This window comes from Chlorocebus sabaeus, chromosome 25 (assembly GCF_047675955.1).
Source record: "Chlorocebus sabaeus isolate Y175 chromosome 25, mChlSab1.0.hap1, whole genome shotgun sequence".
NCBI lineage: Eukaryota > Metazoa > Chordata > Mammalia > Primates > Cercopithecidae > Chlorocebus > Chlorocebus sabaeus.
The window spans coordinates 58,371,103-58,443,191 of NC_132928.1; the positions used below are offsets into that span (position 1 = coordinate 58,371,103).

General features: G+C 39.7%; 1 protein-coding gene and 1 pseudogene across 3 annotated transcripts; one reads left to right on the forward strand and one right to left on the reverse strand.

Annotated features, from left to right (window-relative positions):
* Positions 1-808: 808 nt before the first annotated feature.
* FMO1 (flavin containing dimethylaniline monoxygenase 1) lies at positions 809-33,701 on the reverse strand. 3 transcript variants are annotated; one of them, XM_007989522.3, is made up of 9 exons: positions 33,325-33,701; positions 24,317-24,505; positions 16,516-16,678; positions 13,240-13,382; positions 10,275-10,474; positions 8,932-9,287; positions 8,171-8,243; positions 6,038-6,282; positions 809-5,479 (listed from the first exon to the last, which is right to left on the reverse strand). In XM_007989522.3, the coding sequence occupies exons 1-9, from the start codon at positions 33,466-33,468 to the stop codon at positions 5,340-5,342; spliced, it is 1,653 nt and encodes a 550-aa protein (XP_007987713.3). In that variant the 5' UTR covers positions 33,469-33,701; the 3' UTR covers positions 809-5,339. The 3 variants fall into 3 exon arrangements, with proteins under 3 accessions (XP_007987713.3, XP_007987716.3, XP_072867898.1); XM_007989525.3 differs by lacking the exon at positions 809-5,479 and having other exon boundaries at positions 5,500-6,282; positions 33,325-33,697; XM_073011797.1 differs by lacking the exons at positions 809-5,479; positions 6,038-6,282 and adding an exon at positions 6,896-7,521 and having other exon boundaries at positions 33,325-33,697.
* On the forward strand, positions 20,356-22,134 carry LOC103230595 (high mobility group protein B1 pseudogene; annotated as a pseudogene).
* Positions 33,702-72,089: the final 38,388 nt, after the last annotated feature.

Below are 72,089 nucleotides of genomic sequence, written 5' to 3' on the forward strand. Positions count from 1 at the left end.
AGGGAGATATATAGCAATATTGTGAGGGACTCATTTATTATCTTAAAAAAAATTAAGATTTGGACCAGGCGCGGTGGCTCATGCCTGTAATCCCAGCACTTTGGGAGGCTGAGGCAGGTGGATCATGAGGTCAGGAGTTCAACACCAGCCTGGTCAATATGCTGAAAACTGTCCCTACTAAAAATACAAAAATTAGCTGGGTGTGGTGGCATGCACCTGTAGTTCCAGCTACTTGGGAGGGTGAGGCAGAAGAATCCCTTGAACCCAGGAGGCAGAGGTTGCAGTGTGCTGAGATCCCTTGAACCCAGGAGGCGGAGGTTGCAGTGTGCTGAGATCATGCCACTGCACTCCAGCCTGGGTGACAGTCAGACTCTGTCTTTAAAAAAAAAAAAAGAAATCAAGATTTGGTAAATAATTCTTTTCGCACTGTGCTCCCTGAAGATAAGGTGCCTGGTCATGGTCTGCAACTCAGAAATTTTGTCTACTGGAAAGGACATCTAATAAAGGATTTCCTTCAACCCCAGTGGAATAGGTACTGTACCAGGCATTATTGACTAATCCATATGCCATAAAATTAGAGGGTATAGACTCATGGTGTCACATCTCTCATCTTAAAAAGGCACAACCTCCTGAGTTGACTGTAACTCCCACCAAAGACCTTTGCCTCCAGTTCATTAAACATCAACCTTTAACACAGGATTAGAAGCAGATGACAGCTGTTGTGGACTGCTTAAACCCAAGACATAGAACCAGACCTGTATACAAAGGAATGCCTATGTTTATTGTACAATAACCATTGCCATTATTGTCTTAGATATGCTGGCAACCACTGTCTTATAAAGAACAGAGCACTTACCTTGTCTGATTTAACACCCTTTAGTAACTAAATTTCACAACCTTGAAATGAGACTTGTCTCATCATTTTCCTTCATTGACAACACTTTTTTGTTTTTACAAACAATATGACAATGAACATCTTTGTATAAATATCTTTGTATACATGACAATTTCTATAGAATAGACTCAGATACATAATTGTGTCAAAGGATACATGTATTTAAAATTATGGACAATATTGCCAAATCACCCCCAAATACATTTAGTATCATTTTGATTCCACAATGACCACTTTCCTCCCCTAATGGCCTGGAATATCTTCCTTTGAGTCCTTTTATGTCTGGATTTTATAGTATGGTTTTTGCAGAGGAGCATTTTGTTAACATGGATTCTCCTTTGCTGCCGGCATTTAAGATCAGCTCCTATTTCTAACCTCATATTGCACTGGCTCCTTTTCTGTTTACTAATCTGGCTATAACTCTAATAAGAAGCATACTCTTTATAAAGGCTGCTCATACTTCCACAAAAATGAATGTCTGAAATCAAAAATAATGTATAGTTAAATAGTATAAGTTTTACGCTGTAGGGAAATTTGCTCAATAATAGAGGCTGATCTCATATTTTTCCTGTTGGCTTAAAATATTTAGGTCCACTTTAAAATGTCTAACCAAGTTTTCTTTTTTCAGAGGAAGAATTAAATGCAGTCTTCATTCATTTTTAATCAAAGTGCTCTCAAGTTAGAATATGTTAAAAAATGTATTCTGTCTCATGAGGGACCGGACAACCCTAAACGGTGTTGTTTTTCTCAGTTGTTTACAGCCCCCATGTGAAACTTCCTAAATTGGGAAGCAGTGATTGAGACAGGGACACTGAGGTCAGGAGAGCCTAGGAAGCTCTTTATTTTTATTTCCTCTTACTATGACTGCTTCTGAGAATGGCATCACCCACAAATTCTGGGGGAAGCAGGAGTAGAGGGACTAAATGGTGGCAAGAGGACCAGGGAAGCCAGGTAGCACTAACCTAGACAAGAAATTAAATGGGCCTAAACTACCCAGTGAGGAAGGAGGGAGGGTAAGGGAGAGATGAGTCTGTGAGATAATAATAGTTAACCTTTAGGTGAGCACTGACCACGTGCCAGGCACTGGGCTAAATGCTTTACATGTATTATCTTCATTAACTCTCCCTTATAGCAATGGTAAAGTGTTACTTCAATATTTTACAGATAAAGGAGTTGAAGCTAGAAGACACTAAATAACTAGCCCAAGGTTGTGCAGCAAAGTAGGATTCAACCCGGGCCATCTGACTCTACAGCCCATGTGTTTGCACTCGGTACCACAGTGGTCTTTGCTCTGTGTTAGAGACACACTTGATAAGGCTCATAGACTGTTGGATATGAGGCACGAGGGTCAGAGTCTCAAAGGTGATGTCTTTCAGTGGAAACATAACTATTAGTAAATGGTATTGCTATTCCTTGGAAGAGGTGTTAAAAGATAATTTTCAAAGAAAGTAGAATGGTGATTCATACAAATATAAGATAGACTCATGTTAGAGATTTTATTTCACTTGTTATTAAAAAGGAAATTGGTAAGATGTTAAAAACAGTTCAAAAGGAAATTTAAAGATAAAATACACATGTATAAATCAGGAATGTTGAAATGAATGTGCAAATGGAGGCAAAACTAGTTATCCGCACAGTGGGGAAGGGACGCCAATTAGACTTCTACTGGACATTATCTACATGCCTATAGACAAGAATTATTTTGCATTGCTATTAGTTATCTACAATTTACTGAGTTATAAAATAGTTACCATAGAATAAAAATCAGATAACCTCATTATTGTCCTTAGTCAATGTGTAATTATTCATGGAAATTTTTTACTTCCCTACAGAGGATAAGGATGATGACGTCAGTAGTTAAGTAAGGACTGTTGGGGAAATAAGGACTGTTGGGAAATGAGGTTAATTTTGGGCATATTGCATTTGAGAGGCCTGTGACATACTGTGGTGTCAATGCCCTATAAGAAACTAGGTCTATGGCCTAGAAAAAATAAATCAGGTGATAAAACATACATCTTGCTTAGGTAACATAGTAATAATAGCTGTCATTTATTGAACACATACCTTGTACAGTATTTATGCTAAGTACTTTATGTGGATCATGCCATTTAATCCTCATAACACCCTTATGAGGCAAAATAAATGTTCGGAAGATAACTTCTATGTTATAGAAGGGAAAACTGTGGCTTAGGAAAAGTAAGTGACTTGCTCAAGGTCACACAGCTAGTAAGTGGCAGGGCCCTTGCTCCTAAGCACTGGGCTTGTTCTCCAAGCATCTCCAAGTGACAGGACGTGGAAAGACCCAGAGCATTGGTACATGAGAAGATAGGTAATTTTACTTAAGACTGATCTAGCAGGGGGTACTATTAATAAACATTAAAAATAATTTCAGAAAACGTAAAATTACTCTTGGTGATGAAATTCCTCAGAAGCTCTTCTGATTTAAATAGTGTGCAAGAAACAGAGTAATGTCAAAATGTTTTACATATTTCTTATTTGGCTAGGTTTATGAGAATTCACTCTTTTATTTTCTGAACAGAAAAAAATACTTTTTTCAGTAGTGTGCATGGAATAATTTCTAGACTAGAAATGAGAAACTTTTCTTTCTTTTGAGTCTGTTCTATAATATAGTCCTAGAGTAGTCCTAGCACAGCCACAGTCAGGAAAAAAAAGGGAGGAATAAGTAGGGAAAAAGATGCATGTGGAGATTCAAACCCATGGATTCAGAAATGAAAGGTATATATAAAGGGAAAGATATGAAATTCTAGGCACAGCATGAACTATTGACAATTGACAGGCGGACAGGTCCACATGCACTCATAGGAAGAGTGAGAAAGGGAGAGAGACTTACAGATGCTTTCATGGAGTAACATTCTTGTAATACGGCTTTTGCGATATCACTACTAAGGCTTCCGGAGTCATTTGGACATTGGAGACTGTGGGCTTAAATGGTAAAGAGCCTATGATGTATGTTCTGGAGTCTTGTGTTCTGACTCAGCCACATTTTACCTGTTACCTGGGACAAATCAATTGACATCTCCTTGTCTGAGTTTTCTTACTTGTCAAATTGTGTATGTAGTACAGTCGTCTTCCCAATCACATAATTATTGTGAGGATTAAGTGAGATAACAGTTGGTATTTTATTAATTTTAAAGTAGTATAAAATGTGCAGCATTATAATTACTGCTGTAGTCTTTACAATATATATGTTTTGTTTTTGCTGGCACCACCACTAATGTTTGGCACAGATTCAAAGGGGAGGTTTTGCGTGTGTGTGTGTGTGTGTGTGTGTGTGTGTTTGTGTTTATAGTGAAAGAAAGGGAAGGCTTCAGGTACTCTCATTGGTGGTTGTTGGCATGGGGAAGGTGGAGGTGGGTTAACTAGAAGCAAGACAACATATGGGACTGGTATGGGAAGCTTATTTGGCTTTCTTTGGTCACTGCTGAGTTAGAAGCAGGGGCAACAAGTAGAGAAGCTGGCACTCATTAACCAAGTCCTGACTGTTCTGAGCTGATTGCTGCAGGGGTTGTGGGTTAGAAATCTATTGCTGTAAACGGTCTGGTCATTGTCCGTATGTATATTCAGTCTCCCAGTGCAGTGGATACGATCAGGTTCAGGTGGCCGCTTGTGTCATGATTTGGACTGTAGCCTGGGGAGTTTATCCTTCCCTGTTTCACCTTGGGCACTAAACTTCCCCCCTAGTCAGCTTCATGAGGAAAGTTAAAATATCAGCTTTGTTTCAATGGAGGGAAAAGCATTTCTAGGAGTAATCTAGATTGTATGCAGTGGGGGTAATTCTTCATCATGAGTTTTTGTGGTAAGAGTGAAATAGGTCACGAGGAAAAGTAAGAAATGGAACAATACTGAGGAGTTGGCAGAGCCAACCAAAGCTGGGGAGAAGTGATCTGTATCTATACAGGCCCCATAGAGTTCACTCTTTCCTGACTCCACAGTTTCTGAATCTTGTCCCTGCATCCAAACTGTGGACCTCTCTGTGAGGTGAGGTTTACGCACAGGGTTTTCCATATAAACCACGAAGTGAAGTGAAGCAAAGCCTTTCCTGGTTATGAGTCATATCTTCATCAGATGTAACTGTGAGATAGGCTGGGTCTAGTTTGGTTGAAAACTGCTGCTTTTGACATGATGTTTGCTTTCGTTCCTCTTTTTCTTTCCCTTTTTTCCTCTCCCTGCTTTCTCTCCGTTAAAAGCTTCTTGGCTGTGCTCTTTATCTAATGAATTCCAGTTGAATTTGGTTGGTTCTCATTGACTCTTTAAAAGGAGGCAGCTCAATTTGCCTCTTACAGCAGGGTAATCTAAGGAGGATCTAAGCAGGTGGAATTTTTCCTTCGGCTGCTGGAGGCTGGCTCTAAGAGCCCATGGAGGTGGTGGTTTTCTGTGGAATATGACTGAGGTCTTTGGGAGGCCAGCTGGAGTACCAGCTTTGTTATAAAGAGTGTTCAGGAGGAATGAACAGTCCCAGGCAGGTACAGTCCTTTGGGAAACTCTCAAAGTAACTCATTGAACCCCCTCTCCTTTTATGGGCTTTATTCATAGAATCCTCATCTTTTTCTCTGTTTTCTGAACCTTTAATAAGAGAACAAAAGATCACTTGAAACAATCAATTTCTAGGTTTATTTTTTACTTTTAATAAGCCAATACTATAAGAAGAGCACTATTTCAGCACAACACAATCATTTGTGAAGTAAGGGGTTTTAGTTGAGATCTGTGAAAATAGTTTATATGGGAAAGAGGTATGATGGCTCAGAGTGCTGTCAAGAACAGCTTTCTTTCTAAAATGAACCTGTAACTTTCCAACAACCTTCAAATGAACAGAAATCTTAGTTATCATTCTCTAGCGTTAGACATAGTGGAGCTGGGAGAGCCTCAGGAATACCAGTGGTACCCCTGGGGCCAGCCAGGGAAGCGAGAGTGTGCCCTTTATTAGTGAATATGGTTTATAACTGTGAAGGCAATATTGCTGTAAGAGAGGAATTGGAGCATTGTAAATCTACTCTGTGCATCTGCCATTTAGGAAATCTTACACTAATAGCAAAATCAGAAAAATAGCCACAAGCAAAGCCAGAAAGCTAAAGAGTTTAAGAAAACTTTCAAAGGGAGATGGAGACTCTTGTACAACTCGACCTTTAGTGACCTTGAATGTTCGGTCCCACTGGGTCATGATGGCATTTCTGGCTCCTTCCCATTTTCCTGGGCCAGTCAAGCGGAACTGGTATGGTGAGCATGGGCCAAAGAAGACGGTCAGAGCCAGGTGTGGATCCGTTAGGAGCATAGAGAACAGCTTGGGTTTTGCATTGATATAGGTCAGGAGTTCATCTATGTATGTGATATAATCTGATTGTAAAGCCTTGCAGTAGCACAAGCCAAACCTTTATAAAAGGAAAATTGGGGGAAAAGGTGAAGATGAAAAAATTAATAATGATAATCTTAGAACAAGTACAAGTGCCCAAAGCAAACAAATACTGCTGCAGAATTTGGGATGGTTTCTGCATTTTCCCCTTTATTTCCCTAGCTATCTAATGGTCGCCTTCTGTTTCTTAAATCAAGATGAGTGACTTCAAAAGATACTTTATACATATGGCTTTTAATGGGTGCTCTGAATGCTCATAATACATCTTAGTTCTTTTGTGAAATAATTAGCAATTTCTAGAGGAAAATACATTTTAAAATTTCTAAATCTTTATAAAATTCCATTATTCAGTAATAACAAATCCAGTGATTTGTATAATGTGAAAAGCCACAAAAATCCATAGGGTAAAATTCCCTGAAATGCTGGTATTAGGCTTTAATTAATTAATTAATTTTTCTTTTAATTTCGTTTTTCTTTTTTTTTTTTTTTTGAGACAAGGTCTTGCTCTGTCACCTAAGCTGGAGTGCAGTGGCATGACCATAGCTCATTGCAACCTTGAACTCCTCAGCTCAAGCGATCCTCCTGGCTCAGCCTCCTGGGACTGCAAGCATAAGCCACCATGCCTAACTAACTTTTATTTTGTAGGGATGGGGGCTTGCTCTGTTGTCCAGGCTGGTCTCAAAGTCCTGAGCTCAAATGATCCCCCTACATTAGCCTCCCAAAGTGCTGGGATTACAGGCATGAGCCACTGCACCTGGCCCCTAAAATTGTTTGCTGACATGCGTGACAAGATTTTCATTGTATAGCAGTTCTAACTAGTTATCTATTACACTGGAGTTCCATAATGAAGATCAAATCACATCCCAGGTTGATAAAGAAGAGACATCTAAAATGCTATTATTGTTTTGGAATTTGGTACTTTGACAAGCATAAATCAACCCTTGAAGTTTGGGAATATATATGAATAAGAGAGTGATAATAAGTTCCTTAGATGCAATGATTTTAAAACTTGCTTTTTTTTTTGCCACAGAACCTTTATTTCAAGTGAAAATATATATCAAATGCAGAAACAGATGAACAGATAAAACAAAATGGGTACAATCAGAAATGTTTTGGTTGGACTGAGAGTGAGAGGGGAGGGCAAAGACTCTACTTTGCTGGCCATCAGCCTTCCATTGTCTCCAGCCTTGAGTGGTAGCTACAGAGCACAGCACAAGCAAAAACCTTTCCCACAGAGAAGTGGTCAATAAACTTTATTCTGAAAAAGTCCAGACAGTAAATGCCTCAGGCTTTGAGAGCCACATTACAGTTTCTATCTCAACTGCTAAACAACTTTGGTACTGTAACACAAAAACAGCCATTGACAATATATACATTAATAAACATGGCTGTGTTCTAACAAAATCTTATTTAAGGCCAACATGGTTTCCATTTCATGTGATTTTCCACATATCACAAAATTTTATTTTTCTTCTTCCTTTTTTCCAGTCAATTAAAAATGGAAAGCAAAAGCAACAATAGAGCGGATAAAGACTTATTCAATAAATGAATGAATGAGCAGACACTTCTAGTGTCAGAGTAAATAGGTACAACTGCTTGCCTGCTGATTATGGATAAGGCATGGAATAACGTACCTGGTAGATTAGGGTTAATTATGTAGTACTTGGATTGGAATCCAAACTCTATGTGATGCTAGAAAACTATGGGCTGAAGTGATGACTTTGGGAATATTAAAAATTCTAAATTCCCCTTTCCCTTCTCTCTTCTTAAATAGGCTCTCCTAGTATTTTTCTTCTAAGTCTCAGATGCTTCTTTTTTTCTCCAATGTAACTTTCATCTCTCTTCTACAATTTTTTTTTTAAAATTTCAGTTATAATTAAAAAAGGGTGCATAAGTAGTTAACTTACCAACTGGGCTTGTTTTCTTTCCTTGCATTAATTTCCTCTATCATGACACTCGGTGGTGGTAACTTATTTACACCTGTAGGATTAAAATAAAAACCCAAAATGCAACTTAAGTTTAGGTCTAGTTGGTCATGTTAGCAGCCTCAGCTGACTGGTTGGAAAGCCTGGTAATAATGCCATCAGCTGAAAAGATAAGCATCTGGTCATCTCACTAGTTATTTGACATAGCAGAATCTCACAACTAGTTTGGCTGACTTTTGTCATTCAGTTGCTTGAGTTTAAAATTTTTAATTGAGCCAGTTGATTTAGTCAACTGACAGAACTGTTACCTGTCATTTTGCTTTATTCAAAATAACAGGTAGCTGGGTGCAGTGTGCATGTCGGTAGTCTCAGATACTCAGGAGGCTGAGGCAGGAAGATTGCTTGAGACCAGGACTTTGATGGTGCAGTAATCTATGATCATGCCTATGAATAGCCACTGCACACCAGTCTGGACAAGATAGTGAGACTCTGTCTCTTAAAAATAAAAGGAAAAAATATAACAGTAGACTTAGATACAGCCTATATTTTTGACCCTGATATACCATTTATGCTGGTAATGGAACACATCATTATGACAGTATAATTCAGCAAACAATAGAATGCATCCTGCTTTTAAAGATTCTGTTATTTTAAATAGAAGCTGGATAATAGTTTCAACATTTCCAGTATCCAGAATCACATGACAAACCAAAAACACGTGCCCTGCTATTTCTTCCACTTACCTTTCAGGACTCGAACAGCCCAACGAGCTTGTGTTTCTCCTGTAGGTATCATGGAGCCCAAGGGTTTGATGAGGCCAATAATGGCCAGGGTTGGCTTTTGCAGATGTGCAGGGAAGATATACTTGTACAGTGAGGCCTGGCCATCTTCAACTTTCACTACAGACTCATCAAGAAAGGGGAAAGCAAATGTGTATCCAGTGGCAAAGACAATGATATCGATAGGCTCTTCCTTTGAAGTGTTGTTAAACATGACAGAGTTTTCCTTTACCTCTTTTATGCTTGGCCTGATGAACACTTTCCCAGTGATGATGCGGCCTGGGAGCTCATCATTTAGTACAAACTCTTTCAGCTGAGTCCTAAACAAAAACATGGACAGGGAGGAGACCTGTCAGTGAACAATGCAGCCAGCTCTCCCTTCTCTTTACCTTCCTCTCTCATTCTGGGGCTCTCTCCTTGGTTGGACAAGAATTGCTGCAAGTCTTGGGGGATGTTACTTCAGTGGAAGGGGATTAATGAATATTCAAGAAGGATTATAAAATATGCTTGCTATTTACTAGAGTTTGCAAGCCTGAGGAGGAAGCCAGCACCTTTTCTAACTTCTGTTTCTCTTGTTGATTTTCAGCATTCATCTATCACTGTCATTCTAGAGAGGGTTAAGAGCTGAAGGGCTACAAGGGAAACCAGGGACTTCTAGATTAGATGAGAACTTCTGAAAGCTCTAGTGTCTTCCTAGGAAGCAGCTGTATAAGGGAAACATGGACGTATTTAAAGGAACAAGGGCAGAATTATCTTTTTCTGGCTATACCTTTGGAATCACAAGACAAACACTTTGTGAGTTGATCTTGTATAAGCTGAACCATTTTTGGGGCCAAGGTCAATCTTGACAAAGGGAAGAAGGCTCTACCATTAGAGAGATGGTGAGGGGCAACTGTGGGATTCGGTTTTTCCCACACAGTGAAACTAGGCAAGTGTGTTTCTTTTGTCAACAAAGTCATAGACAAATCATTCTCTTTTTGCTACAGCTGAGGCTCAAGTAACTTGCAAGGTCACAGAGTTCATTTACTACTCAGCGAGCTTGGGTAAATGGCTAAATTTTGCTGTTTCAGTTTCTCCATAATAAAAGGATTATTATAATAATACTTAAAGTGTTGCTGACAAGGTGAAATACATAATTTCACTTTCTGAGCACTTAAGAACAGTTAGCTGTTATTATCGAGCAACTTTGTATCAAGTGTTCCAACACATTCAGTCATGTTGCTATGGTACTGCCTGGCTTGTACAGACTGCTGGAAAGGCCGAGGCTCCTCCTTCCTGAAAGCCCTTGGCAGTCACATTATATTTACCTCTCTTCTGGTAGTAAGCCGTAATTGGCATGATTGAGCCAGTTGTTTATCTTTCGCACCATCAACCAAGTCACAATTGGAGTTGGGAGAGAATTTCTCAACATGTTCTGAAATCGTGTCATGAACACCATGTCCCATGGATAGCCTGAGTCAAAGATTCGGCTGATCACCCATCCCCCTCCGGTGGTGCTGAGGAACACCTGGAAGCAATCAAAGACATTCCTTCATTAGACACTGTGAAAAGGCCTGGCTGGTTCTGCCAGAGATTCAAGAAGTGCCATGAATGGAAAGGCGCTGAAAAGTCTGCCACTCTGAAAATACATCCCTGACAAGATAGTCTTGGGTCTTCTAACTTCTATTTTAAAGTCAATCCTTTTGAGATTAGAATTCAGAGCATCTAGAGTGTTAAAGTGCCTTAAGACATATTATTGAATACTTATTATCTGCCAGCGTTTAGCAAACCATAGGGACCTAAAGTCTATCTAAGGAAACAATGAACAAGTGATTGCTACTTTGTGAGCTCACTATAATTGTAGGCAGTAAGAACAGGGCATGGCAGTATCAGAGTTGTCTACAGAGTTTCAGTGCAAACCATTGGCTTAACTGACAAATTTTGTGCTACTATTACTTTTGGTGTTTGTTCTTTATAACATTGGCTGCTTGAGTTTACCAGTTGATGGAGTTCATGAAGCTAATAGTTTTAGTACTTGCACAATAAGGAGTTTCCTGTACAATTGCTTACAAAGAAAATAGTTAAGCAAACTGTTACTTTGCTGATACAAAACAGCTGATTTAACAGATTGTTTCTCCCCCCCCCCCCCCAAACTGGGGCATGATGGCCACAGCTCCAGCATCCGTGTTTGTGTTATATATTTTCTTTGGCCTCATAATGGAACTGGAAAGACAACACTGGAAATGCGGTGGCAAGAACTACAGATACATCAGTGGTTCTGACATGAGGCGTTTGCACTAAACCTGCCTCTCTCTGTCTTGATGCAGAATTGGATACAACATTTTGCTAGATGTGAATGATCTTCTAAGCTACAGGGAGTTTCTTTGTTAATAGATAAATGATAAGATGTATGTCAAAGCATGTTTTCTGACTGAAGACATTTCTGAACAATTAGAGAAACAGAAATAATGATATGCACATGTGATGGTCACAGTGGATGGGCCTATGTTAATATTTGTTTCAGGGCCTCCTTTCTCTTTCTTTAGGATAATGCCAACCAAATTGCTAAGTTTCTACAAATCAATCAACCCATCAGTCAATGGGCCAGGCACAATGGCTCACATCTGTAATCCTAGCACTTTGGGAGGCTAAGGTGAGTGGATCACTTGAGGTCAGGAGTTCAAGACTAGCCTGGCCAACATGGCGAAAACCCGTCTCTATAACAACAATAAAAAAACCAACAAAATACAATCTTTCAATGAATGAATCACTCATCGAGCCTTGTTTTGAAAGTCCGGAAAAGAGATAGCAATGTTACACGCCTCCAACCTTTTTTCTTGACAGCTGTTTTCACTTCTGAAATTATTGGTCTAATTATTTACACTTGTTTATTTGGCATCTGTTTTTCCCACAACTATAAGCTCCATGACAGTGGGTGTCTTGATTTTGTTGGTTGTGTTTGCCAGTGTATCTCCAGAGCCTGGCACAATGTTTGGCACATGAGATGCCAGCAACTTGTATATATTAGTCAGCTGAATGGCCCTCAATGAGTTTACAGCATAGTTGAAAAGAAGATATATATGATAAAAGGTAATTTGCAATATTAAGAATTTAAAAGTGAAAACTGGTGAAATTACAATATTACATAAATTCTGAACAGGGAGAGATCCCTTCATGCTGGAGTGAGATATCTGAGAATGTAAAGGTAGATTGTAATAGAAGAGAAAGGGGCTCTGCCGAAGAGAGAGGGGTGGCGTGATCAAAGCGGAACTAAAGACAGGAACTGGAAAGCGCTACAGTTGATCATCATGTAGGAAACAGAAGTTAAAATTAAAATGGCAGATTTGGTCCAGATTATAGAAAACTCTCTGATGCAGAGCCACTACATCTGTAATTTATTTTTTTCAGGTAAAGAGAATAATTAGAGGTTTTTCAGCATGAGAGTGCTATAATAAGAGCAGGCTTTTCTGAGGATTTGTTTGTTGGTAGTTGGGGTCTAGATGGCTTGTGCTGGGTGGCAGTGACCTGTGAGTAGTGGTACAAGGCAAAAATGAAATGCAGGGCAAAACCCTTGAGAAGCCTGAAGGTAGCATGTAGAAGAGGATAGTTAGGAACATAGGCTTTGAGTCAAAGAGACTTGGGTTTGAGAACTGGCTCTGCCACATGCTGGTGATAAGATTTTAGGTAGGTTCTTTAACTTCTTTAAGTCTTGGTTTCCTCATGTGCAGTCAAGGATACTAACAGTACCTACTTCAATGCCTTGTTTTGATGATTGGTTAAAGTAGTGCAGTGAAAACACATTTACTGCAGTGCTGGCCACAGAATAATCCTAACAAATATTAACTATTTCTACAATTATTATTGGGGGGACAATGCAATATCCTCAGTGTGAGGTGGTATGGACCCGATGAGGGTGTTGGTAATTAATAAGGAGAGGAAGGGGCAAATGGGAGATAGTAGCAGGAAAAAGTTGGTAGAATGTTCTGGCCTATGGGACTGAGTAGGGAAAAAATATGTCCTGTAGCTCTTGTTGGATGGCTGGGAAAATGATGAAAAAAAAAAAAAACAAAAAAAAAAAACAGTAAAAAGGAGTCAGAGAAGTTGGTTTTGGAGCAAAGATGACAACTGTGATTCATAGAAAAATTTGTGAACATTCAGTAAAAATTAAATTCTTTAGTAATCTGTTGTGTGTGTGTGAGGCATTTTATTCCTTTAACATTTATCACGGTGTCAAACACCATTTGCCTGCATCTTAAGATAAAGCTCTTCACCCAGTAACATCAGGAATGGTACCTTTTCCGCCAGATGGCTGGCCTCCACAGCAATGTCTGTGCCAGAATTTCCCATTCCAATCACAAGGACTCTCTTGTCCTTAAATATATCTGGATGCTTATATTGCCGGCTATGAAAGTACTGGCCTTTAAAGGCATTAATACCTATAGAAAATAAAAGAGAAGTCACATAGAGAATTTACAGGATCAGTGAATGAAACATAAATATTTTTCAGTTGATAAAATTCTTTTGACAGATGATCTTGGTCATTTTTACTAGTTTTCTCAAGTCTGAGAAAATATGAAATATGAATACATGACTTTACAAGACATTGGCAGGTAATTATTTAATGGGGGTCATTACTCCATCTCACTAGATAGGCCTCCAGTTTTACAGGACATTAATATTCTATTGATTAATACTTGATTTATATAAGCTTTTCATAAGCAAGGAGCAAGGACAAGGAAGCTTAAGGGAACTGTGAGTCAGTGTCTCTTTTCAGAAAACTTTTTGACCTCTGCTATATGCCTGGTACTGTGCTAGATGGTATGGGGGGAATAAGATAAATAAAATGTTGTCCCTATTCACAAAGTTTCATGTCAGTTGGGGAAGTTCACTTGGTGACTGACTGTAACTCAGGCTAAGTTTGCTGGGTGGGCCAGAGTTGGCTCAGAGAAAAAGGAATTATGTCAGTTACACCAGGATTCAATCTACTGGGCTGACTCGATAGGATACCTTAGGCAGTGATGCTGAATCTTATTGAAACATCACATGAATGGAGAATGTTTGAAAATACTCCTTTTTTTAACAGCAATAATTTAAGCAGAAAATACTCTTAAGACAACATTACATAATCAGAAGTAGTTTGTACTAAAGAAAGAACTTCTTTTTTCCTAAAAAAAGTAATAAGACCTCTAGATTCTCAGGGGAAAAATGTATATACTTGTGGGGAGTGACCTTACAAGGCCTGCTGGCTCTTTAGCTCACCTTGAATTAGTAGAAATCTAACATGAATCCAAGTTAAAACCTAACCACAACACAGAGCATTTGGAATTCAGCAAGGATGCAACCAAGTTCCAATATTTATTCAGCACAGGAACCCAATATGGATCAGAGAACTGTTGAGAAGAAAGAGCTGGAAAAGTCTAAACAGAAACATAGAATTATCCCTGAATCTCATGTTATTTTAGATTCTCTTTGGATGGGCTTTTTTGGGGGGGTCACAAATGGACAAAAATGAGACTCTGTGGCTGTCTCTTAACAGACTAATACTTTCTCTTATCTCACAGGAAGACAGAGTAAGAACTTACACGCGGTAAATGTGGCTGTGTTAGTAAGTAGCAGAATATCCTATCTAAGAAAAAACAATTGTATATAAAAAAGAAAAAAGGTAAATAGCAGAATGTATATATGTGAATGATAAAAGTAGTCATCTTGGGAAATCATACGTTTATTCTAACTGATACCTATTATTTTTTCTAAGACTTTTTAGCACAACTTCTTTGGAATTGCTTCTAGAGCTTGTGATACATATTTTTGAACATCTTTAGTGAATTTGAATTTTTATGACAGTTAACAACCATCGCAAGGAGTATGTGCCATCTAAGCAAGCCTGCTGTAAGTCAGGAGATAGAGAGGTTGGGAGAACTCCTCTTCAAGTCTAAAAATCACAGAATTTCAGAGCTCAAAGACTCCTTAATCATTTAGCCAGGGATTTTAAATTGGTAGTGGTTGATAAGATGGGTTTTAAGAAAGATTGCAAGTCTTTTAGAGCTCTTCTTGCTTGATTTGTGATGTATACTGTTGGTTAAAGTAATCCAAGCTCTTCAATTTGTGGGTGAATTTGAGGCTTAGAAAGGTTAAGTGGAAGACTCAAGAGTAACAGCTAGGTGGTTGTGTATGCCAGAATTCATACCTGCTGGGTCCCTATCTCTTCTACTCAAACTGAGCATATTGGCTCAATTGCTCTCAGGTGTGCTTTATTATTTTAATCTGATGTAAACTTGTGTGACTTTGGGGGGCAAATCCAGGACCATGAGAGGTGTATGTTTATGGTATTGGAATCACTACAGGTCATATGTAGACTGTGATTTCTCCACTGGACTTCATAAAACTCGATTCTTTCCTCCAATACAGGTTACATGTTGCGTTATTCACCTCTATATTCTTAGCACCTAGTGCAATATACTGTAAGTGCTGAATGAATGTAGTTTACTCCCTATGCCATGGAACTTTCTGGATTCTTGAGGTGACTAGGTACTCCTTTCTGGAATTTTGGAGTGGATGGCTGCTCAGAGCCTTGCTCTGCAGGAAAGAATGACAAAAAATTGGGTTGTCTTCTGTGATGATGAGAGTCCATTATTGAATGGGTTCAAGAAGAGGCTATGGAACCTCTCTCAGAATTGCTGAAAAATAATTTCCTGCATTGGGAAGAAGACTTAACTTGCTTCTTTCCAAGTCAATGATTCTATTCTCTGGAAATTTTCAGGATATGCTTTATCCTAATCTAACCTGATCTGACTGACCTCTGGGGGCAGATCCAGAATCACAGCATGTTTATAAATTTATTGTGGTAAGATGAGTCTTGGGATCATTCTAGGCAATCATTAGATGATTTGGAGAAAAGTTTCTTGAAGTTTTAACTTTTTGAATGCTTGTTACAGATGAAATAAATGAAACCGTTACATTTTCTGTTCCATTGAGTTAAAATCCAGTTAAAATTTGGCATAGATTAACATGACCATGGTTGCAAAAGGCAGATAAGGAAACTGAGACCCAAAGATGTCTTAACTTGTCTCCCAAGACTAATCTCCCTGTTGACTATTGAGCAGTGCCGTAAACCTCTAATCTAATTGCTATCACTCACATAAAAGAAACAAATAGGAAAAATTACTTTTTTCTTTATTCACAGATTGACTTTTGTGGTCTCTAAACTCAACTTTGGCAATGTGTACCTGCTGCTGAGGTTAACAACTTGTGTAAGCATCCCATATCTTAGGAGACTTTCTGAGTGCTACCAGTCACTTGAGGGACACTGAATCTTGGTAAAGCATAAAACTGCTTATAAAGTTATCCATTTTGCTCTTATGTATTCATAGATTGTTTGGAACAAATGAAAACCAAAAACTGGCCAGAAAATGCTGGCTAGAAAAAACAAAACAAAACAAAACAAGCCTCCTGTTACCTCCCAACTTTAACTATTTAATGGAACAGCCATAGGAATTCATTCCCAGACCAATCAAGCAGCAGAATGGCTCCCATAAGAAAACTTACAGTTAGTTACAGAAAATGCTGTACCTGGAAAGGAGTCCAGTGGCAAATAAGGGTTAGTAAGAAAGCCAGTGCAGACCATGACAGCATCAAAGATGGCTGACTTTTGCTTCTCATCACGCATAGTGACCACCTCCCACTGGCCAGAGACAGTAAAATCTGAACATTTTGTTACACTGCAGACTTTGGTCTGAAAAAGGAATCACAGATATGATTAGCAGTTGTCAATTAAGCACTTGCCAGTTGATGTACCAATGACATTTTAAAAGTTCTAGAACACAGAATAAACATAGTTAATAAGTATAACCCTAGAAACCTAATCAGGTTACCAGACTAATCGTGATTCCCTAGATGGAAGTAGTCTAAGCTTGGAGAGATATCTAAGACAAGTGGTGGCATCCAAAAATTTTAAGTGATTTGCTCAAATTCTCACTGATAGAATCAGAATTAGAACCTAAGTTTCTGATGCCTTTTTCATTATTCTTTCTGTTATGCAACCTTATTTCTCATAGGGCTGTCTCTTTAACAATAATTCCTTTGACAGATACATGGGTAAGATATAATTGAAAACACGAATTTGGTCCTGGTTATATTAGCTTATGAGGTTTTATAGAATATGTTGCTGAAATATAGAATATTTTCCAGAACTAGAAAGCAATTGAAAAGTGCTAACATTATGGCCTGAATTTTTTTGAGAGTAGTCCTCATTTCAAAGAATCTATTTTTTGCGCTTAGTGAGTACATGTATGTACATGATTACTGGGCTTTAGTTCAGGAAATATATGTACAATAAATCTCAGACAAATCAAATTTAAAAGGATAAATTATTCACTGACCAAAAGGCTTCGTATCTTTCTTTCTCTTTAAAGTTTTAAATAATATAGGCTTCTTAAGTCCCTCTTAATGGGTTCACTCTTTGGTTTATACTATTTGAAGTGCTTATTGTGTTTCTACATTTGTATTGCAACTGTTTTTTCTAAAACTAAATTTTCAGTTAGTTTAAAATCCTTCAAAATATATTTATTTGTAATGATAAAAATAATAAATGTGTAGCCTAGGCAACATGGCAGAACCCCATCCTTACAAAAAAATACAAAAAAATTAGCCAGGTGTGGTGGCCCATGCCTGTAGTCTCAGCTACTCAGGAGGCTGATAAGGGAGAATCACCTGTGCTTGGGAAGTCAAGGCTTCAGTGAGCCCTGATAGTGTCATTGCACTCCAGCCTGGGCAACAGAGTGAGACCCTGTCCCCCACCCCAAAAAAGTTTGTCATTAAAAATTTAGAATATATAGAAAGGAATGAGAAGCAAAACCAAACAAAATCAACTACAGATCACATTTGAGTAATAACTATTTGTGTTTACTTTTTTAATTTGTTGAGATGGAGTCTTGCTCTGTCACCCAGGCTGGAGTGCAGTGGTGCAATCTCGGCTCACTGCAACCTCCGCTTCCCTGTTCAAGTGATTCTCCTGCCTCAGTCTCCTGAGTAGCTGGGACTACAGGCACGTGCTACCATGCCTGGCTAATTCTTTGTATTTTTAGTAGAGATGGGGTTTCACCGTGTTAGCCAGGATGGTCTTGATCTCCTGACCTCGTGATCCACCCACCTTGACCCCCCCAAAGTGCTGGGATTACAGGAGTGAGCCACCACACCTGGCCTTGTGTTTACTTGTTAAAACATTGGCGAACATCTAGCTTTTTAAAAATTGTTCTAAAATGGCCTAGTGCCTGGCACAGTGATTCATGCCTATAATCCCCACCCTTTGGGAGGCCAAGGCAGGAGGATAGGTTGAGCTCAGGAGTTCAAGATCGCCCTGGGCAGCATAGTGAGACCTTATCTCTACTAAAAGTTAAAAAAAAAATTAGCTGGGCATGGTAGTATGTGCCTGTAGTCCCAGCTATTAATACTTGGGAGGCTGAGGTGGGAGGATTTCTTGAGCCTAGGAGGCAGAGGCTGCAGTGAGACAAGATCCTGCCACTGTACTCCAGCCTGGGTGACAGAGTGAGACTTTGTTTCAAACAACAACAACAAAATAAAAAAGGTCTTGGGCAGCATGTAGTAAAGGAAGTGTTTCAAATTCAGAAATTCTGATGCATTAAAAAGAAGATTTTTATATGTTGCATATATTCATTATGATAATGCTTTATTTTTACTGTATCCATTGCAAAATAAGGAAGTGGAATAAAATACTCTTTGGAAATCTGTTTAGGAGGATGTACTAGTCCATTTTCACAATGCTGATAAAGACAGACTAGAGACCGGGCAATTTACAGAGGAAAAAGGTTTAATGGAGAACTCACAGTTTCATGTGGCTGGGGAAGCCTCACAATCACGGCAGGAGCAAAGAGGAGCAAGTCACATCTTACATGGATTATGTCAGGCAAAGAGAGAGCTTGTGCAGGGAAACTCTGCCTTATAAAGCCATCAGATCTTGTGAGACTTATTCACTATCATGAGAACAGCATGGGAAAGACCTACCCTTATGATTCAGTTACCTCCCTCTGGGCCCCTCTCACAACATGTGAGAATTCAAGATGACATTTGGGTGGGGACACAGCCCAGCCATATTACTTTGCCCCTGGCCCATCCCAAATCTCATGTCCTCACATTTCAAAAGCAATTATGCCTTCCCAACAGTCACAGTCCCCACCAAAGTCTTAACTCATTTCAGCATTAACTCAAAAATCCACAGTCCAAAGTCTCAACTGTGACATGGCAAGTCCCTTCCACCTATGAGCCTGCAAAATCAAAAGTTGGTTAGTTACTTCCTAGATACAGTGGGGATACAGGCATTGGGTAAATACAGCCATTCCAAATGGGAGAAATTGGTCAAAACAAAGGGGCTACAGGCCCCATGCAAGTCTGAAATCCAGCAGGCCAGTCAAATCTTAAAGCTCCAAAATGATCTCCTTTGACTCCATGTCTCACATCCAGGTCACGCTGATGCAAGAGTTGGGTTCCCATGGTCTTGGGCAGCTCTGCTCCTGTGGCTTTGCAGGGTACAGCTTCCCTCCTGGCTGCTTTCACAGGCTGTCATTGCGTGTCTGCAGCTTTTCCAAGCACATGGATCTGACATTCTGGGGTCTGAAGGGCGGTTGCCCTCTTCTCACAGCTCCACTAGGTAGTGCCCCAGTAGAGACTCTGTGTGGGGGCTCTGACCCCACGTTTCCCTTCTGCACTGCCCTAGCAGAGGTTTTCCATGAGATCCCTGCCCCTGTAGCAAACTTCTGCCTGCACATCCAGGTATTTCCATACATCCTCTGAAATCTAGGTGGAGGTTCTCAAACCTCAGTTCTTGACTTCTGTGCACTTGCAGGCTCAACACAACGTGGAAGCTGCCAGGTCTTCAGGCTTGCACCCTCTGAAGTCACTGCCTGAGCTCTATGTTGGCCCCTTTTAGCCATAGCTGGAGCAGCTGGGATTCAGGCACCAAGTCCCTTGGCTGCACACAGCATGGGGACTCTGGGCCTGGTCCATGAAACCACTTTTTCCTCCTAGGCCTGCAGGCCTGTGATGGGAGGGGCTGTGGTGAAGACCTCTGACATGCCCTGGAGACATTTTCCCCATTGCTTTGGGGATTAACATTGGGCTCCTGGTTATTTATGCAAATTTCTGCAGTTGGCTTGGATTTCTTCTCAGAAAATAAGATTTTTTTTTCTATTGCATTGTCAGGCTGCAGGTTTTCTGGACTTTTATGCTTTGATTCCCTTTTAAAACTGAATGCCTTCAACAGCACCCAAGTCACCTCTTGATTGTTTTGCTGCTTAGAAATTTCTTCTGCCAGATACCCTAAATCATCTCTCTCAAGTTCAAAGTTCCACAAATCTCTAGGGCAGGAGCAAAATGCCACCAGTCTCATTGCTAGAACATAAGAAGAGGCAGTACAATGAGCTCCATAGAGACAGTGCTGGGGCAAGTGAGAGCCGGATGGGCACTGGGCAACTCTGTGCCTTGCTAAGGAAAAATAACTAAACATGGGCAAAGAAGATCCTAAGAAGCCAAGAGGCAAAATGTCATCATATGCATTTTTTGTGCAAACTTGTAGGGAGAAGCATAAGAAGCACCCAGATGCTTCAGTCAATTTCTCAGAGCTTTCTAAGAAGTGCCCAGAGTGGTGGAAGACCTTGTCTGCTAAGGAGAAAGGAAAATTTGAAGATATGGCAAAGGTGGACAAGGCCCGTTATGAAAGAGAAATGAAAACCTATCGACAGGAAAGGAGTTCAAAGATCTCAATGCACCCGAGAGGCCTCCTTCAGCCTTTTTCCTGTTCTGCTCTGAGTATCACCCAAATATCGAAGGAGAACATCCTGGCCTGCCCATTGGTGATGTTGTGAAGAAACTGGGAGAGATGTGGAATAACACTGTTGCAGATGACAAGCAGCCTTGTGAAAAGAAGGCTATGAAGCTGAAGGAAAAATACAAAAAGGTTATTGCTGCATATAGAGCTGAAGGAAGGCCTGATGCAGCAAAAAAGGGATTTGTCAAGGCTGAATAAAGCAAGAAAAAGAAGGATGAAGAGGAAGATAAGGAAGATGAAGAGGATGATGAGGAGGAGGAAGATGAAGATGAAGAAGATGATGAATAAGTTGGTTCTAGCACAGTTTTTCTCTTGTCTATAAAGCATTTAACTCCCCTGTACACAACTCACTCCTTTAAAAATTGAAATGTAAGGCTGTGTAGGATTTGTTTTTAAACTGTACAGTGTCTTTTTTTGTATAGTTAACACACTACCGAATGTGTCTTTAGACAGCCCTGTCCTGGTGGTATTTTCAATAGCCCCTAACCTTGCCTGGTATAGTATGAGGGTTGTAAATTGGCATGGAAATTTAAAGCAGGTTCTTGTTGGTGCACAGTGCAAATTAGTTATATATGGGGGTTGTAGTTTTTTCGTCTTCAGTTGTCTCTGATGCAGTTTATATGAAATAATTGTTGTTCTATTAACTGAATACCACTCTGTAATTGCAAAAAAAAAAAAAAAAAGTTTCGGCTGTTTTGTTTACATTCTGAATGCTTCTAAGTAAATACAGTCTTTTTATTAGTATTGTTGTCCTTTTCATAGGTCTGAAATTTTTCTTCTTGAGAGGAAGCTAGTCTTTGCTTTTGCCCATTTTGAATCACATGAATTATTACAGTGTTTATCCTTTCATATAGTTAGCTAATTAAAAGCTTTTGTCTACACACCCTGCATATCATATGGGGGTAAAATTAAGTTGAGATAGTTTTCATCCATAACTGAACATCCAAAATCTTGATCAGTTAAGAAATTTAACATAGCCCACTTATATTTACAAACTGAAGAGTAATCAATCTACTCAAAGCATGGGATTATTAGAATCAAACATTTTGAAAGTCTGTCCTTGAAGGAGTAATAGAAAAGTATGTTCTAACGTTTACATGAGGACTCTATTCTTTAACTCCCATTACCATGTAATGGCAGTTATATCTTGCAGTTCCCACATTAAAGAAGACCTCCGAATGTATCCCCAAAAGCATGAGCTTAAAATACAAGACTGCTGTATTACACTTTTTGTTGACATTAGTCTCAGTGAAGACTACAAAAATGCTGGCTATAGATGTCTTTTCCCATTTATCTAAATATGGACTGCTCAGGAAATGAGACTTTCCATTAAAAGTATTTTTAATTAATTGGGCCAACTTTTAAAACCAAGATGTCACATTCAAAACAGCATATATTTTCCTATATTATGGTTTGCCCCATCAAAAATCCAAATAGAAGGAAAGAAGACACTTAAACTTTGCATCTCAGTATGAATTATTCAATTTATTTGAATGATTTTTCTTTACAAAACAAACTCATTCATTAGTCATGTTTATCTGCTTAGCAGTTTAGGGAACAATTTGGCAATTTTGAGGTTTTCAAGATTATGGTTTTCTTAAAGTGCCAGTATTTTAAAATAGCATTCTTGTAATTTTACATGCTTTTGTGATGGAGTGCTGTTTTGTTACAGAATTTTGACTTGGATTCTTTCCATTTGCATTTGTTTATGTAATTTCAGGAGGAATACTGAACATCTGAGTCCTGGATGATACTAATAAACTAATAATTGCAGATTTTTCTTTTAAACAAACAAGCAAACAAACAAAAAACTATAACAAGAGTCACCTTTACTCCAGTTCCCAACAAGTTCCTCCTCTCCATCTGAGACCATCTCAGCCCAGACCTTTTTGTTCATATCACTATCAGCATTTTCGTCAAAGCCATTCAACAAGTCTCTACGAAGTTCCAAAGTTTTCCACATTTTCCTTTCTTCTTCAGAGCCCTCCAAACTGCTCCAACCTCTGCCAGTTACACAGTTCCAAAGTCACTTCTACATTTTTTAGTATCTTTTCACCAACTCCCCACTCTACTGGTACCAATTTACTATATTTGTTTTCATGCTGCTGATAAAGACATACCAGAGACTGGGCAATTTACAAAGGAAAGAGGTTTAATGGAGAACTCATAGTTCCTCATGGCTGGGGAAGCCTCACAATCATGGCAGAAGGTAAGGAGGAGCACGTCACATCTTATGTGCATGGCGGCAGGCAAAGAGAGAGCTTGTGCAGGGAAGCTCCGCCTTCTAAAGCCATCAGATCTCATGTGACTTATTCACTATCAGGAGAACAGTATGGGAAAGACCTGCCCCCATGGTTAAATTACCTCCCACTGGGTCCCTCCTCCAACATGTGGAAATTCAAGATGAGATTTGGATGGTGACACAGCCAAACCATATCAGAGGGCTTTTAAGGTCAGGAATGTGAATGTAAATTTTATTTTCCACTTGTTTTGGTCAATGTCTCCATTTCTGTTGCTTTCTATGTATAATTTTCTGTGAATTCCTCATCATCCTCATCTCTGATAGGGGAGGGAGAAAGGAGAAGGGAAACATAGATTTTCATATGTTTCTTGGAGAGGAAACAGAGAAAAAAAGGGGAAAAAAAAGAGGACAAAAAGGATATATTATTCATTTGTCCCTGTCCTACCACCTTCCTCCTGTCTCTAACCTCTGAAATGGGAGAGGAACAGGGCATTGTAGAATAACGACATTCAAAGATTTTTCTATTTTCAAGAATATCTAGAAAAGATTTCCTTCACATAGCAAGGTTCTCTTGTGTATGGGCCACTGCACATGTTCATTCCTATAAAAGGATAGTCAAGAAGAGAGTGGGAGCTGGGAGTGGTGGCTCATGCCTGTAATCCCAGCACTTTGGGAGGCCAAGGCAGGAGATTGCTTGAGCTCAGGTGTTTGAGATTGCATGGCCAACATGGTGAGACCCCATTGCTACGAAATATAAAAAGCTAGCTGGGTGTTGTGGTGTGCATCTGTGTTCCCAGCTACTCAGGAGACTGAGGTATGAGAATCACCTGAGCTTAGGAAGTCCAGGCTGCAGTGAGCCATGATCACGCCACTGCATTCCAGCCTGGGCAACAAAGTGAGACCCTGTCTCAAAACAAACAAACAAACAAACAAACAAAACCAAACAGGAGACTGGGGAAAAGGGCTGGTAGTTCTCAGTGTCCATGTGGGTAGGCATTTGGCCCAAGCTGAAAATGTGGCTTGATATTTTTTAGGTTCTCTAAGATACTTGGATATAAGTATTGCAAACTAAAATTTTATATTTGTGAACCTTTACACAAAGTATCCACCCCCACCTCCAGATTTACTTGAAGTGGGGAGTGAGTATAGGGAGAAAATAAATCCAGTCAGGTGTCATTAATAATTGCCAGTTTAGTATCTCATCTACAGAGCCCATGGCTAGGCTGGAGAGATAAGAGAAAATATGTAGGAAATACTTTCTGACTACTAACTGATGTTTTGTGTCTTACCTTGAATTGAATGTGTTTCAGAAGGTTGAAATGGTTTGCATACATTTTGAGATATTCCAGGAATTGAGAATTTGGCACATAGTTTGGATAATCTTCTGGGAATGGAAAGTCGGAGTAACAAGACATCTCCTTGCAGCTGTTGGAAACCACAGACTTGTAGAGACTGGCTCTGCCTTCTTCAACATGTTCCTGTACAAACAGTGCACACACATGAACATTCATTGCATGCTCACAAACAAGCCTGGGAAGAACTCACCTGTCCAGATGCGCACAGTATCACTGCCAAGCACAGGATAATATAGAGATACATGAGAATCAGGAAATAGTATTTGTCTGAATGATGGACAATTGCTAGGTAATTTGGTTTTATGGGGTATTCCGGAAATGATTATGGAGAAGATGGTTCAGATTATGAAGGATCTTGTATCCAAAGTTAAGGAATTTGGATTTTACGGGAAGGTTATGCCAATCTACTGAACGTTCTAAATATAGAAGTGAATCATATCACTTCTAAATTTTGGAAAGATAACTCTGGTTCTACAAAAGGTGAATTAGACGGGACTAGGACAGAAGGAAGGGGGCGTTAGCCCGGAGCCTAAAACACAAATCCACTTAATTGCTAATGAGGGCATGAGCAGAGGCAATGACAACTGGAACCCAGAAAGGTGAGATTTGTGAGATAGCAGTAAGGTAGAACATATAGGATTGCAAAATCAATTAGATTTAGGGATTGAGAGACGAAACAGTCAAAGGTTTCCAGATTGGACAACTGTGTGTGTGGCATAGCACTAACCAATTTCCCACCCCCAGTTTTTACTCAAATAACTAGCAGATATCAATATCTCATAAGACTACAGCAAAGGTGAATAATAAGCAGTTTCAGTAATGTTTTTAATATACATTGCCTCTGTCTTTTGGGCAGTAGTAAGGAGGATTATTCTGATTTCAGTGGGAAGGTTCTCGTATTTTAACATTATTTACCATCTTGCATATGTAGAGTTCATTTTTCCTGTGAAATAAAAATTATTTAATTTATGCAAACAAGGAGAAACATGAACATAAATCTCACATAGAGGGCTTTCTCTGTTTCTGCAAAGGATATGAACTGATATCACATACAGATTCATGTATCTGCATGAAATATAGAGCAATCACAGATAACAAAATTGTAAACATATCTCTGTGGTTTAAATTAATGTTGTTTACCTCATTGACTGATAAGAGTTAATTATAACCTGCTTATCTGTGGCCCACCCGTCACACAGACTCAGTGAAAATGCTTGAGAAAGATGACTGTTTAAATCTTGATACTTTATTCCGCTGGAATATCTAAAGCAGTGTTATTCAAATATAGTCTGCAGAGTAATACTGATATGAATTGTTTGCTACCAGTCTGTTACAGGATAAATACAGAAATTGAGAGTAAGCATTTAGAAACTTTTATAGCAATAATTTGGCATTGCTCAATATGTAAGCATGTGGACACCGTTTTGTTGAACAGGATATAAATCGGTCTTGTTTTTGTCTAACTTGTGTGATGAGTTTGAGTTGGGTACTAGTCATATGCCATAGGACTGCATTATCATGTGCGACGTTTTAAGGTTATTTTGAAAATTGTCATCCAAAAGTGCATTAAATCTGGAATCATTTGCTTTCACTGAAAGAAAATTTATATTTAATCTTATAGTATAAGTTATTTGAACTGGTTACAGATAAAAGACTGAAGATACATTAAAAAAATGTAGCACTATCAGCTTCATTTTGGATAGCAGTTAAAAAATACCCTAAACTTGCTGAGACTGGTTTAAAAATCTCTTCCTCATTTCAATCAACATGACTCTGTGAGCCTCCTTTCTCTACTTTCACTGCTGTTAAGCAATGTTTAGAAATAGTTTAGATACACATTATCCCCTGCAAAGAGCATTGCCATCCATTCAAACCAGATTAGGTCAATTGACAACCAGGACGCAAGATTAATTGTCATATTAAAAACCTTAAATAGTAATATAAAAATGTGTATTTAAAATGTGTCTACCAGTGTCTAACATGGAGAACTGCAATTTCATACAAAATATTTGTTTGGCAAAAAGTTACAAGGGTAATGATGACTCTCTGTGTCAATTGCCTATGTTTCAAAGAACAATGTGTTCATTTTTTGTAATTGTTTTCCCTTATATCTATGTTATTTAATGGCACTTACTGAAATTAATTTTATAATTTCTGACTGTATAAATTTAAAATTTACGTTTTGTATTTTTTCTTTGTGTGATTTTCATTTTTCTGAGGATTCTTTTTATTATATTTGACAACAGTCTACAATTAATTGGAAAAAAACTTGATTGTTCTTCACTGTTTGAGAAGCACAGCTCTGTAGCTCAGCGCCTTTTAATTTTGTTAGGATGTGCTTGGGTAGTCTTATTAACATGTGGATGCTGACTCTGTAAGTCAGGCTGAGCCTGAGATTGTGCATTTCTTTTTCTTCTTTTCTTTCTTTTTTTTTTTTGAGATGGAGTCTTGCTCTGTTGCCCAGGCTGGAGTTCAGTGGCCCGATCTCGGCTCACTGCAATCTCCACCTCCTGGGTTCACGCCATTCTGCTGCTTCAGCCTCCCAAGTAGTTGGGACTACAGGTGCCCGCCACCACACCTGGCTAATTTTTTTTTTTATTTTTACTAGAGACGGGGTTTCACCGTGTTAGCCAGGATGGTCTCGATCTCCTGATCTTGTGATCCGCCCGCCTCGGCCTCCCAAAGTGCTGTGATTACAGGTGAGAACCACTGCGCCCGGCCAAGATTGTGCATTTCTAACAAGCTCCTATGCAGATGCTGCTGGCCCATGGACCATATTTTCAGTGAGAGTGCTTTAGGGTGCCCAATAGGATGTATAGAGGCCACATAAACACTTTTGAATTTACCAGTGGCCACATTAAAAAAGTAAAAAGAAACAAGTGAAATTAATTTTAAGAGTATATTTTATTTAACTCAATATACCCAAAATATACTTTTTTTCTCTCTCTATATAAATTTAATATATATAAAAATTTGTGTGTGTATATGTATATATATAAATTAAAAATTTTAAAGCATTTTATAATGGCATGTTTAAATATCAGCGATTCATAGAAACTGAATAAGCCAGGGAACCATTTATTTTATGAAATCTTAAAGCCAATAAACTAACAAAAATAGAGGGAAAAAGAAACCTTCTGTTTCTCAAAACATAGGAAGATAATTGTCAAGGCAGAAAGATGAAGTGCTTCCAGGAAACACTGAAGCCTGTTGTGAAATAATGTATCACAGATGTTAATATATGAGAAACTGTAACTTAGAGAAGAAACCTAGCCCTTAGGATAAAATCTAAGACCAGTACTTACTCTTGTCTCTCTTTCCTTCCACTGATTGTTTCTCCTGGAAATAGAAAAGGTCTGGAGTATTTAGCATATACACAGAGAGTATGAGTTATGCCCCTTCTGAATGGTATTGGTAGGACCTGGGACCTCACCTCCAGTGTTCACCTCACTGTGCAATCTGCCCCAGTGATTTCCAGGCCCTGCCAGACTTCAATACCCAGCCCGCACCCTCCCACCCGTGCTGCAGATACTCTGAGCATTGTACCTGGGGGGTCCAGCAGTTGCCTTGAACTCTGATAGTGGAAACACATGCCTCTAAAAATGGATGGGGCCACTTAGGAGAAGATTTTTGTTTTCATGAAGAGAAAAATGGGTGAGTGGAGAAAAAAGGAGAGGAGGGTTGAACTGTGGAAAGAGGGAAGAGACTGAGAGCACGAGCAGAGGGGTTTCTGTCCTTCTGGTCCATTTTGGTCCTGCAGTACAGTGGGGAGGTCACCATCACCACTGGCATTGACCATCACCACTGGCATACTTGCTTGGACTCCTTGAGACACAGCCCAGGATTTGCCTGATTCTTGAGCTGTGAAACAGACTCCAGAAATGCATGCAATGTAGTTCTTAACAGAATGGCCTGAACGTCAGACTGCCTGGGTTTATACTCAAGCTCTACATTTTTAGCTGGGTGATCTGGGAGTTTTCTTAACTTCTCTCAGTTTCTATATCTATATGCTGGAACAACAATATTATATATCCCCTAGGATAAATTGGAGTGATAGCTATCATGCTAATGGAACAATGAAGCAATGGTATCATGCTAATGGTACTAATGGAACAATGCGTCTAGGCTGTCAATAATATTAATCATTATTTGTATTATTCTTTCACAGCTTCCATGGGCATTTATTTTCTTGAGCTTGTGCCCTTCAGGAAGGAGTGTAGGCAATGGGAAGAAAATTTTGTCAAGTCAGTTTTCTTTCTCATTTTAAAAACAGATATAAAGTGATGATAAAATTCACCCCTAAATAGAGATCTTCTCTCTATATGCACAACATTCACATCTCCTGTTCTCCAAGAATGTTAATTTCTTCCTTCTTTTCATTTCCTTAAAACAGCTGGCACCCAGTTTACTTTGTTGCCCCTTCTCCCTGGTGAGAGTCAGACTCTCACTGGAGGGCAGGGTCCAGTTCCCGGGTCTTTATCGCAGGAGAGCTGTGGAAACCTCAGAGGAAATTTGAGGAACCTTCAAGAATGCAAGCTCCATGAGGATAGGGGCCTGTCAGGGGTACCCCACTAGGATGATAGTAATTAAAACATGTTTATTGAATATATGAATACACGTTTTAGAAGTAAGGATTTTAATGAAAGTTTACAGGAATCAGATTTGCCAAACCTGAAGAAGAAATAGTTGAGGAACCATTCCTCAGTGATTTATAAGTGTGAATTATTTTTACACTTCATCATTGCTCTCACTGAATGTAAAAATATGTGGTATGTAAGGCACATAGTAGGGTTTCAATCAATGTTTGTTGAATAAATGAAAGCGTGCATGTGCCGAGGAAAAGAACTGGATGCACATGAGGAAGACATCATTCTAGGGAGGGTTAATGGGCCCCAGCAAATGTTACAGGGAGGTGAAGGATGAAGTCCAGTGTGTTTCTACCCCACAGTACTGTTAGTCACCTCTAGATGATGTCTATGTGCTTTTACCTGAAGACTGTTTCTCAAAGTCTCTTCCTGCACTACAGTTATCTGAAAGTAATATTTGATGATAATTCCTCAAATTTTGTTTCAAGTATCACTTTGTAACGGTGATAGTCAACCTAGTGTTACTTCCTAAGCCTCCCCTCCCTCTGAAGAGTCTGAGAAGTGTTCCACACGCATGCCCGGCCTCTGCTTGGGTCAGAAGTGGTTCTTTATCCCTGTAGCATTTTTCTTTTTCGTGGTTTTCACTCTCTCTCCTTCCCCAGGGTATGATGTTCTTTCTTTTTCATTGTAACTCCTGCCTGATCTCTCTTTTCCTTAAAACTGTGGTAGCTGGGAGAGGCCAGAGTCATGATGTTGTGAGTATCCAATGAAATGCGGTAATTTATTTATTTATTTTTGTCTTTTCTTTTCTTTTTGTGGAGAACAGGGTCTTGCTATATTGCCCAGGCAGGTCTTGAACTCCTGAGCTCAAGCTATCCTCCTGCCTCTGCCTCCCTAAGAGCTGGGATTACAGGCATGAGCCACTGTGCCTGGCCAAAATGCAGTAATTTATAATGTCTCCATTCTCTGGGCCCTCTCCCTATCTGGAAATGGAAACTTTCTCCACACGTGTTTTATTGGATCTCTGCAATTTGCCTTTCTACTTTTGCATTAGGGTCCCTTCCACCCTAAGGCAATAAGAATTCCATTTTGAACACTTTCTGGCAAGCATGGCCATTGCCAGGGCAGGGTTTTTGATTCTAAAGGTTTTAAATGGGCCACCTACCTTGAGTGCAAAGACGTCTCTAACCTTTGTGTGTGTGTGTGTGTGTCATGTGTGTGTGTCGTGTGTGTGCCTGTGTGTGTTGGGGAAGGAGGAAAAGGAATGCTTCTAGAAAGACTCAGGAGACTCATTGTATATAAGAGCTGAATGCACCTTTAAGGCCGCCTAGTTTGGGAATTTCCAGTCAAGCTTTAGAGGAATCTCAAGGTATTACAGAGGTGCCTAAAAAGGCTGCAGTGTCAAGAGAAGGCTGCTGCATGAAGGTGAGGGTGGATTTTCCTAAGCCCCCTACTAATTCAGCTTTTGTATGTGTTTCATACTGGTCCCATGTTTTCATTTTATAAATGAGGTAATAGAGCTAGAATGACTTGCGAGTTGGGTGCCATTTTACCTTGGCTACTGCTTGATACTCCTCTTACTCATCTTTTTGATGTCCAATTGCATTCTCCAGAATATTTCTTCTTCTTCTTTTTTTTTTTTTTTTTTTTTTTTTGAGATCTAGTCTTGCTCTGTCACCCAGGCTGGAGTGCAGTGGTACAATCTCAGCTCACTATAGCCTTTGCCCCCCAGGTTCCAGCAATTCTCCTGGGTAGCTGGAATTACAGGTGCATGCCACCATGCCTGGATAATTTTCATATTTTTAGTAGAAACGGGGTTTTGCCATGTTGACCATGCTGGTCTTGAACTCCTGACCTCAGGTGATCTGTCCACCTTGGCCTCCCAAAGTGCTGGGATTACAGGCGTGAGCCACCATGCCTGGCTGACCTCTGTTTTTCTAATTCTCCAACCCCATTTACCACCCCACACCCTCTTCACCCTCTGCAGGTGCCATATTTTCTCAATAGAATCGAGGCCTCTGGTGTGTGTGCTCTTACATCTTCTTCCTCTACCTCAAAATTTCTCCTCCATGTTCACCTTCCATTCCCCTCCAATCTCTGGGGAGGGTGTATCTCTTGTCTTCCCACCTTGCCAGGGCTAACCCTTGCACCTGTGCCTACAATTCCACTCCTCCCTTTTCCCGCCAGGATCATGTCTCAATTTGGATTTATGTGCTCACTTATTTCCAGTCATCCAGATAGTTTCTATTTGCCCACAAAAATCTTTGGGTCTTCCCATCATGCAAACAAAACAAACACAACAACCAGCAAATCTCCTTAATTTTGTTCCTCATTACCCATTGCTTTTTAAACTGAGTGTAAACTGCTTGCCCAAACATGCAGTCACCCTTTTCCCTCCCATTCCTCCTCTTACGTGTACCTTATGCACCAAAAAGCTATTTTAATTTTCCAAATATGCCCAGTACTTTTTCTTTACTGTCCCTACCCTCCCAGGTGTCTTCTGCTCAATCTTGTCTACCTGTTGAATTTTTCAAACTCCATCACACACTACCTCTTCAGTGAAGCCTTCTCTGGCTTCCTAAATATGGCTATCATCCTGCTCTTAATGAAATGCCCACAGCACTATTTCTGACTTGCAAAATCCTAGCCTTCTTCCATCTGCCTAACAGCTCCGAGGGCAGGGTGAATCCTTGTCATTTTTGTGTCCCCCACAGTGTTTTGTGCTTTGTGCACTGGTGTTTGACCTACCTGATTTACACAACTGGAAATGGGCCCAGCTGGATCTAGACCCATTTCTCTTGATTCTTAGATCAATGATTTTTAGTGTGAATGATTAGGTGCCTGTGACCTATATAAAGAGCATTTATGTCTGGTGTCGCAGGAGGCTAAGTACTGCTTTTGATCTTTAGGTTTAGTTTTTGTTTTGACTGAGATTACTTTAGTTAAATAACTCTGCTAATTTAGTTAGGCAGTTTCATCTTTCAAGTCAACTCCTGACCCTGACTGATTAGGTATGCTTGTTCGGAATCATGTTGTTAAGAAGGGTTCTGAGGCTCCCTAGGGGAAAGGCATCATGTTTGGTTAGTAACGTCTTCGATGGACATGGGAGGGGGGAGATTTTTGGTCTAGGTGTCAGGTTTCTGCCATCCTGTTGGAACATGTGTGGTTTGATTCCTGAGAAGAGGCATGCCCTTTCACCTGGTCCTCTTTGGCGGTCTCCAGGCATTGATGATCACATTTGGTGGTGGGTGCATTTTAAGATATGCAGTTCTTTATGTGATGCCAAGCTGCCTATGCTGGAGGATTGTGGCTAAACTAGTAACCTTGGCTTCTCTGGAGTTTTACTCACTGTGCTAGAAAATAATTACTTTATTTCAGTTCCAAATTCTACCCTTCTGTGATAGAGAAATGCTGTGTCTCTCTCTCAGCCCCTCAGGGGATCTGAGGCCGGGTTATCTGATACCTTGCTTCTTTTCACTCTTTCTGACAGCTTTCTCCTCAGCAAATTTAAAGCTCATGGGAAATGTTTTTGCTCAAAAGGAGGGAAAATAGAAAACTCTGGAAAGATTTGATGCAGATGTTTCCCTGACTGAGCCATGGAGATCAGAGAACACTTTCCCTGCCCGGCTTCGGGCTTTCACTGGCTTCAAGAAGGGCCCTTGTGATCTCATGGGACCCCAGGCCAGGCAAGGGTGGGCTTTAGAGTCCCCTTTCCTCGGTCCTCACCCCTTCATTCCTTTCTCCGATCCGGGCAGTAACCCTGCTGAGACTTGAGTATATTACTTTTCTTCTGCTCAGGGAATTAAAAAAAAGACTCAAAACTCACATTCTTTACTTCTGTTTGTTCTTGGCCTGCACTGGGATTGCCGGGGCAGCAGGACCTTGATTATGGAGCTCATCCTACACGCAGCCCTGAGTCTTTAATGCAGATGGAGCCAGGCTGGGAAAAGAAGCAGGTAAAAGCTGCTCCGTCTTGCAGGCAGAGGCTGAAATTCTTGCTCTTGCCCCTAGCACTGCCGTCTCTGGCCTTGCTTCAGATGCCCTTGTCCTGCTCCTCTGCTCCTGGGCTTTCCTGGCCTGGCCCAGTTACCCCATTCTCTTCTACACTTCTTGGGCATCTTTGGAAACACTTCCTCCCTTTGGCTCTAGATAAAGTGTACAAATCTGTTCTGACTTCCACCCAAGCTCACCCGTGTCCTGTTTCTTTTACAATTTCAATGGCTCCTCGTGGCCACCTGTTTAGCAGACATTTCTAACCTTCCTCAAGGCCACCAGCCCTTGTGAAAGAAGCACGGATATAATTTCCCAGCTGCCAAGCCATTCTCCAACAGACAAAGTTGTTGAAACCTCACTTACGGTGAATCTCCACAGCCCTCCAAGGTCGTCGCTCCTCTCAAAGCAGGTGGGCTCCAGTCCTTCTTCCAGACAGCACTTGATGGAGGCCAGGCCGCTGACCCCAGCTCCCACAATGGCAACTCGCTTGGCCATGTTCTCCTGCATGGGAAAAACGAAGCAGGCTTTTTATTCATAAGCTCCACCCCATCCTTGGCTGCTCTAACAAGCCAGGAAAAAGAATTTGGAGGATTAGGCGATTTGCTCAGTTTGAATCTTCTGTAGCGGGTCTCTGGTGTGTGAATGTGAGAAGGGAAATGTTCAGGTCACAGGTAAACCCTGTGCTTGGTGTGTTCCCACCCCTCCCTCATGCAGCACTGGTGCCAAATGTTAGTACAGTTGTCAAGGCTGTAGCTTTCTGGCAGAGCTGCTGGAATTGGACCTTTTACTGGACAGAGTCTTGCATTTCAGACTGTGCTGCTGTCTCTAGTCTCCATTCTGCAGCCCTAGAACTGCACAGATCAGCAGACTAGGAAAAGGTCACCTTGTCAGACACATTCTCTTTATCATACACAAAACTGAAGCTCAGACTGGTGTGGTGACCTGACACACCACCACACAGCGGCTGGTGGGGTGGAGTTGGGACCAGGAGCCACCACACCTGTGGTACCACAGGTACTACTGCAGCACTGCCCTGTGTGATCCTGCCCCTGGCACAATGCCACAGCCCCAGCTGTGCTGTTGGCATGTCCCTTTCACAGGTCACCAGTGATGGTCACCAGTGGGAGAGAGAGAGGGTGGCTGCCAGGGAGGGTTTGTGGTAGAAGGGTAGGCATGCAAAGCCATCCCTCCCCTCTCAATTGAATACTGATTCACCTCCAGGACACATGGCACAGTCACTACTGGGACGGGCCAGAGAATCTTCTGGCACCAGGCCATGTGTTAATAACGCATGTGTAAGAACACTGAGAGGCAATAGAGTGCATTGATTAAGCAACCAGGCTCTGGATCCAGGTTGCCTGAGATAAAGCCCAGCTCTGTCAGTTACTACGGTGTAATCTCAGACAGATTAACCCTTCTGTGTTTCACAAATATAAAGAAAACAATAGGAGCTTCTTTGAAGTGTTTTGTGAGAATCAAGTGAGTTAATAATGTAAAGTGTCTCAGGATAGCTCCTGGCACATAGTAAGTGCTCAGTAGCTGTAAGTTATTGAAACTTTAAAAGCATTTAAAAGCATTTCATCTGCCTTTCACATCAATGATCCTCTATTCTTTTAATTCCTATAGCATTTCTGGTCAGTAGCACACACATTTAACACTAAATTATGTGATGTTAGCTTTTCCCCCCAATATATTTTTGTGACAGTTTTATCTCCCTAAGTTTCTTAAGTGCAGTGCCCCCAAAGACATAATTTTTCTAAAAATTTGCTATTTTTTGTTTCACAGGTGAAATCTCTTCTTACATCTGTATATGCATCTTTTGTTTTTTTCATTAGGAACCTGAGAGAAGCAGCTCAACTATGGAGACTAAAATATCCAATATTCCAATATGTTAGTCAATATTGGATATTTTAGTCCTAACTATAGAGATTAAAATACTCAATAATTTTTAAAATGAAATAAAAAGGTCCTCTTTTTTCAAGCAACATGTAAAAGTGTTGTAGGGCTGCTTGCTTCCTGTAGCAACCAGATATAATTTATTGGGGAAGAACTAGTAGATTCCTTTGAGGGGAAGTCATGTTTTAGGCCCTGATGGACACTATAAAATCAAAAACCTTGTATAATTTCTCCCTCTTTGGGCCCAAAAGGAGTAAGGTGACCTCACATTTAGAGAGGCAGTTGAAGTATGGGTATTGGGGGTAGACACATGTGTTTCAGAATCCTGCTCTATCATGAGTCAACTTGGTGACATAGGAAAATGACTTACCCCCTTGGAGCTTCAGTCTACTCATTCGCAAGATGGGATAGAATGCTACTCTTTTTTTTTTTTTTTTTTTTTTTTTTGAGATGGAGTCTTGCACTGTTGTCCAGGCTGGAGTGCAGGGGCACTATCTCAACTCACTGCAAGCTCCGCCTCCTGGGTTCACACCATTCTCCTGCCTCAGCCTCCCGAGTAGCTGGGATTATAGGTGCCCACCACCATGCCCAGCTAATTTTTTGTATTTTTAGTAGAGACAGGGTTTCACCATGTTAACCAGGATGTTCTCAATCTCCTGACCACATGATCCGCCCGCCTCAGCCTCCCAAACTGCTGGTATTACAGGATTGAGCCACTGCGCCCGGCTGAATGCTACTCATTTTTGTACGACATAGTAGCCATTCGATAAAAAATATCCACTTTTATGAGAAAAACAATTCCAGGAAAAAGGAAAGGGTATTGCATATATACATATGATATTGGCAGTTATGCACAGAAGCATGCTGGCTCTATAAAGACGGCAGGTCTGACCATAGCGTGACATTAGTGCCCACAGCAGGACAGCAGGAAACAAAACAGGTTCTTTGTGTTAGGAGAGGGTGAGGAGCCATTTCTATGAGCCGGGTTGAGAAAAAGAGTGAGGCAATTTTCCTATCTCCCCTGAAACTAGAGAGGAGGCCGGGAGAGGGGGGTATTTTTCCCTGGAGAAAGGCTAGTAGTGCTTATCCTGCAAGGATGTCCCAGACAGAAGGAATGGGCTCCTGGTGTGGGAAGGACCAGTGTTATATATTTCCTTGCCTAGGATGTAGCTTCAGGTACACACTGCTGACTGAAAGCACCTGGCTCGTTTAGTAAGAAGGGACTATCTACTCCAAGTGCCTGGAGAAGAGGGAAATACAGCTGGAGACCTGGATCTGCTGTGAGCTAACTGTGGAGACCTTGAGCAGGGGACCGAACTGCCTTGGGCTCCCTTTGCAAAAGAGGATCTAAGTAGTCTCTTAATCTAAGCACCTGACTCAGTAATGTAAACATTTGCCTTTAAACATTTGAAGGATCAACGTGGAGAGAAAGATTAGAATTATGGCCAGTGGTGGAACTGAAAAGGCACATTTTTGCGTATAACCCCTTCCAGTGTTTCAAGCTCTAAAATTGGCTTTATTCAAGCAGCGTCTAGATGACACGTATTTGGAGGTATTATAAGCAGATTAACAGATTATATAGAGGGTGGAATCAAATGCCCTATAAGATTCTATCAACTCAGATATGTGATTCATTCTCTGATGAGTTCAGGCATCAAACACTCAGTGGCTTCTATATTGCTAAGCCCAGGGCTGCATATTGGGATTGCAAATGAAGAAAAAGGCATGATGCTTTCTCTAGAGCAGCAGTCTGATCAGGAAGTCAGACATGAAAATAAATAATTACAAGATTCTGTGTAAGATGCTAAGACAGAAATATGTCTTATGTACAAATTGCAATAAGAGCACGAAGAAAGAGGTGCCAATTCTGACAATGGGTTAGTAGGGAAACAACACAGAGGAGTACTATTTGCTCCAGATTTTGAAGGATGAATAGACTTCAGTGGGCAGAGGAGGGAAGAAAGTGGACTTTAGAGTTAGGGAGCACTGACACTAGGGCTGGAGGTGGTCACAGAGGCGTGTGAGGCTGCTTGACCCCACAGTGAGCTTGCCTTACTCTTGACTCCTAGACCAACCTCGGTGTATCATTCACAAGACATTGTTGATGAACCAATCATATCTATTAGTTTTCCGTATGTATAAGGCATATGTTTCCCCAAAGTAGGCATTTTCTTTGGCTCATCTTTTATTTTCTTGTAGTTCCTAGCAACACACTTGGTCTATAATAGCTGTTAGTAGGCATTTTCTTTGTCTCGTCTCTTATTTTCTTATAGCTCCTAGCAACACACTTGGTCTATAATAGCTGTTGTGTAACTATTTGGCAGTGGGTTGATTTTGTGATGGGTAAAATGAATTCATTCATCATCTTATATCCATTTCAATTTAAAAATTAACTCAGGCCAGAGGTGGTGGCTCATGCCTGTAATCCTAGTACTTTGGGTGGCCGAGGTGGACAGATCTCTTGAAGTGTTCGAAACCAGCTGGCCAACAAGGTGAAACCCCGTCTCTACTAAAAATACAAAACAATTAGCTGGGCATGGTAGCATGCACCTGTATTCCCAGCTACTTGGGAGGTTGAGGCAGGGGAATTGCTTGAACCTGGGAAGCAGAGGTTGCAGTGAGCTGAGATTGTGCCACTGCACTCCAGCCTGGGTGACAGAGCAAGAATCCATTTTTTAAAAAAAGTTAACTCAGTAAAAATTTGCTATAAGCTAATATCCTAGGTCAAACATTCCTTCCTCAAAATTATCTTTTATTGGCTAGTCCAAAGGTAGTGAGCTATCTCAACTGATTGTTCCCAGTCAGTGACAGGGTTACAGATTTAATTCCTTGTTCTACTTTTTCCCCCCTTCTCGCTACTGTACTTGACTAGTCTTAAAAAACACACAACTTTTTATTAAACATCCAATAAACAGAAGCCTTCTCCCTAGGCCACCACCATACCTTAGCTGGACCAGATGTAGTCAGACTTATCTGAGCAGTAAATCTCCCTGGGGCTTTTCCTTATTATTATTATTATTATTTTTGGGATGGAGTTTCACTCTTGTTGCCTAGGCCGGAGTGCAGTGGCATGAACTCGGCTCACTGCAACCTCCACCTCCCAGGTTCAAACGATTCTCTTGCCTCAGCCTCCCGAGTAGCTGGGATTACAGGTGTACACCACTACACCTGGCTACTTTTGTATTTTTAGTAGAGACGGGGCTTCTCCATGTTGGTCAGGTTGGTCTGGAATTCCTGACCTCAGGTGATCCACCCACCTCAGCCTCCCTTATTAATTTTTAAGGAGATGAGATCTCACTATGTTGCCCAGGCTAGTTTTGAACGTCTGGGCTTACGTGATCTTCCTGCCTCTGCATCCTAAAGTATCTGACACAACAGCCATGAGCCACCATGCCTGGCAGTCTTTTGAGTTTTTCATGGGACAGGTAGAGGGTTTAATTTGATATTTTTCTGGTTATCTACCTTGAAAATTTAGGGTTTATTTTTGAAGACAAAGTCACAGTATATCTGATATCAGAGCCATGGGGTAAACCAGAAATGTGTATTTAATGATTGTATTTTAGAAAGTGAAGGAAATGAGTAGGGAAATATAAGAATGACGATAAGAGAAAGAAAGAGAGGAAAAGGAAAAAGGACACAAAGTCTGTTTCAAAGTCACCCTGAAAGGTATTTTGTTTTTTCTTTATGTTTTCAGTTCAGATCTGCTTGGTGTATCACTATGTTCCCATTTGAGTTGTTGTCAAACGTGAGAAAAGCCACTATGAGAGCACATGAATGTGGAGGCGCACAATATCAATATCAGCTTCACTCTCAGATCAAAATTCATGCTTCCAACCACTCCTTCAAGTATTGACAATTATATGAAATCAAACCGATTTTTTATTTGAAAGACTGAGATTCATTTAAATCAACAAACTCATATTCCTGAAGCCCCAGACTGTGATGGGCAGACCTCTCTCTTCCATCCCCTCACCCCCACCCCTTAACCACAGTGAGAGGAATGGAAGATGAGAAAACACGAGGGCCTCTGCCAGAAAAGGCTGCCCCAGATGCATGGTAAGCACAGTGCAGCTGTGGCTGTGGTGGCAGCTGCCACGGGACCCTCCCTGTAAGTTAAGTCCCTGCAGCCACAGCTGTGGGAGAAGCGTACTTGAAGAAGCAAGGCCAGTTGAGCATCAGAAGGCAGAGGCAGCATCAGTGACTCCCAGCCATGGAATGGATGGAGGGCACAGGGCTCAGGGACAGAACAGGCCAGGGGGAAAGGGGAGAGGCATGGCGGGAGGCTGAGGCCCCTAAATTTTGGCCCCAGGGAAAGAGACGAGGCCAGTTGGTCCAGTTTTGATGGGTACAGGGAAAGGACTGTATTAGTAAGCACAGGGGGAGAGGCTGCCAATAGGCACGCCAGAGGTGACAGGACAGGCTGAATCCCCACCCTGGCAGAAGGGAGCTTGACAGCTCTGGGGCTCTCTGGGAATGTCACTGCTAAAATGGATATTTATATGTGTGTGTGTGTGTGTGTGTGTGTGTGTGTGTGTGTGTGTGTGTATATATACCATTCATGGGAGGGCAGGGGCAGGGCCTGGGGTGGGATCAGAGGATCTGGCATTGCATCCTGTAGCTGGTCTTGCCTACCTGAGAGGCCTGGAGGAAACCAAAGTGGTTTAAAATATTTAAGTGTTCTTCTTTAGAAAAAATGTTGTCTCCTCACACCCCTTTTTATTTAAACTAAAAATAATTTCTTGTTAGTGACGGCTTTGCATTTACACAGAGTGATTGATAACACTTTATAGGGGATTTTGTTAGGGTGAAAAGTACGCTGACATGCCACTGCTGTTTATTGGAGTGTGATTTCACGTGCAAATGCAAAAACAACATTTAAAATGTTATTGCTCCTTATGTGGACATGCGGCAGCACTCCTCTGGAGGGGGCACCAGCTGTAGGGAGTCTGTCCCTTGCAGACCCCTGACCCCGGGACGGATGAACAAAGTACACTGACACACAGATACTCTGCCCTGCCAGTCCAGCTGGGGGTCTGGGCCACTTCCAGGCTCCCTGCGGAGCCTTGCAAACAGTCGCGACTGGGCAGGGAGCCTGTAAGCAGCTGGGACACTCAGAATATCTGTGTGTCAGTGTACTTTATTCATCGGTCACTGGGTCAGGGGTCTGCAAGGGACAGACACCCCACCGCTGGTGCCCCTCGAGAGGAGTGCTGCCCCAGTTGGTGACGCATGTGAGGCCTGTGTGAGGAACTGTGCGAGGAAAGCTGTGAAGGAAACGCGAGGGATCGCCCGAAAACGGAGGTGAAAAAAGGAACCCCGTGGTCAAGTGAGTGAGGAATCAGTAAGTCATTACTGCGGCAGCGCCCCTCACACGGGGCTCCAACTGCGGCAGCACTCCTCTCCAGGGGGCACCGGCTGCGAGGAGTCTCCCTTGCAGACCCCTGACCCCGCGACGTATGAATAAAGTACACTGACACATGTATTCTGCTCTGCCAGTTCACCTGAGGGTCGGAGCCACTTACAGGCTGCCTGCTGAGTCCTGTAAACAGTTGCGACTTGACCCTGATCAGCTAGTCAGACTCACATTTATTCAGTAAGATTAATTAACAGAAGCTTGAGTCAACACTATTAGAGGGTAGTTGACATTATGGACTTCCCGAGTAAAAAGCACTTAAGCACCTGCGGTACATCAAAGGTTAGTTTTAAGATCATATGAGTAAACAAGCTAGCTAGGTAAACTACTCTGCCTTCCTTTGTTACTACTTTAATTTGTTTAACTAAAGGTAAAGATCAGGTTGCCTTCAACCATATCTATTATTGAAGTTATGCAAATGTATCGGCCTTCCAAGAAGATTTGTGTCTATCTCTATAATAATTACCTTTAATATTTTTCCCATCCCAGCATGGATATTTAATAAAAATCTGGCCATTCCTTTGTTGGAAGTTTTAAAATAAATTTATTATTATTTTAATGAGAAAAGCCTCAGTAAAGCTGACTAAATATAAAAGAAATAAGTAATAAAAATAAGAAAATAGGACTAAATTAGGAAGGTAGATGTTAATGGGTGACAATTGAATAAGAAAAGAAGTAAAATAACTTAAGCAACATAAAATTACTAAATGAGTTGGGAAATCACTATTGGTTGTATAAAAGTGATTTTTAACTGCAGGGTTAGAAACTAATATGCCTTTTTTTTGTGAATTTTATACTGCTTCTTCTACTTTAAAGTTGCAAAATACAAATATATAATTTACTGAAGTCAGATTGAGTGTCCGCTTTGGTTTAGCAGGACAATAGATCATGAGGGGTCTGAACATGAGGTGAGGACTGCCATTCCCAAACTGCAGAGGTACCGTGAGTTATTTCAAAATTTTGAAGAAGCACAGTGATTCTTGATGTCAGTCGAACACTGTGCTAAGTATTAGCTGAAGGTAGTTAACAGTTTTAATATTTTATAAGACTATGTTCCATTTGGTGACATCATATCTTTGCAAAGCTGGGTGTTTGGCAATTGCTATGACAAAAAGCAAGTATTGCATGAAAACCGAGGTGGAACAGAAGTGAAGGGATCATGTCTGATCTGATTCCAAGGTTTCAGAAGTTGTGCAGAGCTCAGCAGGTACATAAACCCTATTATTAAGCAATTGTGATTAAGAATGAAATAAAAATATTATTTTTCTTTTAGTTTGTATATTACTTGTTCAAACAACTATAAAGTTATTAGAACATAAATAATTATTAAGTTTTTGTCTACTTAATAAGAGGAACTATAGTCTGGGGGCACCGTGAAGAACTCACATACCAATGGTTCCTTGAATCTAGCAAGTTGAAAACTCTTGGGCAAGAGTCTTACTTTCTGAGTTTATTTTATTGCCCTGGAGATCTTATTTGCTGGTGCCAAGAAAATGCATATGATACTATATTTGAACCTTGCACCGTATCAATTAGCCAATGTTTAACTGTTTCCAGTGTGACTCACCTATGCATTTACTAGGAAGCCATTGGCACTGTCAGATTTGTATCCAGTCCTCTATTTATGCATTCCCCATCTTCTCCTCCTTCCTTTCTCTCTCTCTCTCTCTCTCTCTCTCTCTCTCTCTCTCTCTCTCTCTCACACACACACACACACACACACACACACACACACACCCCTACACCTTAGTGCATGAAAATACTTCAGAATACTGGTTGGCACAGACTGCACAATGATACCCTGTCCTCAAGTGGGTTGTGACATTTCAGGAGTAATCAGAGAGAGATTCAGCTGGATGGCAGTTGGGGTGGGTGAAGGTACCTACTTAGTCCCTGGGAACAAAGGAGCACAGCTAGTAAGAAACTTGGGTCCGAGGAGGGCCATACTCTGGGATTTCTGTCCTCTAGCAGCAGCTCCTCGTTTACTCAAATGTTCCTAACCACAACAAGCAAATAACAAAAGTTCTCCCAGGCTTTACATCCTCTGTGCCAGTTACAAGGCCATAGCTGGTTCCCTAGGATGCAGGGGAAACTCTAAGAAATAACCAAGGACTCAGTTTCTCCATTTGCAAAACAGATGGCATAGACCTGGATATCTAAAAATGATTTTCAAACCCTTGATGTTTATAATCTTGTGAATTTAACTGGAGCGGGATTAGTAGAGAAGATCTGCCAATCACATGGAAATCAATAAATTTTGACATAATGCACAGAATGAAGCATGAAACACTTTTAACAACAGAAAAAAGATGACATGACAGAACAGATTAGTCAAATTCTAAAGGGGCTTGCCTTTTGCTTCCCACTTGTGCCAGATGCCAACATTTGGTAGTCACCCTTCAAAAGTTATGATCTCAGACAATATTAGAAGCTGCTGATGGAAGCACTAAAAAAAAAGTGACTTTCCTCTTGCATTAGAAATCCAAGTTTTTCCCATTTGATTCAACCACTTAATAATCTACCCAGCAGTATACTTACATGGAAGACATAAGTAAGTATACTGCTGGATAGATTATTAATCGGTTGGATCAATGATATTGTTCCATTATAAGTATCCAAACATTTACTACTCCTTACTACTCCTTTACTTTGGGCCAAGGAGTAGCCAGGGTTGGCCAGAGAAAGCTTCTTTCTGATAAGGTGGTTCTTCCCTGGAGCACAATAACAAAACAGGAAAATTCCAGGCCCCATCTCCCTTATCCAAAGAAATCCGAGATTATATCTGTTTACTTACTTTATGTACTTGTAATTTCTGGTGCCAATGGCTCTGCCACACAGGACTCTGGTATTAGCAGAAATCAAAATGAATCAGCATGAGCAGTGCTGGCTTGGGAGTCCGCAGCACAGTGGATGAACCTGGTCTAAGAGATAAGGAATGTTAAATTTGAAACCCAAAGTTAGCCGTTGTTTATATTTTAACTTGTTGATTAACGCAACAGTGAAATGCTAGGAGAAACACTGTCTGGTGATATGCACTTTAGACTCACTCTTTTGCCTACAGACTGTAAACTAAGTTAGGGAGTTACACCAGCATCCTCACTTGTTCATCAGTTTTTTCCTTTAAGGGGATGAGAATAAAATAAGACAACTAGGTTAACAGTTGCTACACCACAGATTCACTTTTAAAGGCTTTGATCCATTTCACCTTTAGAGACAATTATTATTTTTAAAAAAATCATATATTACTCACATTAGTAAACTCAATTTGTAAAGGCTTTTTAAGTGCAGATGATTGCCCAAGCACTTGGCAAATAAAAGACAGGTATGTGGGAGGAGTATGACCTTGGGAATCACAAGTCCTGGGTTCAAGTATTGTGTTCACCAGCTATTATTATCAGAGTCACATTGGAAAAATTGTATAACTTTTCTCAGTTTTAGTTTCCTCAATTTAAAATAAGCATAATCAAGTGACTGCCAGGGGCTGGGGAAAGAAGGGAATGGGGAAGGATTGCTAATGAGCATGGAGTTTGCTTTTGGGTGTGATGAAAGTGTTTTGAAACTGGATAGAGGTGGTGGTTACAAGCATTGTGAATGTACTAAATGCCGCTGAATCCTATACTTTGAAATGGTTAATGACAGATTGTTGGAAAATGGTGGATAGGAGGCAGGACTAACTTGCAGCTTCCACACAGAGAGAACAGCATGTGGAGACTCACATAGTGAAATTTTCCTCCAAGAAGTACTGCATGAACATACCAAGAAAACCAAAAGAATTCACAGAACCTTTGAAAGAGGTAGCTTGCTGCTGCAAACTCCATGAGACGGCTGAAAAACTGTGAGTGCCCAAACACACATCCTTGCTAGGGAACCTAAAAATCCAGATCACAGGAGAAGGATTTAAATTTACCTAGAGCTGAAATGAATTTAGAGAGCAAAACAAAATATAAAAGTAGAAGCAGTGGGAAGAGCCCTGTAGGTACTCTTGGTGCCCAGGGAAGTCATTTCTGACTTTATCTGAGGGGTCCTTGGGGAGGGCTGCCAGTGGAGGTGGGGAAGGACCACAGGAAGAAGGAAACTTCCAGCTGAACTTTGTAATAGTTTTGACTATTAGCCTGAGAAACATGAATACTTATCCAGGAGAGCTTAGGGCAATCTTGCATTCTCCCTATACTACTGCAGCTGATGTTTTCTTGAAAATGAGGAATAGGAGTCATTATACAAAAAAGATACTTGTACATGCTTGTTTATAGCAGCACAATTTGCAATTGCAAAAATATGAAACCAGCCCAAATGCCCATCAATCAATGAGTGGATAAATAATTTGTGGTATATATATATATACCGTGGAATACTACTCAGCCATAAAAAGGGATGAAATAAAGGCCTTCACAGCAACATGGATGGAGTTGCAGAACATTATCCTAAGTGAAGTAACTTGGGAGTGGAAAACTGAACATTCTATATTCTCACTCATAAGCTGGAGCTAGGCTATGAAAGTACAAAGGCATAAAATTGATACAATGGACTTTGGGGACTTGGTGGGAAGGGTTGGAGTGGGGGGTGATGAATTAAAGACTACACATTGGATATAATGTACACTGCTCAGATGATGGGTGCGCCAAAACCTCACAAATCACCGTTAAAGAACTTATCCATGTAGCAAAACACCACCAGCTCCCCCAAAAGCTATTGAAATAAATAAAATAAAATAAAAAAATTATAAAAAATAAATAAAACAGGCATAATAACATCTGCATCAGATAGTTGTGGTGGGGATTAGACGAGATAATCTATGTCAAGAGATTTGTGTATACATAGTAAATACTATGTATGATTGTAATTATGATGACGATGATGATGATGCTGTCATTGCTGGACCAGATAAGGTGTCTTTATTGCTGGTTCATAACATTGAGATGACTTCCAAGGTGCTGACAATAAACTCCATGAGACGTGGGTGGACTGAAGCAGAGAGAAATTTCTGAAAGAATATGTCTTTTCCCTTGATTTTCAACGTGGTATAACCCTTTGACCTGGAGGTCCTGTGTGTCACTGAGTATGTTGCTTGCTTATTGGGCTCACCTTTTGCCTTATTTCTGGCTTATTAAGTATTCAGTACAGAGACAGCATTGTTAGCTCTGTGAAATTCAGGTGCTTTGCTGCAGCTATGAAAATAATAATATTTGAATGATTTCAACCTTAATTATACCCAGAAAGTAAGCCTTTAAGACGACTATTAGTTCAAGTGTGTTTTTAAAAATCAGAAGATGTTTGATTTGTAATTTACCTTGGTGTGCAGCCTATACCCATCAAGGTATTGGGATTTGCTACACTAATGGTGGGACTTAACTTGTCCCTGGGCCTTACCAGGCATGCCGCTAGCATAAGGAGAATCACAGGACATTAAAGCGTTGGTTGAGAATAACATGATGATTTTATTATATCATCTCATTTTCCCTAATCAACAAGAGATCTGTAGTAATTAAAAATGAGAAGACTGGCCTTTGGTGGCACCTTCAGTTTCTGCTATTTTTAGGAATTTTTGTTAGTTGTACCCTAGGCCATGGGATAAGGAAAGATATCTAGTCCCCTTATTTGAGTGGACCTAGACCCTAAGAAGCCAGATTGGTAGACAGTAATGTTCTTTAGGAAATATTCTGGACTTCCTACCTTCAGGGAAGATGGTAGGATTGTTCTTCTTGGCCCTCTAGCGGTTGGTTGGGAGGAATGTGACTAGTTCTGGTCAAGTAACTGTGAGCTAGAGTAAGGTGTCCTTTCTGGGCTAGAGCACTTAATTGCCAGTAAGATTTCATAGAACTTTCTTTTCCTTCAGTGTGGTAATCAGCAACTTTCAAGATGGCTCTTCTATCAGTCTGAATACCTGGTGACTGTGATGAGCAGAGTCTATGCTAATGGACACATACATGAAATAATCTCTGTTTTATTTCAAGGTACCGAGGTTTTGGGGATTGGTTGTTAATGCATTATATCAAGCCTCTATTGACCAATGCACTAGAGGGATGTTTCTTGGCTCCTTCATTGTATTTCTCAATCATCTTCTTTTTTTTAAAAAATGTATTTTTTATTTTAATAGGTTTTTAGGGAGCAGGTGGTGTTTAGTTATATGAATAAGTTCTTTAGTGGTGATTTTGGTGCACTCATCACCCAAGCTGTGTACACTGTACCCAATGTGTAGTTTTTATGCCTCACCTCCCTCCTGCCCTTTCCCCTAAGACCCCAAAGTCCATTGTATCATTCTAGAATAATGGTCTCCAATTCCATCCAGGTTGCTGCAAATGCCATTATTTTGTTCCTTTTTATGGCTGAGTAGTGTTCCATGGTATATATATACCACAAATTATTTATCCACTCATTGATTGATGGGCATTTGGGCTGGTTCTATATTTTTGCAATTGAAAATTGTGGTGCTGTAAACATGCTTGTGTAAGTATCTTTCTTGTGTAATGACTTCTTTTCCTCTGGGTAGATACCCAGTAGTGGGATTGCTGAATCAAATGGCAGAACTACTTTCAATTCTTTAAGGAATCTCCATACTGTTTTCCATAGTGGTTGTACCATAGTTTAAATTTGCACCAGCAGTGTAAAAGTGTTCCCTTTTCACCACATCCATGCCAATATCTATAATTTTATATTTTTAAAGTTATGGACATTCTTGCAGGAGTAAGGTGGTATTGCATTGTGGTTTTGATTTGCATTTCCTTGATCATTAGTGATGTTGAACATTTTTCCATATCTTTGTTGGCCATTTGTATATCTTCTTTTGAGAATTGTCTATTCATGTCTTTAGCCCACTTTTTGATGAGATTTTTTTTGTTGTTGCTGATTTGTTTGAGTTCCTTGTAGATTCTGGATATTAGTCCTTTGTCGTACATACAGATTGCAAAGATTTTCTCCCACTCTGTGGGTTGTCTGTTAACTCTGCTAATTATTTCATTTGCGTGCAGAAGCTTTTTAATTTAATTAAGTCCTATTTATTTATCTTTGTTTTTGTTGCATTTGCTTTTGGGTTCTTGGTCATGAAGTCTTTGCTTAAGTCAATGTCTAGAAGAGATTTTCTGATGTTATCATCGAGTATTTTTAAGGTTTCAGGTGTTAGATTTGTCTTTCATTCATCTCGAGTTGTCAACTATCTTCTTCAGTCTCACTTCCCTTATTCTATTTCACTTCTATGATTCACATTTAGAGCCGTAGAATTTTAGAGCTGAAAAAGATCTTAGAATTTACTTAGTCTGAAAATTGGATCATCCCATGCAATTTTTTTTTTCCCTCTACAAAAAACAAAGTTAAGACAAACACAATTCCTTAACTCACAACTGCCTGCTCCACTCAAAGCATCAAAGTTCCCCTACCTACACAGGGCTTCTCCACAGATGCCTGTCACTCTAAGGTGTGAGTGTGTTTGTTTTTTAATGCCACACATTAAAGAAAGTAATTCCCTCTGTTCCTTACACCTTGAGGTTATTATTTTTCTTTTTCTGAGAACACACCTTCAGAATGAAAGCAGTGAAAGTGGAGTTGGAGGGAGAAGCACGCCTATATAAGGCCAATTATTATGCTTGAAAGGAGTTTTCTAGTGCCAATAGTGGTGATTCAGTGACTCACATATCTACCACCTGAGGATTGGAGGAAATAGCTGCCACTTTTATGTTTTTCTTTTTTAGAATTTCTTTAAACATCTTTATAGCTTGATAAATATTTGTGACAAAGCCTGCAACTGTAAGTTAGAAACTATCATATCTATCATATCACTTAGAATTCTATCTTGAGTCTGCCTAAGGGGTTTGTATTTAATACAGAAGATATTACATGGTATCATATATATATTTCATTTTTTCTAAAATAATGGATACATGTGCAGAATGTGCAGGTTTGTTACACAGGTATACATGTGCCATGGTGGTTTGCTGCGTCAATTGACTCATCGTCTAAGTTCCCTCCCCTAACTCCTCACCCCCAACAGGCCCTAGTGTGTGTTGCTCCCCTCTCTGTGTCCATGTGTTCTTATTGTTCGACTCCCACTTTTGAGACAGAACAAATGGTATTTGGTTTTCTGTTCCTGTGTTAGTTTGCTGAGGATGATGGCTTTCAGCATCATCCATGTCCCTGCAAATGATATGATCTTATTCCTTTTTATGACTGCATAGTATCCCATGGTGTATACATGCCATATTTACATTCCCACCAACAGTATAAAAGCATTCCTGTTTCTCCACAGCCTCCCCAGTATGTATTGTTTCTTGACTTTTTAATAATTACCATTCTGACTAGTGTGAGATGGTATCTCATTGTGGTTTTGATTTGTACTTCTCTAATGATCAGTGATGTGGAGATTATTTTCATGCTTGTGGCTGCATAAAGGTCTTCTTTTGAGAAGTGTCTGTTTATATCCTTTGCCCACTTTTTGATGGAATTGTTTGTTTTTCTCTTGTAAGTTTGTTTAAGTTTCTTGTAGATTCTGGATATTAGATCTTTGTTAGATGGGTAGATTGCAGAAATTTTCTCCCATTCTGTAGGTTGCCTGTTCACGCTGATAATAGTTTCTTTTGTTGTGCAGAAGCTCTTTAGTTTAATTAGATCCCATTTGTCAATTTTGGCTTTTGTTGCAACTGCTTTTGGTGTTTTTGTCATGAAGTCTTTGCCCATGCCTATGTCCTGTATGATATTGCCTAGGTTTTCTTCTAGGATTTTTGTGGTTTGTGGTTTTACATTTGAGTCTTTAATCAAACTTGAGTTAATTTTTGTATAAGGCATAAGAAGGGGTCCAGTTTCTGTTTTCTGCATATGGCTAGCCAGTTTTCCCAGCAGCATTTACTGAATAGGAGATCCTTTCCCCATTGCTTGTTGTTGGCAGGTTTGTCGAAGGTAAGATGGTTGTAGATGTGTGGTGTTATTTCTGAGGTCTCTGTTCTGCTGCATTGGTCTATATGTCTGTTTTGGTACCAATACCATGTTGTTTTGGTTACTGTAGCCTTGCAGTATAGTTTGAGGTCAGGTAGTGTTTCCTCCAGCTTTGTTGTTTTTGCTTAGGATTGTCTTGGCTCTACCAAGTCTTCTTTGATTCCATATAAAATTTAAAATAGTTATTTTAATTCTGTGAAGAATATCAATGGTAGTTTGATGGGAATAGCACTGAATCTGTAAATTACTTTGGGCAGTGTGGCCATTTTCACGATAGTGATTCCTCCTATCCATGAGGATGGAATGTTTTTCCATTTGTTTGTGTCCTCTCTTATTTCCTTGAGTAGTAGTTTGTAGTTCTCCTTGAAGAGGTCTTTTACATCCCTTGTTTGCTGTATTCCTAGGTATTTTATTCTCTTTGTAGCAATTGGGAATGGGAGTTCATTCATGATTTGGCTCCCTGATTGTCTATTGTTGGTGTAAAGGCATGCTTGAGATTTTTGCACATTGATTTTGTATCCTGAGACTGCTGAAGTTGCTTATCAGTTTAAAGAGTTTTTGGGCTGAGATGATGAGTTTTCTAAATGTACAATTATGCCATCTGCAAACAGAGACAATTTGACTTCCTCTCTCCCTATTCAAATATGCTCTATTTCTTTCTCTTGCCTGATTGCCCTGGCCAGAGCTTCCAATACTCAGTTAAGTAGGAGTGGTGAGAGAGGGCACTCTTGTCTTGTACCTGTTTTCAAAGGGAAAGGTTCCATCTTTTACCCATTCAATATGATATTGACTGTGGGTTTGTCATAAATAGCTCTTATTTTTTTGAAATATGTTCCATCAATACCTCATTTATTGAGAGTTTTAACTTGAAGGATGTTGAATTTTATCAAAGGCTTTTTCTGCATCTATTGAGATAATCATATGGTTTTGTCTTTGGTTCTGTTTATGTGGTGGATTACCTTTATTGATTTGCATATGTTGAACCCGCACTGCATCCCAGGGATGAAGCCAGCTTGATCATGGTGGATAAGTTTTTTGATGTGTTGTTGGATTCAGCTTGCCAGTATTTTATTGAGGATTTTTGCATCAATGTTCATCAAGGATGTTGGCCTGAAGTTTTCTTTTTTTGTTGTGTCTCTGACAGGTTTTGGTATCAGGATGATGCTGACCTCAAAGTATGGGTTAGGGAAGAGTCTTTCCTTTTCAATTGTTTAGAATAGTTTCAGAAGGAATGGTACCAGCTCCTCTTTGTATTTCCGGTAGAATTCAGCTGTGGATCTATCTGGTCCTGGGCTTTTTTTGGTTAGAAGCTATTAATTACTGCCTCAATTTCAGAACTTGTTATTAGACTATTCAAGGATTCAACTTCTTCCTGGTTTATTCTTAGGAGGGTGTTTGTGTCCAGGAATTTATCAATTTCTTCTAGATTTTCTAGTGTTTTTGTGTAGAAGTGTTTGTAGTATTCTCTAATGGTAGTTTGTACTTCTGTGGGGTCAGTGGTGATATCCCCTTTATAATTTTTTTATTGTGTCTATTTGATTTTTCTCTCTTTTCTTCTTTATTAGTCTAGCTAGCAGTCTATCTACTTTGTTAATGTTTTCAAAAAACTAGCTCCTGGATTCATTGATTTTTTTGAAGGATTTTTTTTTTTTGTGTGTGTCTGTATCTCCTTGAGTTCTTCTCTGATCTTAGTTATCTCTTGTCTTCTGCTAGCTTTTGGATTAGTTTGTTCTTGCCTTTCTAGCTCTTCTAATTGTGATATTAGGGTGTTGATTTGAGATCTTGCAACTTTCTGATGTGGGCATTTAGTGCTATAAATTCTCCTCTTAATACTGCTTTAGCTGTGTTCCAGAGATTCTGATACGTTTTCTCCTTGAGCTCATTGGTTTTAAAGAACTTCTTGGTTTCTGCCTTAATTTCATTATCTACCCAGGAGTCATTCAGGAGCACATTGTTGAATTTCCATGTAATTGTGTAGTTCAGTGAGTTTCTTAATTCTGAGTTCTAATTTGATTGCACTTTGGTTTGAGAGACTGTTATGATTTCAATTCTTTTGCATTTGCTGAGGGGTGTTTTACTTCCAATTATGTGGTCTATTTTAGAATAATTGCCATGTGGCACTGAGAAGAATGTATATTCTGTTGATTTGGGGTAGAGAGTTCTTTAGACGTCTACTAGGTCCACTTGATCCAGAGCTGAGTTCAAGTCCTGGATATCCTTGCTAATTTTCTGTCTTGTTGGTCTGTCTAATACTGACAGTAGGGTGTTAAAGTCTCCCACTATTATTGTATGGGAGTCTAAGTCTGTTTGTAGGTCTTTAAGAACTTGTTTTATGAATCTGGGTGCTCCTGTATTGGGTGCATATATATTTAGAATAGTTAGATTTCTTGTTGAATTTTTCCCTTTACCACTATGTAATTTCCTTCTTTATCTTTTTTGATCTTTATTGGTTAAAAGTCTGTTTTGTTAGAGACTAGGATTGCAATCCCTGCTTTTTTTTCGCTTTTCATTTGCTTGGTAAATTTTCCTTGATCCCTTTATTTTGAGCCTGTGTATGTCTTTGCATGTGAGATGGGTCTCCTGAATATAGTACACAAATGGGTCTTGACTCCTTATCCAATTTGCCACTCTGTGTCTTTCAATTGGGGCATTTAGCCCATTTACATTTAAGGCTAGTATTGTTATGTGTGAATTTGATCCTATCATTATGCTGCTATCTGGTTATTTTGCACACTAATTGATGCAGTCTCTTCATAGTGTCATTGGTCTTTATATTTTGGTTTGTTTTTGCATTGACTGATACTGTTTCTCCTTTCCATATTTAGTGCTTCTTTCAGGTGCTCTTGCAGGGGAGGCCTGGTGGTAACAAAATCCCTCAGCATTTGTTTTTCTGGAAAGGATTTTATTTCTCCTTTGCTTATGAAGCTTAGTTTGGCTGGATATGAAATTCTCGGTTGCAAATTCTTTTCTTTAAGAATGTTAAATATTGGCCCCCAATCTCTTTTGGCTTGTAAAGTTTCTGCTGAGAGGTCCACTGTTAGTCTGATGGGATTCTCTTTGTAGGTGACCTGTCCTTTCTCTCTTGTTGCCCTTAACAGTTTTTCTTCCATTCTGACCTTGGAGAATCTGATGATTATGTGTCTTGGGGTTGGTCTTCTCGTGGAGTATCTTTGTGGTGTTCTCTGTATTTCCTGTATTTGCATGTTGTCCTGTCTTGGTAGGTTGGGTAAGTTCTCCGGGATAATATCCTGAAGTGTCTTTTCCAGCTTGTTTCCATTCTCCTCGTCTCCCTCTGGTCCTTCAATAAATCACAGGTTTGCTCTTTTTATGAAGACCCATTTTTTTGAGGCTTCGTTTATTCATTTTCATTCTTTTTCTCTAGTCTTGTCTGCATGCCTTATTTCAGCAAGGCGGTCTTCAAACTCTGATATCCTTTCTTTTGCTTCATCGATTCGGCTATTGATACTTGTGTATGCTTCATGAAGTTATCATCCTATGTTTTTCAGCTCCATCAGATGGTTCCTGTTCCTCTCTAAACTGATTATTCTAGTTAGCAATCCCTCTAACGTTTTATGAAGGTTCTTAGTTTCTTTGCATTGGGTTAGAACATGCTCCTTTAGTTCAGCGTAGTTTTTTATTACCCATCTTCTGAAGCCTAATTCTGTCAATTCATCCATCTTATCTTCTGTCCAGTTCTGTGCCCTGATGGAGAGACGTTGTGATTATTTGGAGGAGAAGAGGCACTCTGGCCTTTTGGGTTTTCAGCATATTTTTGTTGATTATTTTTCATATTTGTGCATTTGTCTAGTTTTGGTCTTTGAGGCCACTGACCCTTGAATGGGGTTTTTGTGGGGGCTTTTTGTTGTTGTTGTTGATTCTGTTGTTGTTGCTTTCTGCTTATTTGTTTTTCTTTCAGTGGTCAGGTCTCTCTTCTGTAGGGCTGCTGCAGTTTGCTGGGGGTTCACTTTGGGTCGCTGATTTGCTTCTGTGCCTGGAGATGTCACTCAAGGAGGCTGGAAAACAGCAAATATGGGTGCCTGCTCCTTCATCTGGGACCTCTGACCTCTAGGGGAACCAACCTGATGCCAATAGGATTACTTCTGTATAGGGTGTCTGACAATTGCTGTTGGAGAGTCTCACTCATGTGGGTGGCATGGAGAACAGGACCCCTTTAAAGAAGCATTTTGTCCCTTGGTGGAGGGGGCTGTGCCTCACTGGGGGAAACTCACTGGGGGAAACACACAGGAAGAAAGGCTAAGTCTTTTGGTCTGCAGAAACTGTGGCCCTATCTCCCCCTAGTGGCTAAGGCCCAGGGGAATCTGCGTTCTGTCCCTGAGCCTCTGGCTGGAGTTATTGGAGTTCCTGCAAGGAAGCCCCACTGATTGAAGGATGGGTCAGGGTCAGGCCTGAAGAGGCACTCTGGCTGCAGACTGCCACAGCTGATGTGTTGGGTTGTGGGGAGCCAAGTCTTGGGACCAAGCTGTCCAGCCTCCCTGGCTCCAGCAGGGGAAAAGCACAGCCTGGGGCTATAGAGATGGGTACTGCCCTTCCCCGACCCAGGGAGCTCAGTGTGTTAGGCAGTTATGAGTCCCAGTGCTGGCTGCTGCTCCTCCCACAAGGAGCTCAAATGGTTTAGACAGCAGGCGGCTGCAGCCATGATGCTGATCGCCCCTCCCTCTGGGAACTTGGTAGGCTTAAGCAGATTCCAGCTGCAAGGCTGTTAAGAGTCTGCATGTTCTGGGGTTGGGATGCTAGACGCAGGTAATGTGGGTTCATAAGTGAAATTTTTTGATCTGTGGGTTGCACAGTTCCATGGGAAGAGCACAGTTTCTCCAACTGGGTAGCACACTCACCACCCTCCTTGGCTGGGCAGAGGGGGCTCCCTGACCCCAAGTGGCTCCCAGGTGGGCCACCACACCACACTGTTCTTCCTTCTCTCAGTGGGTCAAACCAGCATCCTAATCAGTTCTGGTGAAAGAAGCTGGATACCTTGGTTGCCAGTGAAGGATTCACATACTTATTATGGGTTTTTCGATGGTAGCCTTCGAATGCCACTGTTTCTAGTTGTCCATCTTGGCCCCGTCCCCTTGGTATATTTAAAATAGTATAGTATAGTGGAGTGAAGCAGAAAGGATACTAGTGAGGAATCAAAGTTCCTTAACATCCTTATCTGTAGAGGGGGTTAATCATTTTTGCTTTGCCTAACCCACATTGTCATGGTGGGGATCAGGTAGGTTAAAATTTGTAGAAGTTCTTTGTAAATAGTTGCAGAACTCAATTAACTAAAGCTCAAAAGTTTGCATTTATTTTTTTCTTGTGCATTTTTGTATTCCCAGACATAGCACAATGCCTGACATGTAGTAGATGCTTCATAAATGTTTAATAAATGAATAAACTGCAAGCCATATGTCCTTGCTTGAAGAGGATATCTAGGTCTTTCTATGATACTATGAGTCTTGTAAACGTAAGAACTCCAAGCTGGTCTCTTATGTGATACAGACTTTTTAGCAACTTTTCTAAGGCTTAGGCAACCTTAGGACTTTTTTTGAGATTCATGTAACTTGGATAGCAGATGGGATCTCCCTGTACCTAGGCACATGCTGTCAATTTCACAGCTCTCCCCATGACTTCTGCTTACTACTTCATGGCTTTCTCCATGTCTGCACAGGCCTCAGATTGTGCTGTTATTGTTTTGCCTCATACCAATCTATGTATAGAGCTTAGCTCCTTTTCAATTCCACAAAAAGTCCACCTCCACTACATATTTTTTTTTGTTGTTTAATAACTTTACTGAATATTCAAAGGGCCACAGGGAGATGTCACATTGAACCTACACAGCATTCTGTTATCCCATTCTCTCTATTCTTTCTTTTTGTTCTTAATTTCTTTCCTTCATTCCACTTCTAAATTACTTGAACATTCTTTCTGTTATCCTGAGGAATGCAGTTCCACCCAAAACAAAGTCCTTCAAAGTATCTACTTTTTTCTTCAGGCACTTATGAGGATATTTTTACTGAATAAATGCAGTTCCCTTTTTTATACAGATGCCTTAATACCTAAATCATTACAATATTTATTAATGTGGACACAAACAAATTAAAACCATTCTTTGAGGGGGAAACAGGGTCTCACTCTCTTGTCCAGGCTGGAGTGCAGTGGAGCAAGCATGGCTTACTGCAGCCTCGGCCTCCCTGGGCTCAGGTGATCCTCTTACCTCAGCCTCACAACTAACTGAGACTAGAGGCGGGCACCACCACACCCATCTTAAAATCATTTCTGAAATTTACTTGACAATTTGTAGTTCATCAACTTTTCAATATTGTTGAGGATCACTTGTAATTTTTGTATATAAAGAGGGAACAAAACGTTAACATAATATTCCATCTGGGATATAAGACACACACTGAAGAATGTAGAGATAAAACATGATTTAAAAAAACAGTTTAACCATCCTATATGCCAGCATTTAGCACAGGGCTGAGAGTCAGACAGTCCTGGCAGTAAAACCCATCTGGGCCCACTTGTAAGTCATATAAATTGGGAAAGTTGTTTACTCTGTGTATTACTTCATTTTTACACTGCTATAAAGATACTACCTGAGACTGGGTAATGTATAAAGGTTTAATTAACTCACAGTTCCATGTGGCTGGGGAAACCTCAGGAAACCTACAATCCAGGCAGAGGGTGAAGGGGAAGCAAGGCACATCTTACATGGTAGCAGGATACATGGTGGCAGGAAAGAGAGATATTGGGGGAACCAGCCCCCAGTATTTCAATGTAGGTTCTTTTCTAAATTCCCTAAGTATTAGCAGGTCTGAGAAATAAAGAGAAAGAGTACAAAGAGAGAAATTTTACAGCTGGGCCTCCGGGGGTGACATCACATGTCGGCAGGTTCCATGGTGCCCACCTGAGCTGCAAAACCAGCAAATTTTTATTAGGGATTTCAAAAGGGGAGGGGTGTATGAATAGGGAGTGGGTCACAGAGATCACATGCTTCATAGGGCAATAAAATATCACAAGGCAAATGGCAGAGCAGGATCATAAGGCCAGGGCAAAATTAGAATTACTGATGAGGTTCCATGTCCCACTGGGCACACATTGTCATCGATAAACATAGTAACAGGAAACAGGGTTTGAGAGCAGACAACCGGTCTGACTAGAATTCATCAGGCTGGAATTTCCTAATCCTAGCAAGCCTGAGGGCACTGCAGGATACCGGCATATTTCATCCCTTATCTTCAACTGCATAAGACAGACGCTCCCAGAGTGGCCATTTTAGAGACCTTCCTCTGGGAATGCATTCCTTTCCCAGTGTTATTCCTTGCTGGGAAAAGAATTAAGTGATATTTCTCCTGCTCACTTTCTGCAAGAAGAGAAATATGACACTGTTCTTCCCGGCCCTGCAGGCAGTCAGACCTTATGGTTACCTCCCTTATTCCCTGAAAATCACTGTTGTCTTGTTCTTTTTTAGGATGCTCAGATTTCATATTGTTCAAGCACACATGTTTTACAAACAATTTGTACAGTTAACACAATCATCACAGGGTCTTGAGGTGACTTACATCCTCAGTTTACAAAGATGACAGGATTAAGGGATTAAAGTGAAGACAGGCATAGGAAATTATAAGAGTATTTACTGGGGAAGTGATAAACGTCCATGAAATCTTCACAATTTATGTTCTTCTGCCATGGCTTCAGCTGGTCCCTCCATTTGGGGTCCCTGACTTCCCGCAACAGAGAGAGAAGGGGGAAGCACCAGACACTTATGAAACAACAAGATCTTGTGAGAACTCACTCACTCTCACAAAAATAGCATCGGGAAACCATCCCCATGATCCAATCACCTCCCATCAGGTGCCTCCCTCAACATGTGGAGATTACAATTTGGATTACAATTTGATATGAGATTTGGGTGGGGACACAGCTAAACCACATCACTCTGAGTCTCTGAGTTTCCTGATACATAAAAGAGGTTGTCAGAATTAAATATAATTAAATAAAATTGAATTGTTTATAATGTATAGTGGCTTTTAGTATTTTATCCAGGTTACTTAGGTTGCTAAAACTTGAAATAAATCAACATCAAGAGAAACTGATGCTCTTTAATAATCAATTACTCTATTAGCCAGTAGCTCAAAGTGTAGGGATGTCTAACATTAAAACTCTTTTTACTAGTTATAATTAAAATCCTTCTCCCAGAATATGTGGAGCATACAGATGGAAACCTATGTATTAAAGCACAAGTTTTAGATATACAGCTGTCATCTACATGATTTGAGTAGCCAGTTCTTACAATGGTTTGTTTGGACTGGTAGTAGAAGCAGCAATAGACAATATTCAGAAGACTTGACTGGTCATGTAACCGTGGGCAGTGTCTTGATTTCTCTGAGCCTCTGTTTTCTTTTCTAAGGGCATTCTGTTCATTCCCTTCTACACCTAAAATGATCCAGTGACTTATAGTAATGATTTGGTGGCAAAGTATAATTGTTATTACTGTATTGTTAAAATTAATAAATTATTAATCTAATAAGTTAATTTAATCAATAAATTTAATTAGTTAATTAAATTGGCCTAAAGATGCCTCTGTAGGAAATTATATTCTAACTTAAAATGTAAACAAACTGTGACCTAACTTGAGAGTGCATTTTTGTAATTGAGTTTTGCCCAATTATAGTAGCTGAGTTTTCAGCCAATCACAGGTGAAAACTTCTCAGACATGTCCAAATGAAGCAAATGCTGTGCTGTGACCAATCAGGGTCTTTCTGTATATAACTTCCTTTTTCTGCCTGTAAATACTGCCTGCTGATCTCGCTGGGTGAAGTATTCTGGACTTTTATTGGTTCAGGGAGCTGCCTGATTAATACTTTTTTTCTTTGTTAAAATAAACTCTGCTAAATTTAATTTGTCTACAGCTTTTCTTTGAACAATTGGTGTCAGAAGTTGGATTTGGAGTAGACCTTCAGGGACCCCCAGGAGCGCTGAGCGACAAAGTAAGAATACTCACCACGGCTCATTGTGCCCATTGATCTCTTATAACAACTGGAGTCGTGGGTGAATTCTGTCCTGAATTTGAGCTCCGTGGAGTTGTGTTATAAACTCTCCAACTTTATTTGAGCACTTTTTAGTCGACTAGGTCTAGGATCAAATTGGACTTAATAATTAACTAGACTGGATCTAGTTAGAGGCCTTAAGTAGGTACCTTTGAAATGAAAAAGGAGTCTGGGACTCTAGGATTCTGAGACTCCACTTTCTGCAACACTGACTACTTTTATGTACACAAATTCTGGGCCCAGAACCTGTATATTTTGGGGAAAATGGGTTAACTTTACTAGTGACTACAGTGGGGATCTTTTAACCTAGATAAAATCGTTCACTTGCAAGTGCATTAGAAAACAAATGCAAAAAGTCAAAAAAAAAAAAAAAAAAAAAAAAAAAAAAAAAAAAAAAAAAAGGAATGCCTTCTGTAAGTGGTACAAAAAGGCATCTAAAAGATTAAATGGATCAAAGATTCTCTCTTTAAAAAGTTTCTTACAGAAGACAAATGAAAAACATCTTAAAAGTATTTTTGATAAATATTAGTCAAAAACTTTAGCCATTGCGCAAAAAAATCCTAGTTTTAATGACCAGAAAATATTTGGATTCAGATATTCTTTTTAAAAAATTGTGTAATTTAAAAATTCGTTTGTAGAGATAAGGTCTTGCCATGTTGCCCAGGCTGGTTTTGAACTCCTGGTCTACAGTGATCCTCCTGCCTCAACTTCTCAAAGTGCTGGGATTACATGCATGAACCACTGTTCCAAGCCTAGATCCAGATATTCTTTAATAAATTAGTGAGCTTGTATTATTGTGCTTGGCACATGGCTAAAATTTTAGAATGAAAGCTGCAAGATCTGTTTCTGTCTGTGGGTTTATATATGTCTCTCTATATAATATATATGTGTGATATTTTTCTACTTATGATATTGCTAAATTAAGTTGTAAAATAACTCTAATTGGCTTTAAGAAAAATAAGTGTTTACATAAATGAAGTATTTGTTCAGAAAAATAAGAACTGACCCAAGTAGTTTTCAAGTTCACATGATTTGGGCAATCTTTGATAAATTAGGATACTGTTGGTTTAATTAAAACAGGCATGTCTTCAGATTTTTCTGTACTAAATATAATACAGATGCATGACTTTTTCTACCTAGGGTTACCAATAAAATACATTTATTTTATGTCTATATTACAAAATTTATCAGCAAGAAAAATAAGATGATGACTAGCTGCTTAATATTTAACCTTTACAAGGAATCCAAGTGAAATTGTTAAAAAAGTGAGTTAAATGGATGTAAGATAAAGTTCTCATGTAAAAAATATTCTTTCTGCACCAGAAAGTTTTGACATTCTTATCAAGAATGAGAAGTTGAGGCTGAGGGTAAACTGTAATAACAACAATTTAATTCTCAAGCCTAGCAAACAAACAAACAAAAACAAACCATTAGGAGGATAGACATGCAATTTTGCCTCCTCTACAGGTTCTTATTGCAGAGAGACTAAGGATATTTGGGAATGTTAGTAAATATCTTCTGTGACACACTGACAAATTCTACTATGAGAAAGGATGTGCTTCTAGAAACTGTTCATACATTTGCCAATTTACGGATTGCTGGTGTGACAGACTGTTCACAATTGCTTGCTTCCTAGTGTTCACTGGAAATTAAAGTCACTGAAGATTAATAATTCTGATTAATACATGTAAGTAAAATTACTAGAACTAATCATGGAAACAGTTCTATATGCAAGAATACAAGGAAAGTAAGATTTACTTTTGATAAGGAAAAGCTATAAGATATGAGACTGTTATGTTTTGTTAAAGAAAAAGGAATAATTTTTGTACTAAAGTAGAATAACTGGTTTTTCCAAAATGAGAAGAAGTAAAGTACAGGACAAAAACTGAATGGATGAAAAAGTTGTAGAGAGTTTGTGGAAGACAAATCTTTTTTTTATCTTGCATGTTCTTTCAATGTAGAAGATGAATCATGTGGAATAAATTTTATGTGTGACCAGGCTAGCTAGGATTAGAAAGAACTATTTTCAAGTTTTTCTAAAAATTTAGTATTAGTATGAGAAGTACACTGATACAAAACTAGAATTTGCTGTTTCTGTTAAAACAACATTTTCTTGGTCTGCTCCTAACAGGAAATTATGATAGGTTTTTCCTTCCCTTTTAGATAATTGGCATAAAAGATAAATATTCTGTATTTTACTAAGATAATGTCCAGTGCTTCATGCTGTCTTTATTAGGTTTTTGATTACATAAGAGAACCGAGTCCTCTCTATTAAGAGAGCTTAAGTTTTTCTACAACTATGTAACTCTCTATATTTGCCTTTGAAGTCTTTTAATTATCATTTTGGTTAAATAAATTACTACTATTCACAGTGACCAGTGATCCTGTTAAATATTTTGCTCAGGTGTTTCAAACCTTTGATATTTTGGACAGACTTCCCAAAAATAAAATGTAAAATTAAACCTTTTTCTTGACCTTGAATTAACTTTGGGGTTTTCCACATGGGCCCTTGGAACACATCAAAAATTTACCCATCCTTACAAAGAGAGATAATAAGCTCTTTGGGCTTATTTGATACCTTAAATTATGTGACTTGTACTGTCAAAAATAACTAATGCTTAACCTTCTTTGGGTTATTTTTGTGTGTACGTGTTATTACTATATGGTTTGGAGATTGTATGAAATTCATAAAAATCAAATAGTCCTCGTATAATGCTGGTATTTATAATTCTAGTTATTATCTTAAAATGTTGTATGAAACAGAAGTAACTTCATTTCCTTATCAATTCCATCATTATTGTAGTGAATTTTCATTAGGTCTTTTTCTTTTTCTTTTCTTTTCTTTTTTTGGAGGCAGAGTCTCACTCTGTCACACAGATTGGAGTGCAGTAGCATGATCACGGCTCACTGAAGCCTTGGGCTTTTGGGCTCAAGCAATCCTCCCACCTCAGTCTCCCAAGTAGCTGGACTACTATGCACCACCACACCTGGCTAGTTATTTTATTCTTTGTAGAGACAGGGTCTCACTATGTTGCTCAGCCTGGTCTTGAACTCCTAGGCTCAAGCAAACATCCTGCCTCAGCCTTCCAAGGTGCTGGGATTATAGGCATGTGCCACCATGCCTGGTCTCATCAGGTTTTTGACCATGGCAGTTTTAAGTCTTGTCATTCACAGATGGTTAATTATTTACTATGGTACTTTCCTGGGCAACTATAAGCCTGAAGTGTTTCATCTTCAAGAAGATTCATGAAAAAGATACTGACAAATATAGATTTCTGATAACTTTAAGATCATACCATTGGACTGGGTACAAATCTAATGAAAAAAATTGACTTGTTCATAAAACTGTGAACCCAACATATGTCAGGACAAGAATTAATTAGATATCAGTGAAATGATTTGGCAGACTTTTATGCTAAGTCAGCCAGTACTAAAATTGTTAAGATATGCGATTTGAATAAACTTTAAAAGATTGATCACTGTTATATTACCTATGATAACCCATTTAATGAGCAGTGCTATTCACCTGAATTGGAGAAACAAAATTGGTATTTAAAAAGAAGTAAATGCAATATTAAGCATGGACTCATGAAGAGTCTGGACAGCTGCTTGGTCCTTCTCGAGTCCTTAAAGCTTCCATTATTAAGAGTTCTGCATTCTATATTCATTGTGAAAGAGATAAAATGATTCAAATTATGAAAAAATATTGATGGGATGACTCTTTTAAAATTGCTAAAATTTATAACCAAGTTTGGTTATAAATTGTCAAACTCATAGATCTAATAAGAAAATAAAAACTTCAGGTGATACACACCTGCTGGATCATTTGAACACTTACAAATGGAGTTCCTTCAAGTGACACATTAAATGCATGTTTTCTGGTTGTATAAAAGCTGTCCCATGCAGGAAGGTTGATGCCATAATAATAGCTAACTTTATTAGAAAATGTGTTTCCATTGGCTGGGCACAGTGGCTCACACCTGTAATCCCAGCATGTTGGGAGACCGAGGCAGGCAGATTACGAGGGTCAGGAGATCTAGACCATCCTGGCCAACATGGTGAAACCCCGTCTCTACTAAAAATACAAAAATTAGCTGGGCGCGGTGGCATGTGCCTGTAATCCCAGCTACTCAGGAGGCTGAGGCAGGAGAATTGCTTGAACCAGGGAGTCGGAGGTTGCAGTGAGCTGAGATCACACCACTGCACTCCAGCCTGGTGACAGAGTGAGACTCTGTCTAAAAAAAAAAAAAAAAAAAAAGAAAAAAAAAGAAAAAAAAGCTTTTCCCTTATCATTCATTCCTGGAGAAATCTTCAGTGATAGAGGTACTCATTTTGTGTCCAGAATTGGTACGTTGTGTCCAGAATTCCGGTGCGTTGTTGGTCTCCCTGACTTCAAGAATGAAGCCACAGACCCTCACTATGAGTGTTACAGCTTTTAAAGATGGTGTGTCCAGAGTTGTTTGTTCCTCCCGGTGGGTTCATAGTCTTGCTGACTTCAGGAGTGAAGCTGTAGACCCTCGCAGTGAGTGTTACAGCTCATAAAACTAGTGCAGACCCAAAGAGTGAGCAGCAGCAAGATTTATTGTGAAGAGCGAAAGAACAAAGCTTCCATGGCGTGGAAGGGGACCCAAGTGGGTTGCCACTGCTGGCTGGGGTGGCCAGCTTTTAGTCCCTTATTTGGCCCTGCCCATGTCCTGCTGATTGGTCCATTTTTACAGAGTGCTGATTGGTGCATTTACAAACCTTTAGCTAGACACAGAGTGCTGACTGGTGCGTTTACAACCTTTTAGTTAGACATAGAGTGCTGATTGGTGTGCTTACAATCCTTTAGCTAGACAGAAAAGTTCTCCAAGTCCCCACCTGACCCAGAAGCCCAGCCAGCTTCACCTCTCAATTTCACTGGACAAGTTGTAAAACAGTTAAATAAGATATTATAAATACAATGGCATTAGGTAAAGCTAACTGCATTGATTGGATTGCCTTAGTCAAAGGTATTATCAACTAATGGCAATCACACTGATTCTCACTAGAAATCTAGGTTGACTGCTTACAAAATTAAATATTTGAAATTATGAAATAGTTACTTCAAGGCTTATTCCATTAATAATAAAACCTATGGATCTGCTACTTTTGTAAACTCTGACATGACTCAGTACTGTCATGCTTTGATGCATTATGCCAAAGCATATTTTCACTAGGTAAGAAAAGCCTTTTGCAACTCATAAACTGATGAAAATCAGACCTTTCATGATTTAGAACAATGAGGTTGGGTCTTTTGGAAATGATACCACAGGAAGACTCCCCTTGATAGTGACTATACTAAGTTCTGCTCTGCAGCAAAACCTCAGGGTCTTGTGTCTTGTATTCACAGCTTTTTTACTAAGAAGGGCTCCTCCAGACTCCTGGTGTACACTTGATGGAGACCTTAAGGTAAAGATGACCAGAGAAATTTTTCCCCTGAAGCAGATGATATCCTAGATGTAGACACTTTCCTAAGATCATGGGTTAAGATTTCTCTGTCATCATGAAAGCCTTATTTCTCCCCTTTCCCCCTAGTTTTCTGCTGTATAAATCCCTTCCTTTTCCTTAAAGGAAAATTCATGGGACAATAATCTGTGGGTGGCTTTATCAAAAGCTTATGCCCTAGAAAGAAATGAGAGCAATTGTTGGGTTTGTAGGCTAATGCCATCATATCAGAAAAAAATTTCTCTTATGCCAATGTCTGTGTTCCCATTGAGAGTCATCATGAAGCCCTAGAGGAAGAGTGGAAAGCCTTCCTTAAAATTCTAGACATTGCTGCTACTTGCTTTTCTACACTCACTAGAAATAGTACCATGAACTTTCCAATTAATAACCTAATTGTTACCAAATATAGAAAACGTATCTGAGTGACATCTGTAAAAGGTATATTGTGTTTCTAGGCATCGCATATTCAAGACCTGGGGACTACAAATGTAGGTATGAGTAATTGCTTGTATGATGCCACTGAATTAAATCTGGAAGTTCCTTTTCCACTAAATATGGTTATGCACCCTTACGGCATACCCTTTGAGTAAGTTTCTCACTGTACCTTACTCAGGAGCTACGTGAACTTATGGACAAATTTAACTGACTTCTGCTCAAACACCACTAGGTGGCCATCTTTCCTAGCCCCTGAGGGCCTACATTGGGACTACAGAGAATTTACCTACATCCTCCTCACTGGTTCAGATTTTGCTATATGGCCTGCCTCCCTCCTACCTTCTGAATAGCTTTTCCTGAAAGTTCCCATTATATCTTCCATAACCAGAGTCCAAAGCAATCAATAGTCAAACTTAGCACAAACCTTGAAATAGATGGATGGAGATAAGTTAGTTTCCTTGGAGGAAATGTTCCAGTGGGGTTACTGCGGGCACACTCTTGGCAGTATTGGGGTGCTGGTTGTATAGAATTTGAAGATAGTCTGTAAATTAGGAAAAAACTTAGATTTTGTAGCCAATATGACCTCCCAAAAGTTCAGATGCATAGAAGCTGCTCTTTGAAAGGTATATGAAAACATACATGTTCAACAAAAACATTAACATAAAACATGGAGCATGTCATGCAGATCTCCTCTTTGCCTACATTCAGGACTTGTGCATAGAGCTAAACAAAACTGAATATTGTACTTATCTCTCTCTTGATTTTACTACTACAAAAAGCTTAATTTAAAATGTGACTGATATTGATGTTTCTCTAGACACTGTCACCAAATACACCAAGGAAATTTCTCAAGGGAAAGGAACACAAGATGTGTTTACAGGAGCAGCTAATAGTTGATTTGCAGGTATCCTGAATGGTGGAATGGTGGGTGGCAGGCTTGGCTTTGGAAGGTTTTTTATTTTTTAATTTTAGCCTAATCTTTGGAGCTAATATTCCAAGGTTTTAAAATCTTTATGTGTCTTTTAGTAGGTCTTCAGACTAGTATGACTTGTGTTACCAGGCTAACTACAGAAAGAGGCACCTCTTTAAAGGAGGCCATTTTACTACTAACTATGGCCCTCAATCACCGTCATGCCCTGAACAAAGACTATAACCAATAGGATTTGAATACTGTTGAATTGTCTTTATTATTGCTTGAACTTTAAATTAAGCAATTTAAAGTTGATTATTGCTTTAATTGATTATTGCTTATTTTGGTCTGTAGAGACTATTTTGGTTTGTAGAGACTCCTGTTAAGTAGTGCACTTTAATTTGTTGTATTTTTCCTCCTGATAACCATTATAATATTTTTCGTAATGTATTATATCCATTAAGAGTCTTTCTCTCTCTTTTCTTTCCTTTTCTTTTCTTTTCTTTTGATAGGGTCTGGCTCTATCATCTAAATTGGAGTGCAGGGGTATGATCTCCATTCACTGCAACCTCCACTTCCTGGACCCAAGCTATCCTTTCACCTCAGCCTCCAGAGTAGCTGGGGCTACAGGTGTGCACCACCATGCCCAGCTCATTTTTATATATTTTGTAGAGAAAAACTTTTGTCATGTTACCCAGGCTGGTCTTGAACTCCTGGGCTCAAGGAGTCCACCCACCTTGGCCTCACAAAGTGTTGGAATTACAAAGTTAGAAGAACAAAAATATCAAGATAGCTTAAAGAATAATCCAACAAATCCAACATTGTGAATTGTGAATTTTATACTGAGACCAAACAAGTCCATTATGATGGTGAAAAAAATTGGACCTAGGTTATGGTCCATTTCTCAAAATTGAAAGGCTGATAAAAGAGGGGAATTGTTAAATTAAACCTTGGCCTAAAGCTGTCTCTACATGAAGCAAACTATAACCTAATACATGTATATATATCATATATAACCTACCTTGAGACTACATTCTTGTAACCAGCAACTGAGTCTCAACAGTAGCAACTGAGCTTTTGGTCAATCACAGGCGCAACTGAGCTTTTGGTCAATCACAGGCTGGAAGCTGCTCAGACATGTCCCAATAAGGCAAGTGCTACGCTGGAACAAATCAGGCTATTTCGGTATGTCACTTCCTTTTTCTATCTATAAATATGGACTGCCCACATTGCCAGGTAGAGTCTTCTGAACCTTTACTGGTTCAGGGTACTGCCCAATTCATGAATCATTTATTTGCTCAAATAAATTATGCTAAACTTAACTTGTCTAAAGTTTTTATTTTAATAGCATCATACTGTTTGAAATGCTTGTTCCTTGGTGCCATAAAGAAATAACACTTGAACATAAATTTAATTTCCTCAGCAAGGCCACTTCTATACTTTCTGCAGAAAGGGTACACTCACCAGCAGTTTTGCCATGAGAGTACCCTGAACAAAGGAGACAGGGTCATTTATAACTTGACACATCCACCTTACTGCTGTGTCCAGTTTCCATTGGCTAGAACAGGACCTCACATTCTGTATTTGTCCCGATTGGCTAACACATTAGAACTTTTTAAAAGAGGCAAAAGCAGAGGAGAACAAAGGAAGGAGGAAGTAACTTGTAGAATGCTGAGAAAAATAAAAACACCTTCAAATAAGGAAGAGAAACATGCTATGACCTAATGCTTGCTTGGACTAGTATAAGCATGCAGGGCAAATATTTAGGCTAAACTGTAAGAGCTAAGAACACAAAGTACATTGATTTCTTTATTACGGCTAGCAGATATTTAAGAATGTTACTATAGGTCTTTGAATAAATTTTGCTTTTAAGAGAAGTTACTATTTATTCCTAATCAGATGGGGAGAAAATCTTTTAAGAGGAACCTCTACTTTTTACAATTCCCCCTCTTATTTCACAATTCTTCTTCAAACTTGTTTAATATGTTTTGACTTAATTGCTTTGTTTGTTCTTTTAAGAGAAGTAATTTTTCTGACTCGGGTGGAGGAGAGTTAGGAGTTAACTCTGTAATCATGGCAGAGACAAGTTTTTGTATAAAACTTCGAAGTGAGGGAATAATATAACAGAGTACAAGAATAAGTACACCAATAACAAGAGCAAATGAGGTGAGAATTGGAGTTAAAATTTCTTTTTATCTACTGAACAAATGTTCTATTATTTTAGGAAAAGGGTTGTTTATAATTTTTGGCAAGTTTATTGGATAGGGCTGTTAATTCTTATAGCACTTTTGTTATAATTCTGTCAGAGGCAGTATTTTTAGGAAAAAAGGTATAACATTAAATTTTAATTATGACACACACACACACACACACAAACATCTTCTTTTTCTGCTGATATTATATTTAAAGTTATTTTATTTTTCTAGGCCATCTGGCTGGTATGTCCTAATCTGGACATACCAATCTGGGCCTCTGGCCTAGCATGCATACACGCATAATAATCACTTTTATTTAAAGTGCAAATAGAATATTTAATTCATTCCAGTCAGGCATTTGCATCTTGATATTTTTGTCTTGATGGCTAAGGTCTGTCTTATATCTCTTATTTTTACAATAGACACCTTAGTTTTATTATTAGATGTAGGAGCAACCGGTGTGGGATCTAGAACTGAGGCTACTGAAGAAGGGGAAGATGGGGGAATAATGCATATTTTAAAAGTACTTACGGGGTCTTTTCCATTTATGTCAATCTCCGTACCATAGAAGTGACTAAGGGCTGGTCTAGAGTTAGTTAAGGTGGAGGTGGTGATAAAGAGAAGGACAGGGTTACATTGATAATGCTGCCAGTTAGACAGGGTAGTCCTTTTGGTGCAATAGATGAGGGGTTTTAGATCTGTACAAACCTTTTTTGTGGAAGTCCGACTTTGCTCCTAAGTAGTTTAAAGGATGTAGTCCTATTTACTACAAGGTTGCCAGGCTGCAGGAGCAGAAAATCGGTGTCTTGGCTGCAGGTGATCACAATGATGAATGCTAGGGGTAACTGTGTCCATTAGAGGGCCGGGTCATAAATATTTATGTGAAAAGGCTAACTGTCACTGATCTTTTACATCTCCACAAGGTATGGCAGAGCAAGCATTAAAGGCAATGGTCTGAGGTGAGTCAGACTTAGTTACATTAATAACAAAGGAGTTAGTAACAGAATAAGGAAAGGAAAGGAAGCAATATAGAAGGTATATGAAAATTGAGCTTTCTTTAACTTTAACTTAGTAGGGCTTGATCTTAGTACAGTAACTTATGATTCTGAAGAGGTAAATGTTTTCTTGACTCGAATATGGTGGGTCCATTCTTTCTCAGCTGTGTGGACAGCAATCTCAGTGGTTAACAGCATAAAACAGGGATCTTCCCAGGCTAGTTCGAGTGTTTTTCGTTCTATCTCTTGATGAGAACGTGGTTTTCAGGCTGGTACTGGTGTACTGGAAATTCTAGGAATGGTACTTGTGCTAAAATCTTTTAGTTCTGAGGGAAGGGAAAGTGGAAGATAAATTAAGTATGTAATTTCTGCTGCATATCCTGGGGCTTGAGGCCTCATGGTGACACCTCCTGCTCCGTCCCCGCTCCGCACCACCCAGGGGATGCTGTGGCCTTGCCCTCTCTTAAGGTCTTGGCCTTCTTGTGGCCTTCACTGCCCCTTCGCGCTGTGACCTTGGGGATGAGGGGCCTTGTGACTTACCCAGCCACCTTTGGGCCTTAAGAAAGCTAAACACCATTTTATATTTGATAATGTTTTTTGTATGATTTTATACCAGATAAGTTAAATTTAACTTTTATATTAATGTGCTATTAATGTTAAACTTAATTTTAATAAAATCTTGTAGACATTTATCTAATTTTAATGTCTGACTAGAAGGTAAGACTTTTATAGACTCTTTTTAACTTTTCATAATTTTTGTTAAAGAGCAGGTTAGTGCTTAAGAAAAATCTATTGTGCTTTTATTTTAACGTCCAGTTCACAGAAAAACTGGATGATATCTCTTTAATTTTCACCATCATGTTTACACACAGAATTTCCTTTACAATTAACATTTTAAAACTTGCTTAAACTTTTAAAACAAAATATATATTTTTTAACTTTTTAATGTAGGTAAAAATCTATATTCTTATGCCTCCTTATAATCCTGTCATTAAAAGTATATTTTATTTTTCATACATACCTTGTACATAAACTGTTTTTAAATAGTTTTACATTCAGGAGGCCTAATTACTCTTAAATTATACAATATTTCTTGCATAAATTCCTTTCCATAATTTTTCTTACAACTTTCACAGACGATCTTCAACTTGTCTTAACTTTCTGCCTTCCTTTTACACTATTTCTTTTCCTAGTTTCACCTTCTGTGTCTTTCTTTGATTTCTGTCTCTTCTAGTTTCTCTCTTACTTACTCTTTCCATCTATTTATCTCTCTCCTCTCATTTGGACTCTACTTTCCTTTCTGTCATCCTCTGTTTCCTTTTCCCCTCCGGAGTTCTCCAGCTTCTACCACAGGCAGGGCCAGGCCACAGCACGGGCTCCACCCCTGCGCACGTGCTGTCATCTGTTTCTCCTGTTTTTTCTTTTTTCCGATTTCCCTTTTTACTTTTTTCCCCCCCCTTTCTTCCTAGACTTAGTTTCTTGGACTGGGTGGATTATGTGCAGCTGCAGTCCTGGCCCCGGGGCCGTCCCCCACATTCTCCTCCTGGCGCCAGTCCCTCCCTTCTTTTTCACTTACAGCCTGGCTGGGGAGAGGGACTTAACTCTTGGTGTGCCTGGCTGTCTGGTGTCACACCTGCTGTTTTTGCTCTTTCTCCTTTCCTTTCCCCTAGGGGAGTGAGCAGTGGGAGTGGAGCTTAACCTTTTCTTTCCCTGAGAAGAAGGAAAAGGAGAAATGTTGAATATATATGTATATATAATTTATTTTTATTTTTATTTTTTTTTTTACCACCAGAGGTTTTTGTGAGGTTCAACCCCTCCACCAATGGGGATTTCTCACTTCTTTTTGAGATTGAACTTCTTATCAATGGGGATTTCTTACTTTTTTTTGAGGTTCAACCTCCTCTCAGTGGGAATTTTATACTTGTTTTTGAGGTTCAACCCTCCCATGACGATTTTTCACTTCTTTCTGAGATTCAACTTCTTTCTTAATGGGGATTTCTTACTTCTGTTTAACTTCTAAGATGTCTTGACTAAGGAATACTTCACCACCCCCGACAGATTTCTTTCCTTAGTCCTGACTAAGGAACGATTTACACCCTACTCCACCATGGTCTTTTTGGTATGTCTTAACCAAAGAATGCTTTACTGTCTTGTGGCTTTTTCTTTAGTCTTGACTACTAACGAAATACTTAACTGGCTTTTCTGTTTTTTTTTTTTTTTTTTTTTCTTTTTTGTCTGTGTACAGTTTCTTAGTTCACATATGTGAGGATCCTTTACTCCAGATTGCCAGCCAGTTTTGTTGCTGTTGTTGTCGTTGTTATTGTCTTTCTTTTTTTGTGTGTGTTGCAGAGAATCTGGGTTTATTCATCACACTGGATGGATCTTGAGTCCTTATCCTTGAGGCCACTGCAATGAGGCAGAGGAGCATGCTTCTTCATGACAGAGGACTGGAGACCACCTCTGTAGGAGAATGTATCCCTATACAGGCACCAAATTATTTGAAATGCTTGTTCTTTGGTGCCGTAAAGAAATAGCACTTGAAAATAAATTTAATTTCCTCAGCAAGGCCATTTGTATACTTTCAGCAGAAAGGGTACACTTGCCAGCAGTTTTGCCATGAGAGTACACCGAACAAAAGAGACAGGGTCATTTATAACTTGATGTGTCCACCTTACTGCTGTGTCTGACTTCCACTGGTTGGAATGGGACCTCACATTCTGTATTTGTCCTGATTGGCTGGCAACTTAGAACTTTTCAAAAGAGGCAATGGCAGAGGAGAACAAAGGAAGGGGGGAAGTAACTTGTGGAATTCTAAGAAAAGTAAAAACACCTTCAAATAAGGAAGAGGAACAGGCTATGACCTAATGCTTGCTTGGACTGTAGCAGGATGAACTGTAGACAAAACTCCTCAGACACTGAGTTAAAGAAGGAAGGGGTTTATTCAGCTGGGGGCATTGGCAAGACTCCTGTCTCAGGAGCTGAACTCCCTGAGTGAGCAATTCCTGTCCCTTTTAAGGGCTCACAACTCTAAGCGGGTGTGCGTGAGAGGGTCATGATCCATTGAGCAAGCGGGGGTACATGACTGGGGGCTGCATGCATCAGTAATTAGATCAGAACAAAACAGGATAGGGATTTTCACAGTGCTTTTCTACACAATGTCTGTAATCTATAGATAACATGACTGATTAGGTCAGGAGTTGATCTTTAACTACCAGGCCCAGGGTGTGGTACCAGACTGTCTGCTTATGGATTTCATTTCTGCCTTTTAGTTTTTACTTTTTCTTTCTTTGGAGGCAGAAATTGGGCATAAGACAATATAAGGGGTGGTCTCCTCCCTTATTCCCCCCTTTGAGACTCTCAATAATGGGAGTTCTCACTTTCATTTTTACTACCTATGTCTTTTTGCAAGACAGCTTGATAGTGATTCATATAGTACACTTGTGCTGAAACATTTTGGTGAACTAAGGTAGCGATGAAGCTTTTTATCATTTGAAGAAGTACAGGTAGCAAACAAGGGAGCAGTAAGCAGGTTCCTATTACTATTATAACTCTTATTATAAGAGTTTTAAATCCTCTTAGTGCTGGGAACCATTTTCCAAACATGGCCCCAGGATCAAATCCATGCCACACTTGCACAGGCACATATGCCAATTTTGTCATATCTCTAACTATGTCTTCAACTACTTGCCCTTGATTATCTATGTGTAGGGAGCAATTAGTAAGATTAAATTTCTTACAGACCTCTCTTTCAGCTGCTAGCAAGTAGCTGAGAGCTAATCTATTTTGATAGATAGCATTTCTCATCTGAGTTTCTTGCCAGGCCACAATAGTCAAGGCTCTGCTGGTTTT

Coding starts and splice junctions, on each gene's coding strand:
- FMO1 (XM_007989522.3), bottom strand. CDS start 33,468: ATGCAGGAGAACATGGCCAAGCGAGTTGCCATTGTGGGAGCTGGGGTC. Junction 8,244..8,931: donor GGCTGTTCGAGTCCTGAAAG/GTAAGTGGAAGA, acceptor TTAATCCTACAG/GTGTAAATAAGTTACCACCA. Junction 5,480..6,037: donor AACATTCAAGGTCACTAAAG/GTCGAGTTGTAC, acceptor CTCTTATTAAAG/GTTCAGAAAACAGAGAAAAA.